Below are 72,089 nucleotides of genomic sequence, written 5' to 3'. Positions count from 1 at the left end.
TGAGCCCTTGGACACAGGGTACAGGGGGGGCCTGGGGAAGGAAGTGCTCCAAAGGAAATCTTTCTCAACACTTACCTCCATCTGGTACTGGCCTCTGCCTTAACCTAGAGGCCAGGCTCAGCTGGCTTTAAGTCTTATTGAGATTACCTGGTGGAAGGATGGGCAGAAGATTCTGGGTGGTCTGATTTTTTTGCAGAAAGAATACGTCCTAAATATCTCCCCATGGCCTAAAATCCCATCTGACAGAGACCATTTAGGTTAATGTGGAGCACTTACCCTGCAAGGATTAAAGGATGGGCTGGGGGGTTCCTCTTCAGTCCCTCCTTCAGCGTAACCCTTGAGCTGGTGGTGCCTACAGCAGGAGGTGGGCTCTGCTGAGAGAGGAACAGAGAGAATAACTCTCAGTGGTCAAGTAACCAAGGAGGGGTCTCCAGTAAAACAGAAGTACTTAGTGGGGTAAATTGTTGCTGTGAATGTGCGATGCAACCTATCTAGCTCTCTCCGACTCTTCTGTAACATCTTCAGTAAAGATGATATTGCTCCTTATGGTTTTGTGTGAGTGGATTTCTTTGGGAACTCAAAAAAGGTACCCATTTCTGAATCCAAGTTGATTCAACCTGAAAATAAAAATTGTTCATATGCACTCAGGAACCAGAGGACAGAGGGACAGTGGGCAGTTGGCCTCTGGGTGGTGTGGCCTCAGTGAGAATTTCAATTCTGCCATGGTCTTCCTGATGAGGTTGTGAGAATGAGTGTCTGTGGCCCCAGACCATGGCGGGGATGGTGGGCACTCTCGTGAGCAGAGTGAAGCCTGTGTAAGTTGTGAACCTGTCAGCTTTGGGATTTGTCAGCCTTGCTTGGGCTCTTTATAAAACGTTTGCCCTTGTTAGGTGGGTGTTTTGCTTAACTCATATAGTAGACTTCAGACATCATGGGAAATAATAGTACTTTTGTCATTAGCTCTGTTGCTTTTAAAATTCTGTTTCAAGTTTCTTAATCTTTTTCTCCTTTGCTCTCTCTCTCTCTCTTCCTCTTTTCTTTTTATTCCTCCACATTCTTCATAAGTACACTTAAAGCTTTACCAGTGCTAGGAGGTTAACTTAAGACAGAGGGTGTATTGCCAGCCACAGGCCAGAACACTGGGCAGCCATGTGGGAAAGAAATATTTTGGCAGCAATAGAGCTTAGGAAGCCAATATTTTTTACCATAAGTTACAATAAATATTTACAAATTCAGTCTCATGTGGGTGTTCAGACTTTGAGTGAAAAGCGGTCTCATGCACTGATATTTACTTTGAATATATTCCCCTCTTTTCAGTAACCATGACTAATTCCCCTTTTCACAGAGAGTAGAGAGCAAGTTGGCTCTCAGTCTAAACACACACAAACATATACACACACACACACCAGTTTACTAGGCACATTCTGGCAGTAGGCATACAGTTAGAATGAAGGAATAAGAAACCAAAGGCAACTCCTAAAATCATAGTACCAATTAATAAATGAACTAAGCATTGTTGCTAAAGAGGCTTAATCACAAGTCCACCGATTCTTACTCTGGCTTTCCCTAGGAAGGCAAAGAATCTGCAAACTCTGAGTGTGATGCAGCAAATGAACTGAATCTAGTAGAGACATTTATTGAGTATTGTTGTTGATGCTGTGAGAGATGTGAGGATAATATGACAAGATCCTTGCCTTCAAGGAACTTACATTTATAAAGAAGATACAAAAACAATGCAAAGTTAAGTGATCATAAAAGATGTGAATGACACTTGAAGATATCAGTAGAAGAGAGGCAGAGGTGATGAATATATAAATGGAATGTGTGGAGTTGTCTCAGAGAGGTAAGAGATTATTTAGGGCTGGCAGGAAAGGAAAATCTCTCTAGAGGAGGTAGATTTGAGTTGAGTATTGAAAAGGGGCATTCCAGGCAGCAGAAGCCACGAGCAGAATCACAGTGGTGGTGAAAGTTTTGTGTGCACAAGAGTGACATGAGTAAGCCAATTTAGCCGTAAAGAGGTTTTGGGATGATAAATAATTGGAGATAGCCAGTGTGTTGGACTACAGAGGGCCTGAGTGTTGGGGATAGGAGAGTCACCACGCACCAAGAAAGACTTGCTGTGATGTGGTAACCATCTCTGAATCCACTTTCCTCTCCAAGCCATCTTGGCCTTCTTTCCCTTTCTGGTTTAACCTTGATGCCAAGGGTCCATTCTTATTGGATAGGCCTGCCCTTTCTGCCTCCAGGGGTCCAAGTCTGGCACAAGTATGGACATGGCAGGTGAGTTTCAAGGCCATGTAGGAACTCAAATCTCATTACTATTCCAACTTGTTCAGGGCCAGTTTAGAAAATGGAGTGGTGAAGTCTTCTTGCCTCTGAATGTGTGGAAATTCCTTCTATGTGCACTGTAAAAACAGAGAGGGCTTCTCCTATTTTTAATTCTCCTATTATTATCTCCAATACTACCCCCAGGACCCACTCACTTGGCCCCCAACACAAGGACTCAAGAAATGGATGTATTGAGAATTTCTTCAAACGACAAGTATTGCATCAAAATTCTTTTTTTTTTTTTTTTTGGCCGTGCTGCGCAGCTTGTGGGATCTTAGTTCCCTGTCCAGTGATTGAATCTGGGCCACCAGAGTGAAAGCGCTGAGCCCTAACCACTGGACTGCTGGGAATTCCCTCAAGATTCATTTCAATCCCTGAGCAAGGCTTTATGAATACAGACCTGATAATGCATTATTATAAGAACATGAAAAGCACAGACTTTGTGGTGGTGCCTTCAGAGCTAAGTAATTCTGGAGAGTAATTATGAAGCAGGAGAATGATTATACAAACTGCAGACTAAACATTTAAGTCCTGTGTAAGGGCCAGCTGACAAGTGAAGGTAATTAATAGGCAGTTACAAATGTGGAAGATTCCAGAAAATAGAGTTTTGTCATCTGCAATTCAGCTTCTGACAGAAGAATAGTAGTAGGATGAATGTAGTTGGATCAAGTAATCTTGAGAGGAAGGGCATTTTCAAATCATTTTTGGAAAGAATCACTGGTGGTGTTTGGTTCCCTCTGTCCCTTTATGAAAGAGTGTTCTCCTTGTGTATTACAGTTGGCAAGCATGTGGGTAAAAGAAATGTCACAAGCAGCTGCTACAGCTGTACAAGCAAGCCTCTGGGAGGATCAGACTCTTGTTAGCTTTTACGAAGTTAGGTGTCTGGTCTCTGTTTCTTTGCCTTCCAAAGGCACTTCCTGGCAGAGAGTTACAAACAGTGCCTCATCGAAAACCCCAGGTTGGCAGCATCTGCTCTAGCGGTTGGCAGACTGCAGCTGGCCCTGAGCATGGCTTGCTAATTTTCTGGGTCAGGTGTGGCTGTGGTGGTGATGGGCCTCAGCCAAATAGGACCCTCTAATCACTGCTCCCTTCTCCTGCCCCAGATGCAAGGACTTCAGAAGGCTGACAGGAATTATTCTTGCCTTCCTTTGGGTCACAGGGGAAAGGAAGGGGAGCATAATGGGCTTTCTGGAAAGCCAGGAGCCCAGTTTCCAGAGCTAACTTTCAGATAACCATGAGACTGACCTTTGATGACCCCCATCTTCTATGTTTTTTTGGTACACTTTCCTCCACACCACTCTTATCCTCACTGCTGACAGATCCCTTTGTCCTACTCTCTAAATGTCCAATTTAATCTTCCTTTGGAATACCACCAAACTCTTCTTTCCTTTTACTGTATACCCCACCTTCCAAAATGATCCCTTTCCCCACTTTTTCAGAATGTCCATTCCCTCAGGACTAACCCTAGAAGAAGCAAACTGATTAATTCACACAAGTATGTGACTGTTTTGTGCCCTTGGAGGGTTATAAAACTAAGGTGGTTATTCATTATAGAAGGCCTTTAAAAGTCGAGTGATCAAGAATATTTTATATCCTGTTCATCCCCATGCAGCAGATAATCATACTATCTCAGTTTTACAGATTGGGGCTCAATAAACGTAAGCAACCTACTACAATAAATAGTCGAGGCAGGGCTTGAACCCAGATCTCTGGCTCCAAGAGGGCTTGTTCATCCCTCACACTCTGCTGCCTGAACAACAGGTGAAAATATTTTTAGATAGTTGATTCTTCTCAACTTTTAGGATAACGAATAGGTTAATCTCTAAAAGTTAGCAATCTGGTAAGGGGGTGCAATGAACTGAGCTGTGTCTCTACCAGATAAATTCATATGTTGAAGCTCTAACCCCAGTGGGAAAGTATTTGGAGATGAGGCCTTTGGGGGAGATAATTACATATAAATGAAGCCATGAAGGTGGGGTCCTTATGATGGGATTAGTGCCTTTACAGGAAGAGACATCAGACAGCTTTCTTTCTCTCTTGGCCATGTGAGGACACAGCAAGAAGGCAAGCCAGCAAGTGTTCTCACCAAAACCTTACTGTGCTGGCACCCTGATCTCAGACTTCCAACCTCCAGAACTGTGAGAAAATAAATTCCTGTTGTTTAAGCCACCCAGTCTGTGGTATTTTGTTATGGCAGCCCAAGCTGACTAATACAGGAGAATGCAAAGAGGACTAGGATCATTGTGCCAATGTGTAACCATATCTTTTTACTTACCAAATGCTCACCTGATGAATCCCAAGAAACCAGGAAGGAACTATGGAAAAAGCAAAACAAACCAAAAAACCCCCAAAAACCCCAGGAAATTCTGCTGGTGCATATTCTTACTAGGTTTTCTTAAAATTATGTTTTGCTATGAAACCCTGAGTACAAGCCACTTGCTACAAAATAATCCATAATTTCTCTTAACCTAGTGATATCAGCTTGGAGTTTTCCTTTTTTCCCCCCTTCCTAATTGGGTACAATGTTCCCAATTGTATTAGTTATTTAAAAAAAAAAAAAAGAAAAGGAAAAAACCCCACAAAAGCCATGCACAGTCATTTAAAATAATTCTCTTCTTGACCTAGTTGGTTCCATCTGGTGTTCTGGATGAAAGAAGTGCCCTCAAATGAGCTTTATTCTCTGCAGGTTACTTACTCTGATGCCAAAGCCACACATCTGGTGCGTGGCAGACAGGAAAGTTTGCCCCAGGATAAGTCAAGTGGGGATGATTCATATAACCCAAGGGTGATGTCATAGTCCAAGGTCAACTGAAACTTGCTTAGGCAAAGGAGGAATTCATTGTATCTCAGAGTTGAACCATGAGAGGACAGGGATGTGGCTGGACTTTAGGGGTGAAGGGGATGAGGACTCAACCATCATAAACCTCCATCCCTCCATCCCTGGCCTCTTCTGTTCTCTCCTTTTTGCTTCCATTCTGCCTGACAATGTCCTCCTGACAGCTGGAAATAAGACCAGCAGAAGCAACCAACCCACGCAGCTCATAGCTTAGGTCCAGTGTTCACACCCAAAACTGGTTGACATTGATGGTAGCTATTTTAAACCACATGAATAGAATGGAGGAAGGGATTATCTCCCAAAGATAAGAAATGCTGTTCATAAAAGAAGTGCAGAAAGGAGCTGTGTAGATTCTAAATAAATGATACTATAAATGGTTATGGGAATCACACATAAATGATGGTAAAGCAGGTTATTTATGCATTACATGTATTCTTGAAATTTCCAAAAAAATTTGATTTGTAGCATCTAAAATTCCCACTATTTTATATTACTGAAATAGAAATATGAATGAACAGAAAATTTTTATTTTAAATACATAATAAAGCTACACTTAAAGAATTTTGACTCACACATTTTAAAGACTGACAGTTTTCAGATGGCAAATAACTCTAAAAAAGAACTTTTGGGCTTCCCTGGTGGCGCAGCGGTTGAGAATCTGCCTGCCAATGCAGGGGACACGGGTTCGAGCCCTGGTCTGGGAAGATCCCACATGCTGCGGAGCAACTGGGCCCGTGAGCCACAACCACTGAGCCTGCGCGTCTGGAGCTTGTGCTCCGCAACAAAGAGAGGCCGCGACAGTGAGAGGCCCGCGCACCGTGATGAAGAGTGGCCCCCGCTTGCCGCAACTAGAGAAAGCCCTCGCACAGAAACGAAGACCCAACACAGCCAAAAATATGTATATAAATAAAAATAAAAATTAAGAGCTTTGAAATATAATTAAAAAATAAAATAAAATAAATAAAATAAAAAAAATAAAAAAGAACTTTTGAAAAATAATAGTAATGGGGAAGAACTCAAGTGATGAAATATTTATTCACCTATCATTTTTCCTTAAGTATATACAATGTAACTGTAAAAGAAGGAAACAAACAAACAAACAAAAAGTGACAGGCACGCTGGAACCTTAAGCCAATAAGTTTAAAATGTAGTCATTTTGTTGGTATAATAACAACTAATATTTACTGAATGTTTATTAAGTGTTGGTAACTATTAAAAACTTTTATTGGCATTATCTGAATTAATGCTCGAAACAAGTAGTTGCTAAACTAATGCCTGTGGCCAAATCCAACCTACCATCTGTTTTCGTAGAGAGTTTTATTGGAACACAGCAGCACCCATTCATTTATGCATTGTCTATGGCTACTTTCACACTACAGAACTGAGTAGTTGCAGCAGACTGTGTGGGCTGCCTGAAGAATCCATCAACTGATCCTTTATAGAAAAAGTTGGTGGATTCTTGAAAAACAATCCTAAAAAGTATTCACTACTATTATCCCCACTTGATGCCAAGGTCACATACTGGTATTGTCAGGGTGGTGATTCAGACTCAGTTCTGTCTGAATATAAAGTCTATAATCTTTTCACAGCAGATATTTTCACAGCAGAGAACACAGGTCCTAGAGTCAAGACTGTTTGGGTTCAAATCCTACTCCACCACTTAGTAGCTGCATGTTGGACATTTTGCTTAATGTCCCTGTGTCTCAGATTTCTCCACAGCTTCCAGCTGGTAACAGATGTTGCTGGTCATCCTTGACATCAGCAGAGCCCTTGGACCCCAGTGTCTGTTTGCTTTGAAATAACCTCCTCAACATTTTCAAAGTTCCCCTCAGATACCCGGGAACAACTTGTGTAGCAGTGTTATCTGGGCAGGGTGCTGGGACCCATATCCCTCTGGACCCTGGTCCCTATTTTTCCCCTTTGGGGTGTTTTTTGATCTCTACTTCCCATCCACCATGTTGGGCCGACCAGGTGCCCCAAAGAACTCCAGGCCTCATATCTATGGGATCATTTTTGGGCCCCTGTCCTGGCCCTGGTTTTAGGAGGGTGACCTGAAAAGCAGTTGCTCCTCAGGATAGCTCTGTCTTCTCTAGTGAGATTTTGTGGGACTGAGACACCCTACAAGTGCAGACACACTGATTTTTTTTTTTAAGATTTATTTATTATTTATTTTATTTATTTTTGGCTGCATCGGTTCTTAGTTGGGTCAACCAGGATCTTCGTTGAGGCACGCAGGATCTTTCGTTGTAGTGCGCGGGCTCTTTGTTGTGGTGTGGGGGCTTCTCTCTAGTTGTGGCGTGCGGGTTTTTTCTCTTCTCTAGTTGTGGTGCATGGGCTCTTTAGTTGTGGCGCACGGTTCCAGAGTGCATGGGCTCTGTAGTTTGCGGCACACAGCCTCTATAGTTGAGGCACATGGGATCTTAGTTCCCTGATCGAACTGATGTACCCTGCATTGTAAAGCAGATTCTTTACCACTGGACCACCAGGGAAGTCCCGACACATTGATTTTGATGACTCCCACGTAGGAGACACAAGTTCATGGCTCTGGGGTACCCATGGCCCACTGCCAACCCTTGGGCTGCCACGTGTTGGGTTCATTTGTCAGCTCTCACCCCTCCATGTTCCGATATATGGCAATCTCTGGTCTATGTCCCCCCCCCTGCCCCCCACTGTCCCCCCAGGGCAGCATTGGTGGAATCGTACTTCCTTTACTTTCTGCACCTCCGATCACTGGCACCAGGATGGCCAAACCCCCTCCCTGCCCAGTCCTCCAGAGGTCTTTGACATTCTCTGCAGAGAGCTTTCGAGCTGTTGGCCTGCAATTCCTGTAGACCCTTCTGACTGATGCCCTCACTAGACTTCAAGTATTTGTCAACATTTGAACTCCATGGTTAAGCCATGTTGGTGAAAGATGGACATTCCTTGCACAAATAGGACCACTCATCTTTGTCTACTCCCAGCGTCTTCCCCTCTCTTCCCACTGATCGTGGTCTGTGGAAGGCAGAGGTGCTGTCAACATTGGAAGAAATCACATTCTGGGAATTCAGTGATTCCCCAAAGGAGTTCAAGAGAAGATATGGTCCAAAAATATGCTCTTCTACGTTTATTCTAGAAAATTTCAAACAGTGAATTTAACATGATCAGAAAGCAAATTAACATTCACATTTTCCTTTATATTCTGGGTAAGGCTTGCCTTTGTGGTCACCATCCACAAAGCAAGTAACAACCCTTGAGAGAGTCATTGGAAGCTGGGATACATGGGTGGCAGGATAGGTGACATAATCAGCATTAAATACGTAAATAGTATCAGGGAAATGCAGAGGCAAGCAGATCTATGTTGTTTGAGTCCAAACATGTTCTGAAGAGCCATGCTGTTGTGGGTAATAACAGCATTGTTAGCCTCTTCTCCCGGGGGAAAGGTGAAATTAGCACCTCTAACAATAAAGAACACAAAGAGAGAGTTCTGGCACTTGCACAGGAAGCAATGGTGCCTAGACACCATGAATAATCTTCACTCACACTACTTGCACAGTAAGCAAATGTGAAAATACCTCTTCTCTACCCAATGTTCTGTATTTCCATAAATAAATCATTATGCCCATGCAGGATCATGAATTTTGTAAAACATTAAAAAAATCAAATTGCAGGGACCCTGCAAAAAATACTTGCTAGGGGACACACACCCTAGGGATAGTCTGCCTTGGGGTCACCTTATTTTCATTCCTATTAAGGCACTCTTGCTTTTATTTGTAATTTCTCCTATCTCTTTTTTTTTTAAACATCTTTATTGGAGTATAATTGCTTTACAATGGTGTGTTAGTTTCTGCTGCATAACAAAGTGAATCAGCTATACATATACATACATCCCCATATCTCCACCCTCTTGCGTCTCCCTCCCACCCTCCCTATCCCACCCCTCTAGGTGAACACAAAGCACCGAGCTGATCTCCCTGTGCTATACGGCTGCTTCCCACTACTTATCTATTTTACATTTGGTAGTGTATATATGTCCATGCCACTCTCTCACTTCATCCCAGCTTACCCTTCCCCCTCCCCATGTCCTCGAACCATTCTCTATGTCCCATGTCCTCAAGTCCATTCTCTATGTCTGCATCTTTATTCCTGTTCTACCCCTAGGTTCTTCAGAACGTTTTTTTTTTTTAGGTTCCATATATATGTTAGCATACGGTATTTGTTTTTCTCTTTCTGACTTACCTCACTCTGTATGATAGTCTCTAGGTCCATCCACCTCGCTACAAATAACTCAATTTCATTTCTTTTTATGGCTGAGTAATATTCCATTGTATATATGTGCCACATCTTCTTTATCCATTCATCTGTTAATGGACACCTAAGTTGCTTCCATGTCCTGGCTATTGTAAGTAGAGCTGCAATGAATATTGTGGTACATGACTCTTTTATTTATTTATTTATGGCTGTGTTGGGTCTTCGTTTCTGTGCAAGGGCTTTCTCTAGTTGTGGCAAGCGGGGGCCACTCTTCATCGCGGTGCGCGGGCCTCTCACTATCGCGGCCTCTCTTGTTGCGGAGCACAGGCTCCAAACGCGCAGGCTCAGTAATTGTGGCTCACGGGCCCAGATGCTCTGCGGCATGTGGGATCTTCCCAGACCAGGGCTCGAACCTGTGTCCCCTGCATTGGCAGGCAGATTCTCAACCACTGCACCACCAGGGAAGCCCACATGACTCTTTTTGAATTATGGTTTTCTCAGGGTATATGCCCAGTAGTGGGATTGCTGGGTCATATGGTGGTTCTATTTTTAGTTTTTTAAGGAACCTCCATACTGTTCTCCATAGTGGCTGTATCAATTTACATTCCCACCAACAGTGCAAGAGGGTTCCCTTTTCTCCACACCCTCTCCAGCATTTATTGTTTGTAGATTTTTTTTTTTGAGTTGTAATTTTTTTTTAACATCTTTATTGGAGTATAATTGCTTTACAATGGTGTGTTAGTTTCTGCTTTATTATTGTTTGTAGATTTTTTGATGATGGCCATTCTGACCGGTGTGAGGTGATACCTCATTGTAGTTTGATTTGCATTTCTCAATGATTAGTGATGTTGAGCATCCTTTCATGTGTTTGTTGGCAATCTGTACATCATCTTTGGAGAAATGTCTATTTAGGTCTTCTGACCATTTTTGGATTGGGTTGTTTGTTTTTTTGATATTGAGCTGCATGAGCTGCTTGTATATTTTGGAGATTAATCCTTTGTCAGTTGCTTCATTTGCACAAATTTTCTCCCATTCTGAGGGTTGTCTTTTCGTCTTGTTTATGGTTTCCTCTGCTGTGCAAAAACTTTTAAGTTTCATTAGGTCCCATTTGTTTATTTTTGTTTTTATTTCCATTTCTCTAAGAGGTGGGTCATAAGGATCTTGCTGTGATTTATGTCATAAAGTGTTCTGCCTATGTTTTCCTCTAAGAGTTTTATAGTGTCCGGTCTTACATTAAGGTCTCGAATCCATTTTGAGTTTATTTTTGTGTATGGTGTTAGGGAGTATTCTAATTTCATTCTTTTACATATAGCTGTCCAGTTTTCCCAGCACCACTTACTGAAGAGGCTGTCTTTTCTTCATTGTATATTCTTGCCTCCTTTATCAAAGATAAGGTGACCATATGTGTGTGGGTTTATCTCTGGGCTTTCTATCCTGTTCCATTGATCTATATTTCTGTTTTTGTGCCAGTACCATACTGTCTTGATTACTGTAGCTTTGTAGTATAATCTGAAGTCTGGGAGCCTGATTCCTCTAGCTCCGTTTTTCTTTCTCAAGATTGCTTTGGCAATTCGGGGTCTTTTGTGTTTCCATACAAATTGTGAAATTTTTTGTTCTAGTTCTGTAAAAAATGCCATTGCTAGTTTGAAAGGGATTGCATTGAATTTGTAGATTGCTTTGGGTAGTAGAGTCATTTTCACAATGCTGATTCTTCCAATCCAAGAACATGGTATATCTCTCCATCTGTTTGTATCCTCTTTAATTTCTTTCATCAGTGTCTTATAGTTTTCTGCATACAGGTCTTTTGTCTCCTTAGTTAGGTTTATTCCTAGGTATTTTATTCTTTTTGTTGCAGTGGTAAATGGGAGTGTTTCCTTAATTTCTCTTTCAGATTTTTCATCATTAGTGTATAAGAATGCAAGAGATTTCTGTGCATTAATTTTGTATCCTGCTACTTTACCAAATTCATTGATTAGCTCTAGTAGTTTTCTGGTAGTGTCTTTAGGATTATCTATATATAGTATCATGTCATCTGCACACAGTGACAGCTTTACTTCTTCTTTTCCAATTTGGATTCCTTTTATTTCTTTTTCTTCTCTGATTGCTGTGGCTAAAACTTCCACAACTATGTTGAATAATAGTGGTGAGAGTGGGCAACCATGTCTTGTTCCTGATCTTAGTGGAAGTGGTTTCAGTTTTTCACCATTGAGGACGATGTTGGCTGTGAGTTTGTCATATATGGTCTTTATTATGTTGAGATAAGTTCCCTCTATGACTACTTTCTGGAGGGTTTTTATCATAAATGGGTGTTGAATTTTGTCAAAAGCTTTTTCTACATCATATTGAGATGATCATATGGTTTTTCTCCTTCTCTTTGTTAATACGGTTTATCACATTGATTGATTTGTGTATACTGAAGAATCCTTGCATTCCTGGGATAAACCCCACTTGGTCATGGTGTATGATCCTTTTGATGTGCTATTGAATTCTGTTTGCTAGTATTTTGTTGAGGAGTTTTGCATTTATGTTCATCGGTGATACTGGCCTGTAGTTTTCTTTTTTTGTGGCATCTTTGTCTGGTTTTGGTATCAGGGTGATGGTGGCCTTGTAGAATGAGTTTGGGAGTTTTCCTCCCTCTGCTGTATTTTGGAAAAATTTGAGAAGGATATGTGTTCGCTCTTCTCTAAATGTTTGATAGAATTCCCCTGTGAAGCCATCTGGTTGGTCCTGGGCTTTTGTTTGTTGGAAGATTTTTTTTTTTTTTAATTTATTTTTGGCTATGTTGGGTCTTTGTTTCTGTGCGAGGGCTTTCTCTAGTCGCAGCGAGTGGGGGCCACTTTTCATCATGGTGCGCAGACCTCTCACTGTCGAGGCCTCTCTTGTTGTGGAGCACAGTCTCCAGATGCACAGGCTCTGTAGTTGTGGCTCACGGGCCTAGTTGCTCCGCGGCATGTGGGATCTTCCCAGACCAGGGCTCGAACCCGTGTCCCATGCATTGGCAGGCAGATTCTCAACCACTGCACCACCAGGGAAGCCCTGTTGGAAGATTTTTAATCACAGTTTCAATTTCAGTGCTTGTGATTGGTCTGTTTATATTTTCTATTTCTTCCTGGTTCAGTCTCAGAAGGTTGTGCTTTTCTAACAATTTGTCCATTTCTTCCAGGTTGTCCATTTTATTGGCATATAGTTGCTTGTAGTAATCTCTCATGAGCCTTTGTATTTCTGCAGTGGCAGTTGTTACTTCTCCTTTTTCATTTCTAATCCTTTTGATTTGAGTCTTCTCCCTTTTTTTCTTGTTGAGTCTGGCTAATGGTTTATCAATTTTGTTTACCTTCTCAAAGAACCAGCTTTTAGTTTTATTGATCTTTGCTATTGTTTCCTTCATTTCTTTTTCATTTATTTCTGATCTGATCTTTATGATTTCTTTCCTTCTGCTAACTTTGGGGTTTTTTGTTCTTCTTTCTCTAATTACTTTGGGTGTAAGGTTAGGTTGTTTATTTGAGATGTTTCTTGTTTCTTGAGGTAGGATTGTATTGCTATATACTTCCCTCTTAGAACTGCTTTTGCTGCATCCCATAGGTTTTGGGTCATCGTGTCTTCATTGTCATTTGTTTCTAGGTATTTTTTGATTTCCTCCTTGATTTCTTTAGTGATCTCTTGGTTATTTAGTATTGTATTGTTTAGCCTCCATGTGTTTGTGTTTTTTACGTTTTTTTCCCTGTAACTGATTTCTAATCTCATAGCATTGTGGTCGGAAACGATGCTTGATATGATTTCAATTTTCTTAAATTTACCAAGGCTTGATTTGTGACCCAAGATATGATCTATCCTGGAGAATATTCCATGAGCCCTTGAGAAGAAGCCTCTGTTGTTTTTGGATGGAACGTCCTATAAATATCAGTTAAGTCCATCTTGTTTAATGTATCATTTAAAGCTTGTGTTTCCTTATTTATTTTCATTTTGTATGGTCTGTCCATTGGTGAAAGTGGGGTGCTAAAGTCCCTTACTATGATTGTGTTACTGTCGATTTCCCCTTTTATGGCTGTTAACATTTGCCTTATGTATTGAGGTGCTCCTATGTTGGGTGCATAAATATTTACAATTGTTATATCTTCTTCTTGGATTGATCTCTTGATCATTATGTAGTGTGCTTCTTTGTCTCTTGTAATGGTCTTTATTTTAAAGTCTATTTTGTCTGATATGAGAATTGCTACTCCAGCTTTCTTTTGATTTCCCTTTGCATGGAATATCTTTTTCCATCCCCTCACTTTCAGTCTGTATGTGTCCCTAGGTCGGAAGTGGGTCTCTTGTAGACAGCATAAGTATGGCTCTTGTTTCTGTATCCATTCAGCCAGTCTTTGTCTTTTGTTTGGAGCATTTAATCCATTTATGTTTAAGGTAGTTATCGATATGCATGTTCCTATTACCATTTTCTTAATTGTTTTGGGTTTGTTATTGTAAGTCTTTTCCTTCTCTTGTGTTTCCTGCCTAGAGAGGTTCCTTTAGCATTTGTTGTAGAGCTGGTTTGGTGGGGCTGAATTCTCTTAGCTTTTGCTTATCTGTAAAGGTTTTGATTTCTCTGTCTAATCTGAATGAGGTTCTTGCTGGGTAGAGTAATCTTGGTTGTAGGTTTTTCCCTTTCATCATCTTAAATATGTCCTGCCACCCCCTTGTGGCTTGCAGAGTTTCTGCTGAAAGATCAGCTGTTAACCTTATGGGGATTCCCTTGTATGTTATTTGTTGCTTTTCTGTTGCTGCTTTTAATATTTTTTCTTTGTATTTAATTTTTGATAGTTTGATTAATATGTGTCTTGGCGTGTTTCTCCTTGGATTTATCCTGTCTGGGACTCTCTGTGCTTCCTGGACTTGATTAACTATTTCCTTTCCCATGTTAGGGAAGTTTTCAACTATAATCTCTTCAAATATTTTCTCAGTCCCTTTCTTTTTCTCTTCTTCTTCTGGGACCCCTATAATTTGAATGTTGGTGCATTTAATGTTGTCCCCGAAGTCTCTGAGACTGTTCTCAATTCTTTTCATTCTTTTTTCTTTATTCTGCTCTGTGGTAGTTATTTCCACTATTTTATCTTCCAGGTCACTTATCTGTTCTTCTGCCTCAGTTATTCTGCTACTGATTCCTTCTAGAGAATTTTTAATTTCATTGATTGTGTTGTTCATCATTGCTTTTTGTTCTTTAATTCTTCTAGTTCCTCTTTAAGCGTTCCTTGTATTTCCTCCATTCTATTTCCAAGATTTTGGATCATCTTTATTATCATTACTCTGAATTCTTTTTCAGGTAGACTGCCTATTTCCTCTTCATTTGTTTGGTCTGGTGGGTTTTCACCTTGCTTCTTCATCTGCCGTGTATTTCTCTGTCTTCTCATTTTGGTTGACTTACTGTGTTTGGGGTCTCTGTTTCACAGGCTGCAAGTTCATAGTTCCCGTTCTTTTTGGTCTCTGCCCCCAGTGGCTATGGTTGTTTCAGTGGGTTGTGTAGGCTTCTTGGTGGAGGGGACTGGTGCCTGTGTTCTGGTGGTTGAGGCTGGATCTTGTCTTTCTGGTGGGCAGGACCACATCTGGTGGTGTGTTTTTGGGTGTCTGTGAACTTATTATGATTTTAGGCAGCCTCTCTGCTAATGGGTGGGTTTCTGTTCCTCTCTTGCTAGTTGTTTGGCGTCGGGTGTCCAGCACTGTAGCTTGCTGGTGGTTGAGTGGTGGAGCTGTGTCTTAGTGTTGAGGTGGAGATCTTTGGGAGAGCTTTCACTGTTTGATATTACATGGGGCTGGGAGGTCTCTGGTGGACCAATGTCCTGAACTCTGGTTTCCCATCTCAGAGGCTCAGGCCTGACACCTGTCCAGAGCACCAAGATCCTGTCAGCCACACGGCTCTGAAGAAAAGGGAGAGAAAGAAAGAAAGAGAGAGAGAGAGAGAGCGAAGGAGGGAGGGGGAGAGAGAGAGAGAGGAAGGAAGGAAGAAAGAATAAAATTAAGTTATTAAAATAGAAAAATATTATTAAAAATAAAAAAAATAAAAAAGTAATAAAAAAAAGAGAGAATGAAAGAAGAGAGCAACCAAACCAAGAAACAAATTCTCCAGTGATAACAAGTGCTAAAAACTGTACTAAAAAAAACCCAAAAAACAAAAAACGGACAGTCAGAACCCTAGGACAAATGGCAAAAGCAAAGCTATACAGACAAACTCACACAAAGAAGCGTACACATACACACTCACAAAAAGAGAAAAAGGGAAAAAAAAAAAAATATATATATATAAAAGTTAAAAAAGGAAGAGAGCAACCAAATCAATAAACAAATCTACCGATGATAATAAGCTCTAAATACTAAGCTAAGATAAACATAAAACCAAAAACAAATTAGATGCAGAAAGCAAACCCCAAGTCTACAGTTGCTACCAAAGTCCACTGCCTCAATTTTGGGATGATTCGTTGTCTGTTCAGGTCTTCCACCGATGCAGGGTGCATCAAGTTGATTGTGGCAATTTAATCCGCTGCTCCTGAGGCTGCACAGAGTTATTTCCCTTTCTCTTCTTTGTTCGCACAGCTCCTGGGGTTCAGCTTTGGATTTGGCCCCACCTCTGCCTGTAGGTCACCTGAGGGCGTCTGTTCCCCACCCAGACAAGGCAGGGTGAAAGGAATGGCTTGTTAGGGAGCTCTGGCTCACTCAGGCCAGGGGGAGGGATGGGTATGGAATGTGGGGCGAGCCTGTGGCGGCAGAGTCCAGCGTGACGTTGCAACAGCCTGAGGTGCTCCGTGTGTTCTCCCGGGGAAGTTGTCCCTGGATCACGGGACCCTGGCAGTGGCGGGCTGCACAGGCTCCCAGGAGGGGAGGTGTGGATAGTGACCTGTGCTTGCACACAGGCTTCTTGGTGGCTGTAGCAGCAGCCTTAGTGTTTCATGCCCATGTCTGGGGTCCGTGTTGATAGCCACGGCTCACGCCTGTCTGTGGAGCTCGTTTAGGGGGTGCTCTGCATCCCCTCTCCTCGCACACCCTGAAACAATGGTCTTTTGCCTCTTAGGCAGGTCCAGAGTTTTTCCCGGACTCCCTCCCAGCTAGCTGTGGCACATTAGCCCCCGTCAGGCTGTGTTCACGCAGCCAACCCCAGTCCTCTCCCTGGGATCTGACCTCCGAAGCCGGAGCCTCAGCTCCCAGCCCCCACCTGCCCCGGCAGGTGAGCAGACAAACCTCTCGGGCTGGTGAGTGCTGGTCGGCACCGATCCTCTGTGCGGGAATCTCTCCGCTTTGCAATCTATGCCCCTATTGCTGTGCTCTCCTCTGTGGCTCCAAAGCTTCCCCCCTCTGCCACGCCCAGTCTCCGCCAGTGAAGGGGCTTCCTAGTGTGTGGAGACCTTTCCTCCTTCACAGCTCCCTCCCAGTGGTGCAGGTCCCATCCCTATTCTTTTGTCTCTGTTTTTCCTTTTTTCTTTTGCCCTACCCAGGTACGTGGGGAGTTTCTTGCCTTTTGGGAAGTCTGAGGTCTTCTGCCAGCATTCAGTAGGTGTTCTGTAGGAGTTGTTCCACATGTAGATGAAGTTTTGATGTATTTGTGGGGAGGAAGGTGATCTCCACGTCTTACTCCTCCACCATCTTGAAGGCACCCCTCTCCTATCTCTTTTAAGGGTTGTGCTTTCCTGTATGTTTTCTGCTTATTTAGGTTGCTCTTTCTTTCTTGTCTCCTTTTCAAAAATCAACTTATGCTTCATAGTATTGTGTACTCCTTAACTTCTTTTCAAGCAGATAAATATTGCCACCCTTTCTCTTTGTCTCTTTGATCATCTGCCTGTCTTAGTCTGTCATTCTCTTTCTTTCTGTGTCACACACACACTCTCTCTTTCTCTCTTTTTCTCCACATATATACCACACGACAAATAACGCACACACAACTGATGAACATATTGTTTTAATGTATAGGCAGTATGTTTACATAGAATTTGTCCCTTGCTTTAGGAACTTTGAAACTCATGAAACAAAGAGCACCATATTTGATACAGGAAAGAGAGTCCAGGATTACTTACCCTCATTCTGAGATCTGGCATCCGGACAATCAGGTCATCATATGCTGAGAATGCCAAGATGCCCAGGACGGCACAAGTGGGAATTCTTTTAGATGCCCTGTTGTGTATTCCTGTCTGTGGTTAGAACTTAGCTCTTTCAATCATAACTTGCCTGTGGATCAAGTGTCCTGTGACTTGTGACAGCTGTGGTGTTGGATGAGATAATGGGGTGTTATGTGTAATAATTCAATGGCTGTGGGTCTACATTTTCAATATAGAAAGCTACTAAACTAAAATCACCTTTTCTATCATTTAAAAATATTTGGATAGCCTAAGATTCAGTTTTTGCTTTCTACCAGGAGACAGTACAGTCAATTTTTACATGTTGTTCTTCTTGGTTATTATGAATAATTTATGTCTTTATTCCTGACATTATTTGGCTGTTCTAGAAATAGCCAGTGCCACCAATTAGGACACAAAATCAGTTACTGCTGACTCCCTGTTCTTCCTGTGTTCCTGTCCTGCATGTGTTCATGCAGCAGCAGGGTAGGGCATTTGAAATGCATTTGCTTGAGCACATTTAGATAATGTATGGTAAAGGTGACAGGATTTTTTTTGTGTGTGTGTGCCAACTTATACATTAGCGTCTCTTAAGTGTCAGCTTAAAAATTTCATAAAGCAGTAACACTGATTAAAAATGTTTGTTTAGGCTTGTTCGGGACTCTGATTGCTTACAGCCCCAAATCACATTCTTGTCCTTCTTTAAACCGACAACATTTAAAAGTTTGCTGTAATGGCTCTATTTTATTGTAGCAAACAATAATAAATTTCTTTAGGGCTATATTCTTCTATAAGGTAAATAATGAAAATGTGTAAATATGTAAAAGAAACCAGATCCATGGAAACATTTGCAAGTATACATATTTTTTAAATGTTTCAATCCTATTAGTTTCTACAGCCTTTGAATACGTTGGAGACATGCATTGTACCTTGTTTTCTTTTCCTCCAAAATGCTTTTTCAGAATTTATGGCATTTTTCTCATCCAGCTGAGGCTCCTGAGAAGTCTTAATTTCTTGTGGAACTTATATCTTACGGACTAATAAAAAGAATTCTTCTGGTGAGCTTTAATTTTACTGTCTACTTTTAATGCATTTATTCATTCTTTCATCTAATAGGATTGAAGCCTTTTAAAAAATCCACCACCAACAAAATGAAACAAAATACATTGGCAGTGGTCATACTGAAGACAGGGAAATCGTTAGGAATCTGTTTCTGTAATAGAAGTGAGGAATGACGAGGATCTGAAAGTTAGTGGCAGTAGGAATGGAGAAAAGAGGTTGGATATGAGGAATATTAAGGGGGTAGAAGCAAAGGGTTGTGGGGTCGGGGAGCAGAGTCAATTCCCAGGTTTTCATCTCAGGCAGCTGGCTGTGGTGTCATTCACTAGGAGAGGAGAAGGAGGATGGAAGCGTATTTATTGGTGATGGTGAGCTCTGTTTGGAATATGGCGAATTGGAGGTTCCTGCAGGACAAACAGGTAGAGAGGTGCAGTCCTTGGTTACACATTCAGGTATGAAGCCCAGGAGTTGAGTTTGGGCAGGAAACACAGATCTGGGAGTCATCAGTAAGTAGCTGGTAGTTAAAGCTATGCAACCAAACTGAGGGACAAAGAGAAGGACAGGGATGACCCCGGGTGCTCAGTAGTGACGGGGCACATAGAAGAAGAGAAACCAGGAAGGATCCAGAGTGGGGTGGTCAGAGGGGGAGGAGGGTGTGAGAGAACAAGCAGTGTCCAGTGGAGTCAAAGCCTGCAGAGAAGGAAGGGAGGTGGGATAGGAGATGTCTGTGACTTTAGGAACAGAGTTCATTGGTGACTCTGTTGAGGGCAGCTTCGGTGGCATGGTGGTGGTGGAAGCCAGCGGCTCAGTGAAGGTGAGGTGGGGGTCTGGGGACCCGGCTGCCAACTAACCTCTGAAGGTCGTGAGATGGGTCAACAGGTTTGAGATGGGCTGTTTGGTTTCCCATGGGAGAGACTTGAGTACATTCTCTGCCCCATGTTCTCCAGGAGTCTATGATGCTGGTAGACCGTTTTGGCCACGGTTGTTCAGAAGCAGTCTCAGTTCTGCTCCTCTTGTCGCTTGGAAGGCTTTGCTGTTTAGGTCCCTTTCCCAGCTCACCAGATGGCTCCCGGCCCTCCCAGCCTCCCTGTCCACCGTCACAGGCGAGGGGCTCACTGTGCCCCTGCTGCTGTTGCCCCTGCCACCTGGCAGTCAGGCCTCACCTGTGCCATGTTCAGTATCCCCTCTAGAACCATATGTTTCCCTCACCCACTTGTGCCCACGTGGGTCTCAGGACTCTGAGTCCCAGGAAGAGCCCAGCATGGTCCCATAAGTAGCCAGGTGGCCAGTATGACGACAGGTACTCTGGGGTGGGACTTCCCACAACCCAACTGCTGGGCATCAGGTGCATTACAAGGGCGCTGAGGCATTGACTGTGTAGCAGCTGGGGCAGGTGTGGGAAGGCGCCGCCTCAGCCTAGCAGCCCTCTCATTTCCCCAGGGTGTCCTTCTAACCTCTCCATTTCCTTTGTGAGCTGGGTTGTGGGAAGCACTGCCCTGCAGGGCTCCACCTCCAGCACACTGCTGTCTTTTTGCCAGTCGGCTCCCTGAAGGGTGTCTACAACACCTGTCACGCCACTCCTGGGTCTCAGTGATGCCTCTGGCTTCTTTGATTTGCCCTCGCGTACTGGGAAGGCCTATTTAACCTTGCCTGGCTTTTGTGTGGGAAGGAACCCTTCTGAGGCAAAGAGCTACTCAAGAATATCTTCCTAGCAATAACTCAGAGCCCCTCTGCTGTCTTCTCTGCTTCCCTTTCGTTGTTATCTGGATGACAGGGATAATCTGGCCCCTGCCCACATCAAATGCTATCTGGGGCTGGGAACAAGCCTCAAAACATGTTTTAAATCCTTTCTTTCCCTCCATCTCCCCCAAGTCTGCCCACCGTGCACACACTTGACTTGTGTTACACCAGCAGCAATCAATTGTGAGTGACAGTGACCCTCCTGAAGGCAGCTGACTCCGCCCCCATGGGCCAAGACATCACACCTGTGTCTGATTAGACTTCGCATTACCCCGTGTAAACATGTGGTGCGTGAAAGCAGCTTTCCCTCGTGCACTTGTAGGGGAAGCTTTCCAGAACTCTTAATGCGGGCCTCGACTTTGCTCCTGCTGGTCTCCTGCCTGGAATGTTTCCCCCTTCCTTGCCACCACTGACTCAGTATAAATCTTGTCTTACAGGGGAGACTGACATCCAGGGAGGTGGGGTCATCCTGGCTTTATTTCCTTGAAGAACCTAACTCTTAAAGGGAGTCTTCTTTGTTAACTGCTTGAGCTGCCATAACAAAGGACCACACACTGTATGGCTTAAACCACAGAGATTTGTTTTCTCACAGTTCTGAGGGTGCCAGTGAGGCTGGTTTTTCCTGAGGCCTCTCTCCTTGGCTTGCAGATGCCACCTTCTTGCTGTGTCCCCACATGGCCTTTTCTGTGCATGGAGTGAGAGAGGTAGGTGGAGGGAGGGAGAGAGTTTTCTTTCCCCTCTTCTTATTAGTCCACAAATCCTACTGGATTAGGGTCTACTTTACGACCTCATTTAACCTTAATTACCTCTTTAAATGTTGCCATCTCCAAATACAGTCACATTGGGGATTAGGGCTTCAGCATATGAATCTTAGGGGAACACAATTCAGTTCATAACATTCTATCTTTAACACACTCTATTTTTCTGCATTCTCTCCAGTGCTTGGGTATTGCATTAATTTCCTGTGACTGCTTTAACAAATTACTACAAACTTGGTGGCTTAAAACAACAGTAATTTATTCTCTCACAGATCAAGAGGCCAGAAGTCCAAAATCAGTATCACTGGGTTGAAATCAAGCTGTCAGCGGGACCTCACACCCTCTGAAAGCTCTCAACTCTAAGGCAGAATCTGTTCCTTGTCTCTTCCAGCTTTTGGTGTCTAATAGCATTCCTTGACTTGTGCCCACATCACACCAGTCTCTGCCCTGTAGTTGCTTTGTTTCCTCCTCTTCTGTGTATCAAATTTTCCTTTACCTCTCTCTTATGAGGACAATTGAGATGGCATTTAGGGACAACCTGGATAATCAAGGATAACACCCCATCTCAAGATCATTAATTTACTCATATCTGTAAAGATCCTTATTCCAAATAAGGTAACATTTTCAGGTTCCAGGGACTAGGACCTGATATCTTTGGGGGCCGTTATTCAGCCTACCACAGGTATATTGTTCATATACTATCATTTCATATTTTGGTAGTGGAGTCAACCTATGTAGGGAAGCCTTGTTGGAAGGGCAGGAGACTTAAGGATGTCTTTCTTGGGCATGTCCAAGCAGTCTCACACCCGCAAACCATCCTCCAGGCAGCTGGCTCTGTGCTTTCCCATGGCCTTCTCCTAGGACCTGAAGGGTGGTCTGGAGGCTGGGAAGCTGAGGAGTCTCCCTGGAGAGAAAATGCTTGGATGATCAGGGGTGGGAAGAAAGAAGAGCATCTTCTATGCATTCCTATTTCACGGCTGGTTAGGGGGGTGGGCATCTCACTCCTGGAAGCCATTTCACTTGCAATACTTTTACTTCTAGTTAGAGCAGTCTCCAGGCTGGGGTCTTGGGTAGTAAGACCCTGCTTCCCCTCCTCTTACACAACAGGGTCTGCCCCTCTTCTGTGTTCTCCTGTCATGACACATTTTTTCCCTCTGGATTACTTAAAGCACCTGATCAATTTTCAATGTGCTTATGAAGTCCAGAGAGGCAACTGTATTGAAAATTAGCAATTTTAATCAACGGTGAAAGCACAACTTTGCTTTTTTTTTTTTTTTTTTTTTAAAAGAGGAGGGTTACTGCAGAGTGAATCTTCACAAACAGTGCTTTATTTGGTCACAGGACCCATGGTCCACTACGAGGATGGGAGAACTTTATTGGATGCTAATCTAACATCTAAGATTGTATTCATCTGCTCTTCTTTCTTGCCATTTATGGTGAAAAATCTGAAGCCAGAGCACCGCAAGTGTTTTGTTTCTTGTTTCTAGTCCCATCCCAATTTCATTTTCTTGCAATGGGAGGAGGGATTAGAAGATAATTAGCAATGTTCTTCCCTGATATGTCCGAACGTTACCGCTTACTCTGAAAAATTCAATATGTAATTTGAATGTTGTTTCAGGCTTTTCAAAGTTTCATGTGTTTCTGGGGGCATTGTTAATGATTTACCTTAGAATGCAGGAAAACTGTTATAAAGGAGACTTCAGAATAAAAGCATAATCCCCTCTAGGAAACCACGTCACTAAAATGCCATTGCTAAGGGGTGGCGAGGGAGAGGCAGAGGGAAGGTTAGACAGTGATTTAGAAATACCAACATTTGGCGTTAAGGCATTAATGCCTCTATGCCTGGTGGCCTGTAGGGTGAATGGAACCATGTCAATCACTGAGAGCTTCATGTTAATGTTCTCTTGCACTATCTAATTTGCATTGATTCAAAATTAGATTTAATTACAATGTTTGCATTTACTCCTCCGGCACCAGGGACATCAGCCTACGATAACCTTTATTATCACCTCCGGTGGAGGCCGCATTGGTGACAGGTAAATCTTTTAGAAAAACCTGTTTCCCCACCCCCTCTTTTTTGGGGTCCTGGGCAAAATAATGCATTACATGAACTCACTCTTCATGCTTTTCCTGGTCTTGCTTAACTCTCCTTGTCTCCCTTGCCCCAGTCCAGTTGCTAGAGGCTTGTGCTCCTAGAATAGACATCTGATAAGTGAGTTCACATCCTGTTGTTGATGGCTTTAAGATGCCAATAGTCCTGGGAGTGTTTTAAGGGGACTCCATGCCTAGCATAATGCTTTATCCAAAGGAACCAATCTCCAATGGTAGATATTCTGGCTCTGGGGCAGCTACGTAGAGGAGAAATTTTTCTGAGCAGTTTTGTCTTTGCGGGGTCACTCAGGTTCTGCCCATTTCGCTTACAAACAAAGCTGCGCATGGGTATGGGGACAACATCCTTTGGGGATTTTAATACACATTTCTGGTGACTCCTATTAAAGATGGAATTTTCCATGGAAGCAGTACCTCAAGGGTCTCTTTGTTCAAGGCCCAAATGTAATGGAAGGATCTTTCCACCTCTCACTGTGGGTATTTGTGGTGTAAATGCTGGGGACTTCCCGCTGTGCTGAGATGACCATTTTCCTGATGCGTCTCGTAGGGTAAGGGCTCGTGCTAGGAGAGAATTTGGTCTTTCCTGAGGGGTACACGGCCCAGAAGTCACCCTTGGGAAGATGCACGTTCTGAGACAGGAAACCAGGGTTTGGAAGTCCGGACTTCCGTCTCTCTGGGCTTCAGTTTCGTGAGTTTGGACTTCAAGGAGCTGGAGAGCGCTTCAGGGGCTGTTTGCTTCTACTCCATTTAGTTGGTTTTTCTACTCAGCCCAGACTCTTCAGTGACATTTGGACTTCCCTTGCTGTTTTCCAAGGCACTTTCTCCCTTAATCTTGGGGCTGCTCAATCAGAAATTACAACCCAGCCTGCAAAAAGATGAGTTGAGAGGGAGTGTGAGGAAACTCCCCCGAGGAACTGCTGGTGGGATAGCTGCCCAAGTGTGTTCAGTCCAGGGGCCGGAATATGAACTTGTTTCACCTGGTGCTGTTTCAGAAGAAACTGAGCCCCTCTCATTTTTTTTTTTTTTCGGCCACGGCATGCGGGATCCTAGTTCCCCGACCAGGGATCAAACCTGTGCCGCCTGCAGTGAAAGCGTGAAGTCTTAACCACTGGACCGCCAGGGAACTCCTACCCCTCTCACTTCTTTCATCATAAATGACTCTCCCTGACATCCGACAGCCTCTGTCTGCCTTCAGGTTACAGTGCAGGCACTGACGGGCATGAGCTTTCACAAGGTGGTGGCTTACTGGATACACATTTCTAACCCTGGGAACCACCTGTTCAGCAGTCTTAGATTCCAGTCTTTTCTTAGTCCATGGGGAGAGACTTCTCAGGCATGGACCCAATCCTTTCAAGCCCGGAACTGAGCATTTTCTGTTTCAATCCCTGTTTCTGAACCATTTTGAGTAGAAACTCTGCTAGGATGTAGTGTATTCTTTTGTTTGCTCAGAACCTTCTTCATCTTGAGTGTGCCCCGCCCCCTAAAAAAAAAAAAAAAATCTCACCAGTCCCTCGAGACCCCATTTGGGTCCTGCTCTTCCATGGTCCTTCCTCCCCAGAACTCAAAGTTCTGTTTTCCCAGTGATTTGGCAACAAATCACACACATGCCTGATGACTTACTCCAATAATCATTTAATGGTGAGCATGATACCCACTTCACGTATTCAGCCTCATCAATTTTGATGCCTGGCAGACATCTCTGTCTTCACGATGAGTCTCTGAAAATATTAACTCTATTCTGCCTAGTGGCTTTGATTTGGGCAGATTTTTAAAATCTATCACCTGTGGCAGTCTGTTTCCCATGAAGGAAATCTGGCTGACCTTCAGAGGATGAAGATTATTGACCTCCCTTAGAAGCCGATGGAAGTGAATTCACTGTCAGAGTTTTTAAAGTAAAAATGGAAGATAATTAAATGCAGCACAGCAGTTGTAAAACAGATCTCATTGTGTTGTATATCACTTCATAAAATAAGCATATTTCCCATTCTTCAACATGACTTTCTTTGCACCATTTACCACAGAATAATGACTCCCTGACAACTCAAGTAAGAAATTTTTAGGCCTACTTTTTAATAAGCACTTGCTCTAAGAATAGGGTGAAAATTAAACATTCTCAGACAGAAGCCTGGCTGGATGAAATGGTGTGCCATCAGAATAAAGCATGCGATGTTCCAGGTATCGTCAGGTGAAACAAACGTGTCTTAAAAATCTACAAGGGAGACCATCTTCTTTAGAAAATAAGTGTATTGCTTAGCCAGAACCAACACGTTGAATATGTGTGAGTATAGTTTTGAGTATTTGTGACATTCTTGAGTCCCATACAGTCAAACCAACCAGAAGGCTACCCGTCTGGGTCAATGGTAGCTTATCACTTGGCATCTGGAAACTTCTTTTATTTTGCTGGATCTGACCCAAAAGTATGGGTGGAGACACAGGGCAGCACCCAGTAACCCTATTTATATGACTTACTGACTTGTGTAAGAAAAAAATGAGTTCATTCATTCATATTGTCTGGTGGACTCACTCTAAAGTCCGAGAATTTATTAGACCTGCTAAATTTGGGAGTAGGTTGGGAACATAATTTCCAAAGGAGAAACTCTTATTGGAGAGAAACCTTCATGTTGACTTGTTCAATTGTGTTGACATATTTCACAGTAAAATTGAGTCTCATCAGGCTCCACATTAAGAGGATCAGAGCCATCGCCTAATGTATAATTTTCTTTCCTCTGTTTTACAATATTTATCAAGTTAATTCATGGACTCATGAACTTCCTCCATGCCGTGACTTCAAGTGTTTTTGTGGGGACACTTGAGAAAAAACGGTAACTTTCAGTGACATAAAAAAGGAGTAGACCATGACTCTGGAAACCTGAGTTCTCTTTTATGTTCAACCAGTTTAGTCATTTGTTTGTGACTCTGAGTCCCTGAAATGTGATAACTAATGACATTACACTTACGAAGAGCTGAGTGCCTTGATATTTCCTTTTTCAGCAGGTAATTTTAGGTAGAAATTATCTATCTTATCCTTTGTTAGGCCTCACTGCAAAGGGAAAAGACTACCCACAAGAACCTTGACTGCTACAACACCAAGGGTCTCTACTTATATAAATTGCATGGTCTCTTTTCTGGTTGTTGGGTCACAGGTGGCTCGCATTCTGAATTTGCAAGTAAAGTGCATCTTGGTAAATTAGGTTAAAAGTGGCAGAACGGTCACAGGCTGAGAACATCAATTCAGCTCTCAGCAGGTGCAAGCCGGAAGAGCCTTTTTGCAGGAGAAAGCTTCCACCAGCTCTGCACCTGCTCCCTAGAGAAGGAACCGAGTATTAGAAGGGCTGCCACAGGAGAAATGACTCGACAATATCGTTCATAAGCCGGATGTGGCTGTTTCCTTTCTAACAGGGGCATGTTTGTTGCCATCTCAATGATACCTAACCTAATGGGGGGAGGGACTGTATGTGAAAGGGCTCAGAGGAAGTCTAATGGGTAATACCTACAAGGATGCATTATTGCTTAGATTCTATCAACCAAGCCTGATACTGGCAGAGCTGTTCTCCCTACTCGTCACAGAGGGAGCAGAGGAAATGCACAGATGTTCCTCATCATTTCACCTAACAGTTTAATCTTTTCCTTGAGGTCATGCTGCAGATGAAGAGTAAAATGATAATATGATCAACAAAAGTTAAGATGGGGAATGTGTTGAAAGAGTCTGATTAAAAATGATGAGATACATCAGACTCTTCTTCATTCTCAAGATTTAGAAGAGGCTATTTGGAACTGTTAACTGTAAGTGGGTGTCTCGCAGAAGAACAACACTGGAAAATTGTGGGACAGAAATACAACTGGGGAATTAAGGCAGGAACTCAGTGCTCTAAGGGAGCTTGTTGCCTCTTTCTACTTCAAGTCATCCTAACTGCGTTTCACCTGCAGCTCAGATTATTTCAGCTAACCAGATGATGGAATTGCAGCAGCTCCAGACGTGGTGAGAATATCATTGAAACGTTTGGAGGAGGCAGTCATTTCAGGGATACATTCTTTTTTTTAATGTAAATTAATACATTTATTTTTGGCTGCGTTGGGTCTTTGCTGTGCACGGGCTTTCTCTAGTTGCGGCGAGCGGGGGCTACTCTTCGTTGTGGTGCATGGGCTTCTCATTGCGGTGGCTTCTCTTGTTGCGGAGCACGGGCTCTAAGCACATGGGCTTCAGTAGTTGTGGCTCACGGGCTCTAGAGCGCAGGCTCAGTAGTTGTGGCGCACGGGCTTCATTGCTCCACAGCATGTGGGATGTTCCTGGACCAGGACTCGAACCCGTGTCCCCTGCATTGGCAGGTGGATTCTTAACCACTGCGCCACCAGGGAAGTCCCAGGGATATATTTCAAGGAGAAATGAAAGTTTTTGCGTGCAAGTGTTTGTCTTTGGGGGGGAAGGGGTGTTGACAACAGGACAGGAATCGGTGTGTACATTTCCTGTTCCCGTTTCCTTAACCAACATCCTCAAGGCATCTCTGTCTTCTTGGGGGCAAGGTGCTCTGCTGCCCTCTTTTTTGGCCTCCTTAATCTTGTCTATATGGCACCTGCCACATGGAAGCATCTGTCCTGTAGGGACGGGGCTGGGGTTGCATGAGTTTGCCGTGTTAAAGTAAGGGAGGAGATTCACAGAAATGAGTTTTTGAGAAGTTGGCATCAGTGCTGACTTAAAAAAAAAATTCTCATCTCACATGTTCATTTTTCCTAAAATTGAGGGGCCTTATTTTTAGAATCTCAAACCTTTGGGCAATAATCAAAATTACTGAGTGGGTGGAAGTCACCTCTTACCTTATTTTAAAGGCTCATGTACACTTTACAGAAGCAATTTTTCTAGCCCTGGACTTAAAGAAAATATAATTACTGTCTTATGTTTTTGTTTATTACTATAACCAAGCAAGTTGATTTTAACATTTACTCTTTATTGTGTTGTATGAAGTACCTATGTAATGCAAGTATGTACTGTACTAAAATACCCATATTTCCAAATAACATTATGTGGTGTAGCCCACAGTCTCTGCAGAAGCATTGTGAGTAACCTGTGCCTTTACACTTTACAATCCATTGTTGGCTGCTGTGAAAAGTATGATAACAGATGAAGAAAAAGAAAGTAAAGCTAAGTATGAATACATTTTTCCAAACATACACATACACAGCTTAGAATGGAATCCCAATGGAAAGTCAAATGACCATATTTGATGTAGTACCTATAAAATGTAGACTCTGCAATAAAGAGCCAAAGGCACATAAAAATATATTTTAACTTTAAAAATAACTTAGTTACAGTAATACTTTGCTTGTGTCTTACCAACATGTAGCTGACAGTCAAAATTTCGCAATATAGATATAATATATAGGGATATATAAGAGCTACAAGCAAATCCCCGAAACCCATAAAGTTGTTCAAATGTGAAAACAGAGAAAAGTTTTAACACTGAAGAATTTGCTATGGTGAGCCCAAACGATATAATATAGAAAAGAGTCTAGAAAAAAGGTGTGGGTGTTAAATAAATTTTGACTTCCTCTTGCTCAGAAAATGCCAGAGTACTGTAAAGGTCCTTAATGTGACTGGCACAGCCCTTCATAAGTAGTGCCAGTCCTGGCCAAGCCAGATTTCTTATGTGTCTGAAAACAAAAAATGTGAGCTGTACATCAACAATGCCCGCCGAAAATGGGTTCTGACTCACTTCCTCTCTTTGCCAGGATAGGTTTTTTTGTTTTTCACTGTTTTTGCAAACAGGGCATACCAGGTAAAAAAATATTTTGTAGGAAAGTTATTTTAGAAAACCCATCACATGACAGCAAGTATAGCCAGCGAAGCTCTTCTCTTTGTGGTTAGTTTTGTTTTGTTCTGTTTTTTGATACCTTTTACCCCAAAGGAAAAGAGCCGGCGGTGTCCTGTTACTTATTTTTATCCATGACATTCAGCACCTCATCCAGAAATGAGGGCCCAAGATCGAGCTGCAGGGAGAGGAGGGAACCCGTGAGATCCGAGAGGGACTCCTCTGATTTAGTCTTTTCCTTGACGAGCTCGCACGGGGCGGAATGGTCAAACATGTCCTCGCCCGCCCAGTCGGGATACTGTTCGGAGAGGCTGGAGGAGTGGCTGCCCCTGCCCTGGCTGGACTGGGATGCGGACCCGCTGGACCCCCACGAGACGTCCCCCTGGTGGACCGTCCCGTTCTCCAACAGGCCGCTTTCCTCCGGAGCCTTCTCCTCCATGACCGGCTCACAGCTAAGCCGGGGCAGCTTTCCCGGCCCTAAGGACTCCTGTTTGGAACTGAATGTCACTGGTGACAACAAGGGCAACATGAGTGCTTGGGACCCTCCGATGGTTGGGAGGGAGATGGCGTTTTTGAGCACCGGGGAGGGCGTTTCTGTGAACATGGAGTCGGAGGTACTGTTGGCCCGGAAGAACTCGTTATGCCCAGGGAACTGGCCCATGCGTGCTTTCTCCTGGTTTCCAGGTAGAAGCTCATAGTTGCCTTGAAGAAAGGAAATGTCTCCAAAGACGTCGTGCTGGCCCTCTTTGCCGATGTGAATGGTGTGGCGGAAGTCTCCAAGGGGAGGGCTGATCATATCCGGAGACAAGATATCCCTCAGTTTAAATTTCTTTCCTTTCTTGTTATTGGCAGCTTTCAGGTAAATTGGGGTCTTGGCTGGCATTTTGGAGTTTGAGGATGTCGATTTTGCAAAAGGGAAAAAGGGCGACTTTCTTCACAGATGTTATAGGTTTCCCAGTATCCTTTTTGGTAGGAACTGTCACATCATTTTTCTCAAGTAGCTTCACAAGTGGCTCTGAAACGAGATGGAGGTCTAAGAGGCCTTCCTGGACTTACAGCCAAGCAGGGCTTTCTGGAGAGCCGGTTACATCCGCCAGTCCCTTCCACAGCATGGAGAAACCTGGAAGAGAAACCAAAGCAGGTTATAATTAGCTGACCCTTCAGGGATCACTTGGGCCTGACTTTTACACTTTCTCACTTTTTCAAGAGCCTGTAAATAATGGCAGGACCAGTTCCCATCTGAAGCCAAACTTTGTTTTGTTTCTCTCCATTAAGCAGGATAAAAACTTTGATCTTAACAAGGGTCCACTAATCTTACTTCAGGGGAAAAAAGAAAAAAGGGAGAGAAAGAGAGATTAAAAAACCCAAATGTATGACATCAGCACTTTTTAAACATGGTCATGGACACAATTTTCTGGATACGTCTGAGATTTTAGTCCTTTTCCTCTGTTATAAGAACTGCTCTCAGCACATGAGCAGAGTGATTTCAGCTCCTTAGACACAACTGAATTTGTTTTAAAATATATTTTCTCTCTTGCTTTGGCGTTCACACTAGCAAGACGAAGAATATTTTGTTGTTGATTGACTTCTTTATATAAATAAAATTAATGCAAAACAATGAAGTCCTATACGGAAAGGAGCTGGAAATATCATTTACTAAGTGACAGTGAAGCTAGTGTCCAACAAAATCTCAGTGAAAATGCGTTCTTACAGTTGAGAAAACTGAGATTCGGAAGTCAAAAAAAAGGAACACCCTTTCTCAGTAACATAAAGCCATTATGGAAGTTGGAGCTGGAATCAAGTTGTGGCAGAGAGAATGGGGCTGTCAAAAATTTCAGGATTTTAACCTAAATGGGAAAAGAATTTGAAAAAGAATAGATACATATATATGTATAACTGAATCACTTTGCTGTACACCTGAACCTAACACAACACTGTTAATCAATTATACTCCAATATAAAAAAAAAAAAAAAAAAGATTGTGAAAAGCAAAAAAAAAAATTCAGGATTTGGCAACATTCTGAAATGGAAGGAAAAGAACAAAACTGCTTCTTTTTCCAAGAAAAAAGTGTGATCATACATAATAGGTTGGGTCTTCACTTGAGAATACTTTTGAAACATTTGCTGATAAGCTTGTATCCTTTCCCTGTGGTAGGCAGGGTTCTGAGTAAGTGGCCGCCTGGTGTTAATGCCTTTGTGGGCGGAACCTGCGAGTTGCTTCTCAGCAAGGTGATGGGATGTCACAGCCCTGATTAGGTTACATTATAAAAGATGCCGTCTTAGCAGACTGGAGGGAGGCTCCCTTTACTGGTTTTGAAAAAGTAAGCCACTGAGAGAGGGCATATGGAAATGAATTCTGCCAGCAACCTGGGGGAACCTGGAAGTGGATCTTTTCCCAGTTGAGCCTCCGATGAGACCATAACTCTGACCCCTGGTTTACAGCCTGATGCGACTGTGCATCTAAGCCCTGCCTGGACCTCTGACCTGCAGACACTGTGAGACAGAACACAGGTAGGGCTGTAAGCCACTACGTGTGTAATTTGTTACCCGCGTAGAAAGCTAACACACTCTCCCTGCACATGCTATAGGACACAGTTAGAAGTGATGGGCTACAAGAAGGTTTGGGGCTCTCATCTTACAGATGAGAACCTCTTCATCTCTTGAAAATAATCCTCCAACTCTTCAGTCACATCAGCTGACATGGAGAAGCTAAAACCTTCGCCACTGTGGGAATTCCTAAAATGGCTCTGCTGTGACCTCTCCCATTTTGGGCTCTCCTCCCCCTGGCCGCAGAGCAAATAAATAAGTAAATATTCCGAGGGCTGGGTTAGATGGTGGCTTGAGAGCCACATTTGCTTTGTAGCAGCTGGAGGCCGTCTACATCTGCCCCATATTTCTTTCCTTTCAGCAAGAGTTTTAAATTCATTTGCCTGTGGCAGATGGCGAGGACTGTGCTCCAGCCGGGTAACAAGTGGCTCTGCTTGGGAAGTGTGCGGGCGCCCAGGCCTGAGAAGGCAGAGAAGGATGAGCTGGAGAGACCACCCTACCCTGGCTCTGGGAGTGGGGAGGAGGCCGAGGTGGCCTGAGGGTTTGCACCCAGAGCAGGCTACCCTGGAAGCTGCCAGATAAGACCACACACTCCCCGAAGGTGCCTGGTGGGTCGGCCTCCCCACTTCAGATTAGGAAGGCACAGAGATACCATGTTACTAAAAGAGACGCTTGATACCAAGTGAGTAGATGGGGAACCCTAGCCTGGGAAGACATGCTTATGAGTCTGACATTCTCATCGTTTTAACTCTAATTTGGGTCTTGTAATAGTAACAGAAGTGGAAGCCCTGGGTCTTCCTGCTGAAACATCAATGTCCTTCCCCTCTAAGTGCACAACAGCCCAGGGCCCCTGCCACCCAGGGTGCCTTGTGTCGCCTCCCTGCCCCTCTAGGCACAGTATGATGACCGCCTGCAGAAGCAGCTAGGGCGCTGGGCCTGCAGAAGGTGGGGGGCAGCCCCGAAGAACAGCTGCCCACTGGAGCCGTGTCCTCAGCACACAAGGCCAGGAGGGCAGCTGCCATGGAAAGATACAGTGTGTCCACTGCAACTCCAAGGCATGTGAGGGCTGCATGTGGTCAGCTGGTGGAGCCAGGGTTATGCAAGGCCAGAACCAAGGCGTGGCATTCATTTCAGATTCTTTAGAAAAACAAAAATAGCACGAAGATGCAGCCAGAGTGCTTCTCTGCTCCTCTGACTGGGTCACTCACATTCACCCTTTACCTGTACAGCGACTGGGGATATTGGGGAGCCAAAGTGAGGAGAAAAGGTAGAGGGTATGCCTGCTTCACTTGGAAGGCCCAGTCCTCAGTCCCCGCCTGGCCACAGCCATGGCCACGGGCCCTGCAGGCCCCTCGGCAGAGGCTTGCTCGACCTGGTAGAAGCTGGGTTTTATGTCAGTGGAGTGGATGCAAAGGTGGGAGACAAGCAACAAAAAAACAAAGAAAAAAGTAAGAAAAGGGTTGGTGAGCAGAGGCTAGATAAGCTGTAGGCAGTAGATTCTCAAGAGTGGGAAAAGAAGGGAGATACCTTAAAAGGCATTTTTCTTTCTTTCTACAAATATTTACATAGTATTTACTGCATGACAGGGATGGAGGCTTCTAGGACTTTGGAAACAGTAATTTGTATTGAATTTCTATTGTGTGCCAGGGCTAAGAGCCCTCCAATTCATTGGAAGTTTAAGGAAAAAAAAACACAAAACAGGAATTTGGTGCAAAAATGTCAGTTTTACAACTTTAGACAAGTTGATGTTTGTGACATGGTGCTGGTGAAATATCTGAGAGTTCTGACCCATCCATCTATCTTATCTGTTATCCTTCCTCCTCCAGCTCAGGGGCAACCATGCTTGATCCTGGGAGAGACAATCCAATACCCTGACTTTACCCTGACTGCTTCCTCCCCTCCTTTCTGCTTTCTGAATGTTCTGGGCTCCTTGGCTTATCAGTCAGTGGACAGCCATGCCCCAGGCTGACTGCTCAACAACTTTTCTGCTGTTGCTAAAGCAGGAAACTGCAGGGCAGTTTCTTCACTGGGAACAAAGTGCCTGGTCCTGGAGAGGGTATGTGTGCATCTCCTGGGAACCACCAACACGTCATATGACAAGAAATGTTTATTGAGAACGTCTCTATGTGCTAGGCACTGTTCCAGCCTTCGGTGTGTTCTAGCTCACTCACAAGAACCCACGTTAACACCCCCATTTTACTGACGAAGCATCGAGGCACAGGCTTTGCCAAGGCCGCACGGCTACTAGGCACGAAGCCAAGTGGCTGGGCGTGGGCTTCAGACATTGGGGTCTTGCCATTTAAGGAGCACACTCCTTGGGAAGTCAGTCAGTTCCCAAATGATGAAGGGGGTTCCTTCCAAAGCCTCTTTAAGATACAAATATGTGACAACACGATGGGCTGATAAGGGTGGGGAAGCATGCACAGGTCCAACCTCCGTGGAAGGCAGTATCTATGAAAACTACAAATCACATCCCTTAGGCCCCGGAATTCCACTTAACAGAGATTTATCCAATTTACGTATACGGGAAATAAGGAAATAATACATATACAGTGTTGTCAGTCCAGCATAGTTTATAACAGCCAAGAGTTGGAAACAACTGAGAATTCCCTGGTGGTCCAGTGGTTAGGACATGGAGCTTTCACTGCTGGGGGCCTGGGTTCAATCCCTGGTCGGGGAACTAAGATTCCACAAGCTACGCGGTACGGCCAAAAAAAAAAATTTGGAAACAACCTAACTGTCCACCTTTAGAGGATTGGTTATACAAATTAAGGTGCATCTGTACAAATGAATATTACACAGGCCTAGAAAAGGATGAAGCAGCTCTTTATATGCTGATATAGAAAGAGCTTCAAAGACGTATATCTTCATAGGAAAAAAAAGAGAGGTGCAAAAGTGTGTAGATAACATCTGTACTGGCTTGTATGTAGATTAGCTTTCTCTGGAAGCATACACAGGAAATAATGGTGACGTGCCCACGGGGAGAGGAAGTAGATGGAAAGGGATAAGGGTGGAAGAGAAACTTTTCACTGTACATCCTTTCATGATTTTGGATTTCTGAACCACATGAATGAATTAGCTATTTACAAAAAATAAGTACGAGGGTTGTTTCGGGCTCAGATTGCACTTTCCTGCAGAGACAATTTTATACGTAGGTCCTAAAAAGTATACCAAACCCATGAGTCACTGATCATAATGCAAACATTACTACGGGAAAGTGGGTTCAAAAGCCAAAATCTAAGGCGGAAGGCCTCACGAGATGGCTGAGCCTCATCTCACCTGAGCTTGTCAAAGGGACAGATCATTCCTTTCTGTGGTGATCAGGCCTTCACCGGAAGAGGCTCCACCAGTCTGTATTTGTAGGATGGAAAAGGTCTCAGAAGAGAAGGTTTTTCGTCAGAAGGAAATGAGAAGAGGGAAGAGACCCAGGATGCTGGGGAAAGTGTGGGTGGCAGGGTACCCATGTGGAGGGAAGCACAGGCAGGTGGAGGTGCTGGGGCTCAGGGGTATAGCTCCTTCTCTGAGAGGTGGTGGTGACGCAGATGAGCATTTTATGGTGGAATGGTCCTAAAGGCCACAACACGAAATCCCGTTCCTCCTCACCATTTTCTGAAAAGGAGACTTGGGCTCCTGGAGGCTGCTGGTGGCTGACCCACGTGGTAGCAGACAGAGCAAGGGATGAATCAGAGGGAGAGCCTGAGTCAGGTGGACACCCAGGAGGAGGAAGCGGGAGAAGAAGACAGGAAGAGCTAAACCAGAAGGGCTTACAGGCCTGACTAGAACTGGAGAGCCAGCCCTCCTGGGTGTTCCATGATCCAAATGCAGAGCATTTCCAGCCTTTGCGTATCGGTCAGGACTCTACCACCAATCAATAACTCTCCACACTTGGGACTCTCCTGCTCTCCAGCTTTCCTACATTGCCATCATTCCTCCACTCCCACCGTCTTTGAAAGAGAGGAAGGAAGAAAGGGAGGAAGGGATGAAGGACTGGAGGGAGAAAGGAAGGAAAGAAAGAAAGAGAGAAAAAGAAACCATCCTATGTGTAGACCTTTCTCAAAACCCTGCCCTTGACCCTGAAATCTGAACTCTCCAAGATTGCTAATCCCTTTCTCCGGAAGTTCTTAGATCACTGTTTGCTCCTCTTCCCCCACTTAGATGACATTTGAGGTAATATTCATCTTGGAAATTATAGATTCCTCTGAAAACAAAGGTTCCAGCTCCTGGGCACCGGAGAGGAGAGATTGGCCAACAGAAGGGTTCAACTCCCCAGTAAGTTGCCTGTCACCGTCTATCAAGGTTAGAGAGGATGTCCGGCAGATGTGTGGGCGAGAAGTCCAGCTGCAAAGGCACAGACCCCCACTCACAGGAACTTGTGAGAAGCTCAAGGGTTCCAAGACACAAAAGGACTCAGGAGGAAGTTGAAGGCATGGTTTTGATAAGAAAGGCAGCGTCAGGTGGTCATTCCTGTACCAGGCTAGACAATTCCAGTTTCTTACATGTGACTGATTTAAGCATACATGACAGTGTTAACAAGAGAAATCAACACAGCAATAATAATTCAATGAAGAAAAAAACTGAAGTGGCCACCCTTCCCTTCATTTCCTTATCATCCTTTTGGTAAAGAGAATGATGCTGAAAAGACCAAAACAGGGCAGCAGCCAGGAGGTGGGGGAGAAAAGCAAAGGGTTATGAAAAAGTCACACACTGAAAAATCAGTCCCTGGATGACCAGAGTTGACAGTACTGGCAACTCACAGGGCTCTGAAAAGAACAAAGGGGTTGAGATTTTTTAAATTTCCATTTATTTTAAGAAAGGAATGTTTGGTTTGTCTACTAATTGTTTTTAGATTAATTCTTAGGGGACAGAGAGGATAAAAAATTTCTTGCATCCTGCACAATAGGTTGCAATGTTAATCTAAAACACGCATGCATAAAAACAGGGCAGGTGGGGGGAGGCATGTGTGCGTGTGGCTGTCGTGGGGGACCTGTGGGCCTTTTCCTTTCTTCAACTTGCAGGAAGTGAGTCTGCACTGGACTTCCCCTTTCTTGCTTAGTTGTCACATCCTTCCAAGACCCCCTAACTTCCGATCACTTTTCGCTTTGTCTCAGTGTTGAATCAGCAGGCCCTTCTTCCTAGCACCCAGATACAGCACCGCTGCACCATCTGGGCCCCAAGCAAAAATACTTGGTTATTCCTCCTGTGTGCCTGAGGCAACAGTCCCAGGGAAGGACGGTAGCGTGGCCAAGAACCCGCCACCCCTTACACCCACAACCATCTTTGGGGTATTGCTCTCCGTTGCCAGCATAGGGGAGACAATTCCACTGCGATGAGCCCTGGAAAAGTGTATTTCACCCTGGGCTTCACACTTTAAAGGGATAAAGGTGACCTGGAACATGTTCCTACAGGTTCCCAGGAGTCCAACAGGGAGATGAAGGGACTCCGTCAGGACATGTGAGAAGGTGAGGTGGAGCAGCTTAAAGAAAACTCAAATACTGAGGGAAAATGAATCTTTAGGGATCTGAAGAATTCACTGAACTGCGATGGAAAAGGGATTAACTCGTTCAGTACGAGAGGCCCTAGGGCTACAAAAGCAGAAGCTACAGGGAAACAGCTTTTGGATCCTCTAAGGGAGAACCCAGGGTTCTGGCAAGATGGAATGGGTTGCTGTGGGAAGGGGGCAGTGTACCGGGCATGCACGGAGGATGTCACCGGGCAGCGGCCTTGCCTCTGAGCGTCTGACATGTGCACAGTGGGTGGGGTCTCGTCCCTATTCATTTTGAGTCTCCCACGGGGGAAAACTATCACTGCTCATTTCCTTATGGCTCCACATCACACTCACCCATAAAAAACACTCACAGACTTTTCCTAGCAGACTTTCCATTTGAAGACAGCAGTTATTACTAATATAGGGATGACCAGACAACCTTCTGTATCAGAAATACTAAAATATTATGACGATGAGGGCACTCATGCCAATCCTTTTGCAAACCTCTGTAGGAGTGCGTCTCTGGATCAAAGAATTTTAAAATTCAAGGAGAAAAAAAAAATCATACTACTAGAGATTCAACATTGAACTTACATGAAAATCCAAGACAGAAATAAATGTAACCAGAGAATACCCTGGTAAATGGCATCCTGAAGGGATGCTTTTCATATTTTTAGTCTGTTTTACTCCACCCACGAGAAGATAAAAAGATGCCTTTTCTATTTTTAGATTCTTATCCTCTCACCATATTATCTGAACTGAGGACATAGCTCTATGCTGCAAGGCTATAAAACGCCATTAGTTTAGTTCCCAGCCGCCTGGCTGTCATTGCAAATGAACTCATAGCCAGACTGAGCAGACTATTTTATAGACCCACTCAGAAAGTCTATGCTACATCTCAACCCTCAATTATTTATAAATGGACTTCTCGTTTATGATTCAGCTACAGCTTGTATTTATTTTTCTTTTACAACCCTGATTATATAGAGACCCACAAATGCCATATGGGAGACTCACTGCTAATGTGCATACACTCCTCACATTTATAGGATCTAATTGTACTGTTTGAAAGGGTTTTTAGAAGCAAAATTGGAAGACAGAACATCCACCTCAAAGTACCAACCCTGCACTTTTGAAGAGAGGCCATTTCGACCTTTCTCCCTATTAAAATGAGTTATTGAGGAGGATTCCAGACGGATGTGGAGCCCTGGCAGTTATAACGAGGCAGGAGAAGGGCCTGGCTCATTTACCATGACAAGTTTTACAAGGGACTCAGCCTCAGGGCTGGGCAGAAGGACCAAGGCAGATGCTCTAGCTGGTGGATATGAATCAAATAAGACCATTCCTGTGAACTGCTCCCATGCTTCTAGAACTAATGGATCTGACTTGGTTTGTGAAGCTGCAAGGACAATATCAATACAGGATGAGAATCTCACCCTGAAGCTGTCAGCAACATTCAGCCGGGAATTGGCTCAAATCTGAAAACTCAGCTCAAATCAAATAACTTGTAAAGTTGCTTAGTTGCTCACCAAAAAAATAAAAAGAAAAAAACCCCTAATATTTAAGTCAGTAACTATTCTATGAAAACTCCAACTATGGCAATAGGAATATCAAGTGATCCAAACAGGTTTGACAGGTGTCCAGAAATTCAGACTATGGTCACTTGACTCATACTACATATGGTATGGTGTTCTTCATCCTTTGTCTTCAGAGCACATCTAATTTAGGTCTCTTGACTACTCTTACTTTTCTAACAGGATGAAGGGACAGATAGGGATTTCCATGCCATCCTCCCATCCTGCTAGGGCCCTTGACAATCATCCACACTCGTTGCATGCGCTGAAACTTGGCTCCTCTGCATCACACCAACACTGGGTATGTTTGGAACCTGGCAGTGGCCAGTGCATTCTCTACCTACTTCCACGGCAAACCCCCCTGTTATTTGTACATAAATATCTGTACACAAATATTTGTTGAATGCATGAATGAATATCCCTTCTGACTAGGCTGAGAGCTTTTCTGTGAGTATGAGCTGGGTCTTATTTATCTTTTTTGTCAACCACAACACGTGGCACACAGTGAACAAATTAAGAAGTGTTATTTAAATCCCTAACCCCTGCTAGACCTTCCATCATGAGAGAGGAGTTGCTTTGCTCTCAGCAACCATCCCCCAGTCCAAGTCTACAAGGGATGCCTCTAGAAAGTAGCAAATTTGAAATGCCGAGTTCTCTAAAGAATTTACATATGTGAATAGCGGTGGCTAGAGTGCATGCTGTGGGCCAGACAGGTGAGTATTAGAACACACCTCTTGGGAACGAGTCTTAGATTAAGCCCATGTCTTAGACCCATCAGCCAAAACATGGAGGAGCCAGGATTTCAGCTATGGCTGGACTCCAGAGTCTGTGCTTTTAACCACTGATTTGATAACTAACGTGACGACTGCCGTGGAAGTGGGTTGAGAATGGGAATGTCTATTCCAGGCTATCTGTCCTGAAATCTGACAGCACCAAGAGGAAATGATACACTATGTTCTCAACATCAATGAGAGGCAGAGATGATAACTTGACCTTGTCATTAACTAAGAATGAATAAAATGGTCCCAGATACCAGCCTCTCCAACTCACTAGGAATTTTCAGTATTTTTGCCCTTGTCAAAGAATCTCAAAAGGGATTTGACTTCATGTGAAATAAAAGCTAAGAGATTAAAAATTTGAGGAAATAAAAGCCCCTGAGTCTCAAGGAGAAAAAAAAAAAAAATCCTGTTCTTAGAAAAAAGCGTTAAGTGCTGTTAATTATTTTCCCAGAGGAAACACATGCATCGTGGCCATGCATCGGGGCGCCTTGTACACCCACAAGGCTTTCGCTGGGACAATGGCTCCCTTCCCTTGCTATTGACACGTGACTTCCCTCCTGACTTTCTGAAACTAAGAAACCTGTGTTCCTTACGTGAATTGTCCTCCCACCTCTTTACCATCAACCACTATTCATAACATCCTCCAAGACCTGCTTCAGTCACTTCCTTCCTGGAGAAATTCTCAAACTCACCTCACGCAATCCAGGCTCATTACTGCCTTGCTTGGAGGTTTTCTTAGGGCTCCTAAAGAGCTTATATTTGTTTTCTTTCCTGTTCTCTGATTTTGTGATTTTGTGTCTGATATCTTCTGGTAGGTAATAAGCTCAGTAAGAATAAGGTAGGCAAAGTTGCTATAAAAAAGGAGCCGCTGTTGTTAACAGTCTCTTCTTGACGCTGGATCACTTACAGAGCGTCCTCTTGGGCTGCAAACACAAGAGGCCCTTAAATTTTATTGAATAAGCCCTTTTAGTTTTCCCTATGCCCATCCCTTAGATCAAGGGTCTGCAAATTATGGTAGGTGGGTCAAATCCAATCCCGTGTCTGTTTTTGTAAATAAAGTTTTATTGGAACACACCAGTGCTCATTTTTTTATGTACTACCTTCAGCTCAGTAGTTCTCAACTGAGGGTGATTCTGTCCCATCCCCCCCCCACCCCCGCCGGTGACATTTGGCAATGTCTAGACATAATTTTGATTCTCATGACTGGGGGTGGTGGCATCTACTGGCATCTAGTAGACAAAAGTCAGAGGCACGGCTAAATGAACATTCTACGACGCACAGGACACTGCCCCCACAGCAAAGAATTTTCCGGCCCCCGTTCCCTGTAGTGCTGAGGGCTGGAAACCCTGGTAGAGCTGCTTTCAAATGACAAGGTCAGAGTTGAATCGCTGTGACAGGCTGTATGTGGCCATCGAAACCTAAAACACTAAACTGACGCTTTACGGGAAAAGTTTGAACCCCTGCCTTAGACGTTGGCATTTTCACGGGGGGTTGGATGGTGGTTGTCCATGGCCCAGCCCTCAACAATCTCCCAGCAATCACACCCCTGTCCTTGGCCTCAACTACCTCTAATGCTAACTTCCAAATCCGTGTCTTCAGCCCGTATATACCTTAGTCTAGACCAGTGCTGCTCAAAGTGGATCTGTGGACTAGGCCAGTCCATGATGAGATAAGGAAAGAAATTGAAAGTAAGCTTCTAGAAACTTTATGACATAACCAAGCATGCGGATCTGTGGATTTTTCTCATTGGTCAGACTCTTGGCAAGTTTGGGAGCTGTGTATGTTCAGGTCTGCATGGAAACTGGGTGTGGTCCAAGCAGCTACTCATTGTGCAAGGTACCCTATACAATCCATTGGAAATTGAAACAAAGAAACAAAACACGAAAAAACACTGGTCCTTCACAGAAAGAAGCGCTGGACTTTTCTTCCCTAGTCTTTCAGACCTTTCTCTGTTGCTTCCTTCAGGTACTTCCCGTTCAGCTTATCCCTGATGGAATCTGCCATCTTTCCTCCTCTTGCCAGCTCCTCAGCATAGGCCTCCTGTACTTTTCCCTCTCGGTAAATGGCAGGAAGTCACCCAAATCCAAAACCCAGTTGTCGCCCCCGACTCCTCGCCCTGCCTCATTCTCCACATCAAGTCCTGTTATTTGTCTCCTCTTGTCCATCCTACTGCCTCATGCCCCAGCCTCACTTGTAGCTTTCACGATCCCTTGCACAAGGGCATTTGCCTTCCCACCTGTCTCCTTGCCTTCAGCCTCATCTCCTTCCACTTTATGTTCCAATCTCTATCAGAATGCACCATCTAGAATGCTCCCTTAACCCTGAGTGGCAGGCCCACCCTTACAGCCTGGAGATACGATAGCCTGTGAGGCCCACTTTAGCGATCAGGGTCTCGCCCAACCCTGCAGCTACACGTCCAGCCGGTCCTCAAGGCCTGTACTACCGTTTTATACCTCAAACCCACCAGCTCTCACACTATACTGCAATTACTAATGTCTCCTCCACTAGGCTGCCTTCTCTTGGGGACAGACTATATTTAATTCACGGCTGGTACTGAACAAACGTTTGTTAAATGAACAAATGAGAAAGTTTGAGATTGCCTTGCCATCTTTCCTCTTCAACCCTGCCCGCCCTGCTGAAAATGCAATCTGAGTCTTTCTGTGACTCCTACAGGAAAATAAAATAAATCTAAAAAAATCATGTAGCAAGGAGCTGTCATCTATTTTCTTGTGGCAAAGGGTTTCTTTCTTTTCCTTTCTCTATCTGTGCAGGGTAAGAATTTAACAGCTTATCAATGTGAGCCACAGTAATTCTACAGGCTCATACAGATTGTTGAGATTAAGGCAAAAAATATTTGTTGACATGCTATTTCAAAGGGAAAAGACTTCCATCCATGACTGCCATGTGCAAATAGAGTCTTAGAGAGACAGGCAAGACTCTAGAAAGATCTGACAATACACTTCCCGGAATGCAGACTTACTAGTTACATTTAAGCCAATCTTAAAGAATGAGGCCCAGGAGAAACAATGAGCTTGCTCGCCTGACCTCTCCTTTGAAAAGGAAATGGATTAAGGGGAAACTTGGATTATTTAGCCCAAGATATACAAGGGAACTTGCAAGAAACTGTATAATGGACATTCTACAGAAAAAGATTGTTTTAATATCAGTGTATAACTAGCACAGATCAAGTACTTAAAAAAAAAAAAAAAACACCTATTAAATGAATGAACCCATGGGCAAGCAAAACAGTAGATAGAGCTCTCACTGCTATTCTAGGCCTTAGGGGAGGAAAGAACTGGGTGAAACTTTGAGCCAGCCCTATAGGATTCTTTTACAACTCCACACCATATGGGGGCCAGTTACCTCCTGTGTAAATGGGATAATCACCCCAAACCCGTCTATCTCTCAGGTGATTACAAGAGCTGAGTGTGAAAATCTTCATAGAGTGCTATGCAAGCACAAAGCATCTTTATCCCAAATGAAAAAGCAGAACATCTACTGAAATACAGTGCTAAGGAGGGGAACCATTCTAATTGCCAAAATAACCATATCCATTTTCTTCTTAAAATGTCTCTGGCAGTCACCAATATATGATTGCAGATGGGGCTAAAATGGTTTGTGTCTGCCCTGTGAACAACTGGGATTCTTACCTCCAGCTTAATTAGAGAATAATTCTGTCAACAGGACATGGAGCTAACTTCTTTACATGTACATGTATCCTTTATCTCCAAGGGCAATTCCTCCAGCCTTGAGAACTCCTTTGAGTTAGGAAAATTACAGCCAATGATTGGGCAGATGAAGAAAAATTTAAGGGCATACAGTTATTTTCTTTAAATATTTGGTGAGCTGTCAGGTGAGAGGGAATCAGTACCATCCCAAGAAAAGAATTAGGTGTGTGATTAAGGTTCAAGGAGAGGCCAGGTGGGGCTGGACGGGAAGAAGAAGTCTGACCAACTTGAGTTAATCAGCTTAAAGAATGGGAAAGGCCCATCAAAGGAAGTTTTCCAGCTGAGCCTGAGACTGTGGTAGGAATTCCAGAGGGGAGGGAGAGCATTCCTGCACTGGGAGAGGAGTTTGGGGAGATACCCGCTAGTCTGTGTTCCTCATTTCAAGTAAGCAGCCCCCAGTATGTGCATGTAAGCTTCATGTACACACAGACAGGTAACAGAATCATAGATTTGTGTTTGAGATTTATTTATACTTAATAAAGAAAAACGGATGTTAGGGTTCTAGCTTCTAGGGAATTTTAAGAAAAAAACATAATGCTTTGTAATGAAGTTAAGACTATCCTTAGAATCCAAATACTTTTTACTAGCTTATAAAATTTTCATTATCTTTTCTCGTCTTTCCTGATATTAAATTAAGGGTACAAAGCAATGCCAATGACTTTCTCTGCAAGCCTCAGCTTGCTCATCTGTAGAGTGGAGATAGTAACGGTGTCTTCTTAGCAGGAGACAACACATACAAAGTAGAAATAGTTGCTAGTGTACAGCAAATTCAGGTTTGCTTTTGGAACTTTTATTTCCCCCCAATGTTTCTGATCTGCTGTTGGCTGAGTCTGCAGATGCAGAACCCACGGATACAGACAGCCAACTGTATAATTCCTCATTCTGCGAAAAAACTGGAATTGGGAAGAAGTCACTGTTTTACTCCCCATGCTGCCCCTGAGATATGTCGGCAGTGGCACTACCTGCCCTGTCAGGTGAGCCCACAGCTTAAGGACTTAAGAGGAATACAGAACAAAATCCACCCACGAGCATAAACTTCTAAAACTTATGTAAGGCCAAAAATCAACATTAGTTTGGAAAACATTTCACTCTGAAGTCATCTGAGAGCAGGAAAAGAGTTTCCAGTTTGGTGCTATGCCGTGCACAGTGGGACATGTGGCTTGAGCTGATTCATTCAGCGAGCAGCAGGCTTTGGAGAGAGCCTTCCATGTGACTTCATCCAGTCCCTGGCTAGTCATTCACCTTCCACAATGTCCATTCACCAACAAACATCTAATAAGGACCTACTGAGTGCCAGGCACTATTCTGGGAACCGAGGCTACAGCAATGATGTGCTCACAGAGCCTACGTCCCAGCATGGAGACAAATGATCAGTAAGCACACCAATGATGAATGGCTCGTGCAGGCGTGGCTGAGAGGTCTAGGTGAGCATTAGGAAACAACAACCCTCATCCTTCCAGCACCGGGACTGCCCAGTCTGTGCTGTAAGTGGACACATGGTACTGAGCCACCACAGTCACACCTGGGCAGGAGAAAGCCTCAGTGGAGGTTGCAACAGCCCGGCCGAGAAGACTTTGAGGAAGTTCTGGTGGTGGCCTGATTTTCAGAGTACCTTGGATGACCATTATCACCAAAACCAAAGGACTGGAGGTACCTCCTTTTGAATTTGAACATTTGGTAGCCTGGGAAGGAATAATTTTACTATGGTCAGACTTAAGCTTGGGTAACTGAAAAGGATTTCTGGCTTAGCAATGCTAAGAGAAGATAACACAGGTAGGACTAGATTGCCCAGTTTTTCATTAAGTCCTATTGTAAAAAAGATGAATGCCAAGCTAAACTAGGTTCAGTCCCTACTCTCAAAAGAGCCAGTAGTCTAGGCAGCCACAAGGGTCAACAAATGATCATTTAAACACAATCAGTGTTAAAATAGGAGAAGGTACAAGACACTATGGAAAATGCCTCAGATGCAAGAAAAAAACAAACACAGAAAAACAGAATCACAGCTGTTTAGAGCCAGGAGAGAGCTTGGAGAACTTCCGCCGGCTTCCTCTGCACCCCCATCCTTCCCCATCGACATCTTCACAGACAGAACCTACCCAGAGATGGGCAAGGATTCGCCTTGTGACATAGCTGGCCAGTCAAGGGCTTAGAACCCTATCTCCTGCTGTGTTAAAAATCAATGTTATGTGTCTGAACTGCTCCTTGGCCAAAAAAAAAAAAAAGTTTAAAAAATAAAAGGGAAAGAATTCACATATATTCTGAAATGGCAAAGCCACATTTCACCTAAAAACGCCTTTGCTTGTTTAAGAAGTTGTGTGTAGCCTAAATGATTATAATGGATTTGAACAGAACGGGTCTTTTTCAACTAAACACACAGTCATCTATCATTGGCATGATGCGTCTACAAATATGAACTTCAAGTTGTCACCAGAACATGACGGATTCCCAAATGTGTAAGCTGTCTAAATAGAGGCCTGACTTTGAAGTTCTCTGCCCTCCACGCTGGCTTGGGCTGCCCTGCCCGGATTTGCACTAGGTCTGTTTTTCAACACAGGGTTTTACATATTAGTATAGTAGTAAGACTGCTATGCTAATAGGTGTCACTGATCCTGGCTCACTGGATTCTAGAGCTAGAGATGATCTGAAATCATCTAGAACCAAAAGCCTTATCTTAGAGATGAGAATAAGACCCTGAGAGGTCACAGTTCCACAACCTGGGTCAGAGCTAAGACCAGAACCTATGTTTTCTGATCTCCAATCCCTCTGTGATTGTCTCCACTTAATTCTGCATGAGTTTTATCAAACAGTAGAATGGCGGGGTGTTTGCTAGCATCTTCTAGTGTGTTCCTGTGTCTCTGGCCCTGTACACCCTGTGGTTCTCTGAAAGGTTCTTGAGTTCCTTCAGCTCTGTAGGGCAGGCTACAGCGGGTGGTGTCTGCCTCTGGCTCGATGGGTCCCAAAGCGTTTCTTGCTAGACTAGTCCTGGCAGCTGCTCTGTGGGCAAAGTGATTTGATAGACACTATCTCCGTGTGGAGATTCACTGTACCAGTGACATTCAATGCTCTGAAAAGTCCTGCAGGGAGGGACCTTCATCAGACTGGTTTCCCAAAGAATCCTCTTCTGATGCTATTCCTGTCTCAGAGTTCACATGAGGTGGTGCTGTATTAGCTAACTGCAGGTGTGTGATCTCTGTAACACTCTAACAAAGAATCAAAGGCTAGAAGGTTAATGATGACTTTCTCAAATATGCAAATAAAACCCAAACCACTGAAAATCCAGGTTTTAAAAAATTTTAAATTTGAGATTCAAGGATTCTACTATTAATTCATGACTTGATCAAGAAAATACTAATTTGAACCCATCAGCCCTTAAACTCATCAGTTTTCTTGGCTATTCAGAAATAGCAAACTTTCTAATATCAATATGATTTGTATTATAAAAGTGTATGCTTTAATTTAAAAAACTGCTCTTCCACCAGAGGTACTGTCGAACTCAGTCATCACTATGAGACTGGGTGAATCCGGGCACTCAAGAAGTACATTAAGGCTAAGGAAGGCATCTTTTTCTAAAGGAAAGAACATACCTGACTGTTGCTGTAGAACTATCTGGCTACTGATATTATTTATTCTGGTTTGTGGGATGCTGTTTTGGTTTGTAACCTTGAAAGGATGGGGGCAGGAAAAGGGGAGATTCCAAATGGAGGTGAACAGCCCTAACGCTATTGCCCTCGGTTTTGAGACAACTTGGGTTATTTCAAGCCAAGACATCCTTTCCAGAACCCCTACTTCAGTCTGAGCAGCCTCCCACAGCTCATCACAAAACCACAGTATCAAAGGCGTGGAGGCCAGGCAGGCCCCTTGGGTTATCCGGGGCACCCCTCTAGGTTTCAAAGTCCTCCTTGCTCTATCTGTCACACCAGAAGGTTATCTGGCAGGGTCTGGGGCACGTGCAGAACTTAGAACTGTAATGAGGCCCGACTTCTGCCAAGGACAGAACCTTCCAGCACGCCTTGCTCGTGGTTCCTGCATCTTGCTTTAGCTCCTCTTGGGGCAACATCATGAGTGCCAGGGACTGCAGGGCCAGGCACCATGGATGTGGTCACCAGTCTCAAGGAGGTGACCATCCAGATCGGTTACTGGACCCTGCAACACCCTGACCTCTAGAACTTCAAAGTAAGGATGTGTTCCACACGCTACACTCCACTTCATGTGTGGGTCCTGATATTCCTAGTAAATCTCTTTGTTTATGGTATAAATTAAACTGCTCAGGTTACCGCTAGCAGTTTGATGCTGGATCCACTGCAGATGACTACTGGCCATACTTGTGAGTTGAACTATCTTCAGTAAATAAAATAATTCACATGGTATTCCCAAAGGCCGGCAATTACTGTCACCTTCCTTTGGGCAGTGGTACTGTGAGATACAGTGTACTGCGAAATGAGTTCTCTGTCAGAGGCCAAAAACCCTTAAAAGAGTCAGATTTAATAGCTTCCCTGGCCTTCCTCTCTGTTGGTGAGGGTGGGGTATTTATTTAGCATAAGGTCAGACAGACCTGAGTTCAAACCTGATTCTGCTACTTACTTAGCTGTGTGACCATGGCCAAGTTACTAAACCTTTCTGAGCCTGTGTTCTCATCTGGAAAATAAGAACAATACTATCGACCTCAAAGAGCAGTTGTGAATATTAAATGAGACAACTAGTATTAAGCACCTAGGGAAACAACAAAAGCAATAATGAAAGCATCAACTTTTTATTGGGTCTACTCTGGACCTGGCCTGTTCTGAGTGTGTTCTTTTTTAACTCATTTAATCCTCAGAGTAATATTATCCTCATTTTGTAACTGATAAACTGAGGTACACAGGCTAAGTAATTTGCCCCAAGTCACACAAGTATTAAGTGCCAGGGCCAAGATATGAACCCAGACAGCCTGCCTCAGAGGCTCTTAACCTCAGGGTTTTTTCCCCATCTCCTTAAGCAGAAGATGCTGATCTTTGTGGAAAATTAGCCATTCATTCATGCACATACTGGGTTGCCAAACTGCATATGCATGTTTAGGTATGTTCCTTACTGTGTAATTTGGGACAAATTATGTAAGAGGTCTTTCCACACCTGTAAAATGGGGATATTAACAGTGCCTTCTTCATAGAGTGATTATTAGAAATAAATGAGTCACTCAAGGTAAAGGGCTAAGAACAGGGCTTGGCACTTAGGGCAGGCTCCATGTAGGAAGTACCTTTGACATACAAATTCACGGAACAGTGGGATATATTAGGAGAATTATTTGGCTTCGGTGCTTGGTAAAGATTTTGTGGCTGGCTTAATCTAGTAGTTTCAAATGACTATACTGTCCTTGCTCTCTAGCAAACATACTGCATTTAAAAAATAGATTTAAGTTTTTATTCCATCAGTGAATAAACAGGTACACAGGATTCTGGTTAGAAAGAAATTAGGCCCGGCCTAAATAAAATCAGACTGAAAGCAAGACTTTTCATAATTTAAAAAAAAAAAAATCAGAGCAGTCTTCCTAGAGGTTTTTCAGGTTATGAATTGGAAGTCCACTCTCTGGATAAATGTTATGGCTACTGGGCAAAGAGCTTGTGAAAAATTTATGGCCTGGTAAAAGTCTTTCGGTGATGTAGGTTAAAACAACTTTATCCCCAATGCTGTTGAACACCACGAATTTTAGCAGAGAAAAAGGGCAGCTTTTGTGAACATGTTGGACATAAAACACCACTTTAAAGGAAAAGCTGGATAGCAGGTAGGACAAACCAGCTCATGTAAACAGTTCTGCAATGATTTTTATGGCATTGTATTTATTCATATTGCACCACGTTTAAATTTACAATAAAAAGCAAAAAAATGTGCAACACTCATTACTCTGGCTGTCTTTACATGTTCCACTGAGATACAAAACAATTTCACTGCTCAGATCTTAAGGGAAGGGGGAGCTCATCTTATTTCATGTCTGTAGCTGCTGCCATAGTCATAGCACCATGTTCCAATCATGGAATTCATAATGTAAATCTCTTGCAGATGATAACCACTGGAAAACAGGAACTGCCATGGATCCAGAAAGGCTTCCAAATTTCTCCTCTAATGTTCTTATCTGTGAGCCCAGAGGCTGGTACTGAGTGTTTTATTCAATGAGTGATGCCTTTTGGGAAACCTACATTCTTTAGGAGACTTAATGAAGAACTCTCAACCATTCCTTGGTTCTTTGACTATTAGTCTTTATCATTAATTTCACGTGTGACAATGCCAAACATTTCACAACTGCCCTAACTTATCTCTGAGTGTTTCAATCTAATCTGAAAACATACCTGTGTAGCTCATTCTTAACTGTCACAGGAGCTCATAACAGATCTTAGCTGGTATCAAAAAGAGAATCTCTGGAACTGTCCAGAAAAGAAGCTGCATTTCCTGGTCGTTAGATGAAAGACCTTTTCGAAGTTAGAAGGTTATAGGAGTCTTTTAAATTGCCTTAGGGATACCCCTGGGGCATCATCAGGGCTTCTAGGTGAGCCTTTTGTCTCCGCGTGCTTCCCTGGGAAGTCCCCAAGAAAGGCTTTCCTATTCAAAGCTGCTGCTCTCCTGATTTGTGTTCTTTTTTAAAGGCAGCACCCCCAAGAAACTCCAGGATACTACTGTGAAGCCTAAGAGCTGGGGGGTGGGGAGGAAACCTTTGTCTCCCTAACACACTCATAAATTCCCTCCCTTTACCCAGCACCTCCCACCCCACCACCTAGCACGCATCAGCGGCGACTCCCCCAAATACACCAGGTCTGGAAAGATTCATGTTGCAATACCCTTCTGACATTCCTATTCCCGCCCTCATTTTAATTCACTCACTTCTTTTTTTTTTTTAAACAAAATGTAATTACTTGACTGTCAGCTTGGGCTGCACTCTGGGGCTTTTACTCCTTTCAGCACAGCTGCGCTCCCGGCTTTGATGCTGCTGTCCACGCAGCTTGTCCCAGCCACAGCCTGGCTCTCGGTAATGTAACATTCAAGTGCATATTTATTTTTAAACTGACCTCTCAGACTGTACAGTATAAAGGAGGTCCTGCCAAAAAATATGCTACTTTCTATTTATAAGATGAAACACATGCCTCCCGAAGTCGAGAGGGGGATGGAGTATAATAATCCATAACGAAAAAACGGCCAGATCCATTCGTCCTCACATGTCCAATACTTGTCAAGACACTTAGTTTCAAGGAGAAAGGGGAAAAAAATATTGAAAACACTTCGGTTGTTCAGAAACCACCGTCCAAAAAAAAAAAAAAAAAAATCGACTGCCAGATCTGCAGGTTGGAGCCCCAGGCACAATGCCCCTCGTCAAGTGTGGAGAGGGCACCCAGCTGGTATTGCCACCTCAGATCTGCACCGTGCACCCTGTGCAGCCCTGATGCCAATCCACGGTGGGAGGGGAGCGGTAGCCATGTGCGGCTTGTTCTCAGATGGAAAAATGCAGTACGCGCCCAGAATGGCTGTCAATAGCTCGGAGGGTGCAGTGTAGCCGCGCAGCCTCACCGTGAAAAGTGGTGGGCACAAACGGTGGAGCTCTGCGATCTGGTCGTGCCGCTCGCACCCCTCCCAGTTTGCTTTATGTCCCCTTTGGTCCGTTGGACACCAGCCGGAAGGGGATGCCCTAGGTATCCCCGCTCCCTGTGCATTTCCAAGCCTAGCCCCCCGCGCACGCCGGAAGCGGCCACGGCCGCCGGTTTGGACATACTCACACACGCGCAGAGAAGGAGCCGTGGGCAGGCAGCAACTCACCAGCGGCGCCAAGGATCCCAGCCGCTGACCCCGGGGCCGGGCGCCGCAGTTCCCGAAGGCGCACGCAGTCCCTGCCCGCCACGCGCAGATCCAGCCGGGTCGGCCGGCGCGGCGCCTGCTCACAGCATTATGCGCTCCGAGACGGCGTGAAGGCGCCCAGGGCCGGGGTCTCCGGACTCGCCCCCAGCTCGGGCCCCACCGCTGCGCTCCCCGCCCTCTCGGGCTGCAGCCGGTAGAGAAGGTGCAAGCTAGACTGAGCGCTCCGTAGCCGCCCTCCGGGACTGAACCTGCGAAGGGCGGGGCGGGGCGGCGCGGGGCGGGGCCGGCGGCGCGCGGGGCGGGTCAGGGCGGGGCGGAGGGCGGGGGCCGTAGGCAGACCCTTCTAGCCGGTGTACCTGAGCCCCGGCCCGGAGCGGGCGGACCGGGTTCACCCGCGGCCCGGCCTGCGGGCCCCCAAAGGACAATGGATTTTCATCGTTACCGCCCCAGCGCCACCCCCAGGGATGCGGCTTCCCTGCGAGAAGCTGCGTTCGGCTCCCTCGGCACAAAGAAAGGTCTCGGGACGCTCGGTTCGAAGAGGGAGCCGGGGTGCTAGCTCCAGGGTGCCCGAGGACAAAGGGACTCCGCCCGCACCCCGGACACCTGTACTAAACCTTGTGTGCCCACCTCTCTTCGTCCCAACGATCCAATCTAGCCCGCAAAGCTCCGGCGCGGCGGGCGGGGGGCCCTCGGGGAAGAGAAGCCACCTGACCGCGCCGCCCGGGCCTGGCCTCGGGCCCCCGGGCCACTCGAAGCCCCGGTTGGGAGGGGGGAGGGTCGTGTTCTGACAGTTTCCAGCCTGATCCCCTTGGAGCTGCCGCCAAAACCCGGAGAGTGGATTTGGCGCACCGGAGACGCCAGGGGCTGCTGGCTGAGCAGGGGCAAGCGAACAGCCGACGCTGCAGGTTTTTCCAGTCCAGGGGGAGGCGTTTCCTCTCCCGCGGGGTCCCTAAAAGAGATCTGCCTAAAGCTGGGGCAAGCGGGTGGCGGCCGCCCCCGGACGAGCGACGGGGCGCAAGTGGCGCAGCGGCTGGCCCGGGAGCGTAAAATTCAGCCCTGGGCGGCACCTGCGCCCGCTGCGCGCCCAGCCCCTTCGCCCGGAGGCCAAACGTGGACCCGGTTAATTAATTTTCTTAATCCGTCTCCGTCTCTTCCTCCTCGAGTCTTCGGCCTGGGGAATGAGTAGGCGACAGGAAAGGGCGGTGTTTTCCGGTCGTAAGGTCCCAGCCCGCACGTTCGGCCTGGGGAGGGGACTGGAACCCTGGAGAGTGGGGCTCTCTGGGTCCGACCCCAGCCCCGGGACTCTCAGGTTGAATGGAAATCCTGGCACAAAGAGCGATCCTCCAGGGGGCCTTGACTTTCCAGAGCGGTATCAGCTTCAGGTCATCACTGCGACGCCCCTGGGTCTGTCTGAAACCTTAAAGGATGCACATTAAGCCTATGTTGTAAACCTCGTCTGATGTTAAGGTGAAGTGAAAAGGAAACGGACACAACTGTTCTGGAAAGCAAAATACTTGGGTGGAGTGTTAAAAGCCTCAAAGAAAATAATAGTTGGCAGGTCAAATGGCCATGAAGTTGGAAGTCAAATACAAAATTCAGCTGAAGTGATGTTAGAAATCTGACAAGCAAAACAGTCCATGAAGATAAGAGACCCAGCATCGTTTCTTTTCTTCAAATGACAACTACTCCGAAGTTTCCTTTGGCAGATACCTGAATTTTACTCCAGATTCCTAAGTTTTACTAGGGGTTCATATTTCAAAATATATGTTCCATTTGGCACTAATGTATATATTTTATGTATGAATTTATTGAAAAATATTAAATGTTACTGGCCTACTTAGATAAAATTATTTTATAAATATTTATGCATAGCTTTCATTGCACATAGTATTTTTATAAGTACAAATAATATGTATATATATTTATTAAATACCACATGAAAAATTCCTTTCGCACACACATTCTTTACACGTGTGTCTTGCGTGTAAAAATTTTTTCATTTGCTGTGTCATTAGATGCTGTTAAAAACACTTTATTTCCACATGACTAAGTAACTTGTTTTACAGCTTATGCAAATATAGAGTGGCAAGTTTTTTGAGGTAGCAATTTTATTCCCAAACACCATTTTCACTTTTCTACACCATTCCTTAACTTCTAGAGATTTTCCCTCTCTGCCCTTTCTTTATGAGACTTCACTTCTGGGCTCTAAACAGTTCATCCAGAACCTACCCCTTCAAGGGCCTAGTGGTGCTGATTTGATTTATCATGGCTTCTTTGATGTTCCACATTATTTGTTTGCACTGAACATCTTGGTACTGAACATCTCCAGTGAGGGAGAATGCCCTTATATAGTGGATTATCCTTCCAAACGAGGCATTTCCTGTACCATGATGTCTTTTAGGTTTGGTGGATTTTTATTTCAATATGGAAGAGAGAGAAAAACTTTGCTTTAGGAAGATTTTAGGAGTTCTGAGATTCTGCTCTGGGTTACAGAAAAGTTCAGCACCTTGAAAAACAGGTGGTTACCTTAGAAAACTAAGTGAGACTAAGAAAGTGAACATAGAGAAGATATTTTAATTAGTTTCAATTAATGTACTTATATCTGTAGAGCAAGCATCTGTCAGGTCCAACGATGGGCTATTTTTCTAGTCCCTGTTGTGGGAGAAGAGCCAAGAAGTATTAGCAGAAACCTGCAAATCTACTTAGGAGGCAGAGAGCAACAAGCCAGTGTATGCAGACAAATGCAGAATAAAATATTCTAGCTCCTTGCCATTAAGTATGGTCCCGGGGCCAGCAGCACCAAGCCTCACTCCAAAGCTACTGAACTGGAATCTTCATTTTAATGAAATGTAGATGGTTCATGTGCACATTTGATGTGTGAGAAGCACTGGTCAAAAGGAGTGGATCTCAATCTTTTAAGTCACAGACTCATTTTAAAGTCTCATGGGACTTATGAACACTCTTGTGAAAACACGCACGGAGAATTACACAAACTCTTTCGCATTCAATTTCAGGGTTCCCCTGAACACCAATCTATTGATGACGAGGAAATCCTAAGTAAAACCTCCGGTCACAGTGTCAGAAGAGCTGCTGAGTGTCATCCAGAAGAGTTAGGGACGGATTCTTACAGGAGGCAGAGCTTAAATTAAGTTTTGAAATATGGGAGAGACTGAACAGGGAGAGGAGTCAAGAAGGGTGTTTCAGGTGGGAGAAATGCATGGGTAAATGGGTCCAGAAGAGACAACAACAGATACCAATTTTTATACGGAGTAAGGTGAAGCTTAATGAGGAGACTGTAGATTGATAGCAGCATCTCCTTGCAATTCATTATTACTGTTTGGACCTCCAAAAAATGAAACTGGACTGTGGGTTCAGTGGTTCTTCCACTTTGGGGGGAACCAGGAACCCTCTGACATATGGTTCTATGAAAGACCTCATTTCCAATGACCAGCTCTCTCTCTCTCTCTCTCTCTCTCTCTCTCTCTCTCTCACTCTGCCCTGGCCACATGGCCTCCAGGCTTTTCCAGGAACTCCAGGAGTGCCTGGGGCACTCCGTACGCCTGGGTACTTCTTCCCGCCCCCGCAACCAAAAGGATCCTTTAAGGTCTTTATTCAAATGAGACTTCAGAGGAGAGGCTATTCCTCTGGAATAGCAGCACCACCCACATTCCCTTTCCCTACTTAAAGCAGGAAGAATTTCTTCATTAACTGACATTATGTTATATTTACTTATAGATTCATTTATGGCCTGTTTCCTCTAATTTGTGGACTTCCTTTGCTGTTGTATCTTGCATACCCAAAGTGGGGGCTGGCACATAGTAGGTACTCAATAAATACATATTGAATAAGTGACCCCTTGACTACAACCAGTGATGAATGTAAAAGCCATGTTCACAAACTCCATAGCTCCAGAAATAGTAACATATTAAACATTCCTGAAATATACTATACATATGCTGAGACTGAATTTTCAACCACTTTTCTTTAGTCTAGCTGAACAAGAAATACTAAACACATGGAACATTTTAAGTCCTGAAATTCAAACATTTAAAAGTAAGGTTTACAAAAAATGTCTTTATAGTCCATGTACAATGCATAACTATTTCTCTTGTAGCAAAGCTGAAACACACTGGTGTGTACTCAGCTGGGGTTTTCCTCCAAAATGCCACATTCAGACTGAATTCTTGTGTGTATGTTCTCGATTATCACCCCCGCCCCCCGCCCCAAGTTAGATTTAAGGAAAAATGTAAGAGAAACTGGAAGTTGAGAACATTTTGAACAAGAATGTCCTTATAGCTGGAGGATTCCCCTCCTTGCAACCCAAATAGAATTGCACCAGTCCTGGAAATAAAGTTAACCTGCTCTAATGAATTTGGCTGAACAGTTGCCAAAAGCTGAGGAATTTTCTAACCAGTGATTTCCCTGTAAATAAAGAACGTCAGGTCACATCTCTGTTAGGAGATTTCACTTTCGCCTAATCAAATGCAGCAGGAAATAGTATATATGAGATGGTGTGAGCATGCAGACTACAGGCCTAGCATACAGTTCTGAGCAGGTTAGACAGTGAACCACCAAATCCTAGGAGGACTCTTGGCATTTGAATTGGCTTTTGAACTCAGGCAGCACCAATTTTACTTGTGGATAAGGCCTTCAAATATAGTTGCATACTTGGTCTTGAATTTTGACTGGAAACCAGTGACTAATAAATAACATTACCTAATATCAATATTTAAATAGTCTTCCAGCTTAAAAAACCCTTTGACATTCGTCTCATTCTTCCTCATCTTAGGTTGTTTGTCCATGTTGGGTAGGTGAGGCCCTTAGGATTGATTTACAGTTTGTCTCTTTCCAGAAGGGATTTAAGGCAACTTAAAAGGCTTTTGTGTATAGTGAGGAGTCATTCCTATTATATTCTTTGTGATGTTCTCTTTCTCCAGAGAGCTGTATGTCTCCCTCCGTAGATTCTTTCAAGTCTTTGCTTAAATGTTAGCTCACCAGAGACCTTGAACACGTCCTATACGTCGGCCTTGCACCTCCACACATTCTGCATCCGCAGATTCAACTAACTATGGATTGAAAATATTCCCCCCCAAAAAATTCCAGAAAGTTCCAAAAAGCAAAACTTGAATTTGCCACACACTGGCAACTATTTACATAGCATTTATATTGTATTAGGTATAACAAGTAATCCAGAGATGATTTAAAGTATACAGGAGGATGTATGTAGGTTATATGCAAATAGTATGCTATTTTATATAAGGAACTTGAGCGTCCTGGGATTTTGTTATCTATAGGTCATCCTGGAACCAATACCTAGGACTGACTGTATAAAATTTCACTCATCGTCCTTTTTATCTCTTTACCCCCCTTTATTCATAGCACTTACCATTCCACATATTGTATATTTATTTGTTTATTTTCTCCTCTACCCCACATCACTAGAATGTAAGCTCCATAAGGGCAAAAACTTTGCTTGTTTTATTCACAGCTGCATCCCAACAACTTGATCAGTGCTTGGCACATAGTAGGGACTTAATGAATATTTGTCGAGTGAGTAAATGAACATGTTCTCAGAGCTTAGTACAGATACCTGGCACATGATAAATATTTTTGAATCAAAGAATGCTTTATTGAATGAACTAGAGCAAGGTGTGTGATTCATTCAAGGTCATGCAGACAGTGAAAACTTGGTTTGTATAGATTTCAATCCCTGCTAATTCTTTCTCTGATGCGTCTTCATTTGTATACCTGGTAGCAAATCCAGACTGTTGCATTGTCAAAGTTTCTTTACTCATCCAATTTGGTACCTGCCAAAGAGAATATTATAGAACTACGACAGTGATTATAAGATGAGCAGGAAGTAAAATTTTGTCTGTTAATGTTCTGGGCTAGTGAGAAACAAAATGAAAAAAGAGAGGGGAAGAGAGAGGTCTGCAATGATACCCCCATTTCTCCTGCTCTCCTACATTCATTTATGCACTTACATGGAAGGACAGGTACCCATATACCTCCCCCCAACACAGGCACCAAACATACTCCTACCCTGCAGGTACATAATGTCTTCACCATCTCTGCCTTTCTTGTGTCACCTTTCTTGTTTTACCCAGTGTCAGAAGTTCCTGTGCACAAAGGACAGACCATCTTCTGAGGGGCTTATTTCAGGTCACTTAATTTGGACTCGCACACAGAAAACCAGGAAATGGGCAGTGGGGGACATCCAGGGCAGTCCTTACATTTACTTCACAGAGAACATTTTATAGGGATGTTTGAAAACCACATCTGACAATAATCTCCTGTTAGGGTCCCAAGGCCGCTTAGGCTCAGGCTCAGGCCCCTTTGCTGCAGCTCACTCTGCTGATGGACCAGACTCATCAGCACGCCTCCCCCACCTGGCATTGTGGATGCTCTGAAGCCCACTTGTTAGCCTTTGTCCTCAACGCTGTGGAAACAATGGTTGTGGTATTTTCCTCAAGGAGGATAATAGATAGGTAGACGTGTGCCCTTGAGAGTGCTTTGAGCCGCCTGACTGCTGACTGAACTGGAGCAGGAGGGGAGGGGAGCCATTTCACACATTCAACATGAATTTATTGGGGGCCCACACTGTGCCAAGGAATTGGGCCAGTGATGTTGGCACTGCTCTCGGGCTGACCTATGTTTCTCTCATCTTTCCAAACCTACTTGACTCAATATGAAAACTGTGTTCCAGAGGCCTTCATCTTAACCTTCCAGGGACATCTAGATGCTCCTGACTGTGGTCCAGTCACTTGTCTGAGCAGAAGGACATGTTATGCAAATTAGGCGCCCACACAAGAATCAGTACATGGTAACCCTATGCTTTGTACCTAAGCCCAGAAATGCTGTGAGATTTATCAAGTGAACACTGAATGCTGAGCTTTTTCAAAGGTAGCTGTCTCCTTTGTGGCCCTATATTAAAATCTCTGTTCCTAGAGTGGTCTAAGACTCCTTTTTGGTTTGTAAAGTCCTATCTTTAAATTGTTTCTAATTGTGGATCTGTCTAGAAAGCAAAGATAAGAATTGTGCGCATTCATTCCATTATGCTGTAACTCTCAGGACCTGCTGCATAAATCTGCTTGATAGTGAATGCGACCTAACATTCTTATTGTTATGCAACATATACATGTTGAACACCAGAGTATAAGGCACTGTGACAGGTACTCTAAAGGATGCGAAGAAGAATATACTGCCTACACTTGGGCAGTTTATAATTTGTTGAGGTGATAAAGCAAGCATACAAGTAACTATAATCCATGACACTATGTGATAAATGTCATCAGCTCCATGATAGTTTACAAATGCCAAATAGGGACACATGTTCTGATATGCTATCTGACAATGGGACAACATGTATCTCAATTGAGACCATCTGGATTATCTAGGATGGATGGTCCAGTAATACTGCTATTTCACTGTACATTAGTGGTTTTAAAGTTTTTTCCTTTTTAAATGGAATTGTAAGAAGGACCTTGGTATATGTTATAGGCAAAAGTGCAGCTGTTCTGGTTGAGCTGTAGCGGGGAGCCCTTCCCCTCTTAGCCCTCTACCCTTTCACTAAGGAGCTTCTTGAAACTTCCTTCTGACTCTCATGGGCTCCAAGAAACACAGTTGAAACTATGGCAAGATGATGAGCAAGTGGAGAGATTGCTTCTAGTTGGAGTGATCAGGGTGGCCTGATGGAGGAGGTGGCATTTGAAGTTAGTCTTAGTATAGGGTGATCATTGGACTTTGCATTGTATAGGGCTGAAGCATGTGGTCTAAGTGTACCTACACTAGGCACAGATCTTCACAACCTGGTAAATGGCCTGCATAGAGGGTGTCAGGGAGGATCCAGCACTTGGTCCCCTCCCAGTCACGTGGACTTCTCCCCTGACATTGCTGAATTTCATGGTGGTGAAGGATCTGAGGTTCATCTCTGGCCTCCTCTGACCTTCTCTCCCTTGCTCCTCTTCCTCCTCCTCCTCCTCCTCCTCTCTATCCCACTATAAGGAACTTTCTGCTGTCCCTGTGTCTGCTCAAAGGCCCAGCTTCTCTGGATATTTGTCCTTTGCCAGCAGCTACACTTACAGTGGATTCTAACATTTATTTCTTTAGCATTAGACCCCAGAAGCAGACACCCAAGTCACGGCAACAATGAGTGAACATTACTATCCTCAGAGAATGCTGTGCTTTCTTCCAAGGAGGCCAGGCTTGGGTGGGAGGACCCACTCAGGAGCCATAGAACCAGTGAACTAGAACCCTGGTCCTTCAGCATAGCTAATTCTGGCTAATCAAGGTTTTACAGCACCTTGGAGTATAGTTAACATTGATTGGGAAGTGGGCTTCCTACTCTGAGGTTCATGCTGTCTTGCAATACCCAAATATTAGGATTTTAGATGGAGGAATGAGCAAATCTCAGACACTTATTCTCTTCCTTAATTGCTTTATTATCCCTTGTCAGGCTAAAGACCTAGTTAGCTATAAAAGAAAACAGGGTTTCCACAGAAAGATGAAAGTCATACCCAGACTTACAGACGTGTGAGGGTTGTGCAGAAAATTCAATTTGATTAAAAAATATATCTGTTGAGGTTTTTTCTTTACTTTTTAAAGCAGTCTTAGGTTCACAGCAAAATCACGCAGAAAGTGCATAGAGTTTCCATATACCTTCTGCCCCTACACTCATACAGCCTCCCCCAGTATCAACATCCTGCAGCAGAGTGGTACATTTATTACAATCAATGAACCTGAGTTGACACATCTTTATCAGCAGTCCACAGTTTGTGTTAGAGTTCACTCTTGGTGTTGTACATTCTGTGGGTATGGACAAATACATAATGACCTGAATCCACCATTATAGTATCATACAGAATAGTTTTACTGCCTTAAAAATCAGCTGTACTTCACCTATTCATCCATCCCTTCCCCCTTATTCCTGGCAACAACTGATCTTTTTACTCTCTCCATAGTTTTGCCTTTTCCAGAATGTTATATAGTTGGAATTGTATAGTAGGTAGCATTTTCAGATTGGCTTCTTTCACTTAGTAATACACATTTAAGTTTTCTCCATGTCTTTTCATGGCTTGATAGCTCATGTCCTTTTAGCACTAAATAATATTCCATTGTCTGGATGTACCACAGTTTATCAATTCTCCTACTGAATTTTTGTTGAGTTTTTACTCTGAATAAAGCATTAAACTATATGCAATTAGGGGATATAATAACATAAGACATAGTTTATAAAGCAAGACATTGTTCTGTTGTTCAAGGAGCTTACACTCCACTAGGGCCTTTTGTTAAGGGGCGGACTGGAGCAAAGTTGTTACAAGGAAGGAGAGGTTCCAACTGGTTAAATTCCAGGCCTCTTGAAGAGAAAACACATGAGGAGGGATGAGAAGAATGGGTAGGATTCCAGCGTAGTTATGGGCTGAATTGTGTCACCTCAAAATCCATATCTTGAAGTCCTAGCCCCCAATACCTCAGAATGTGTCAATACTTGGAGCTGGGGCCTTTAAAGAGGTAATTAAGACTAAATGAGGTCTTATGGGTGGACCCTAAGCCAATATGACTGGTGTACTTATCAGAAAAGGAAAAGACATCAGGGATCATGCACAGAGAAAAGGCCCTCTGATGACACAGCAGGAAAGCAGCCATCTGCAAAACAAGGAGAGAGGCCTTAGGAGAAAGCAACCCTGCCTGCATCTTGATCTTGGACTTCCAGCCTCTAAAATGTGAGAAGACAGTTGCATGTTGTTTAAGCCACCCAGATTTTTGTATAGCAGCCCTAACAAACTAATACAAACGTGAAGATGGGAAGGTGGGTAATTCGACAGTGAGAATGGCATGAGGAATGTGCAGAGGCTGGGAAACATGGCTGAGCTCAAGAACACGACAGAGCCGAGGTTGGCTGGTTGTTGGGGCCATGTTACCAGGCTGTGGTTGGCCTCGGGGTAGCCAGCAGAGGGGAGTTCATGAAGGTGCCGCGGTGGGATGGGTCCCGGGATTTCCCTTGTGAGTTCAGCCACCATGGCAGCGGTGCCTTGGTCTTCGTAGGTGTTTGTATTCTACATATGTCTTTAAAATGCATTGGCTTGCTTCTATTTTACCCTTGGTGCCGGCACACAATGGTTTTAATAGGCTGAATCTGCAACACTAAAAAACATGTTTTGACAGAGAAACACTAGCCAAGAAGATTCTGTGGTGTTTCTTGTCACCGGGCAAGCACCAGGCCTTTCCTGGCTTTCCTTCTCAATCTCAAAGCAAACAGTTCTCCAAAATGGTGCTGCAGACATGTCTGACTGATTAAAAGAACATCAGAGCTTAATGGGACCTTAGAAGTCACTAATTCTGCCCCCCCCCCCATTTTATAGCAGAGGAAATGGAAGCCTAGAAAAAGTTAGTGACTTTCTCAAGATCATCCAGTTAGTTAGTGGCAAAGGCTTCTAAGTCTAGAAAGTTGTTGTTATTATTATTATTACTTTTTGCTAAATAATTTTGATTTTATTTGGAAAAAGAGGCTCATCCCTGCAAGGATTAGGATGGGAAAGTGCTATGAATAATGTCTCTGGAGGGACCCATGGCATCAAGGTGAAAATTGTGTACTCTGGAGTCAGACACCAGGGTTCAAACCCCAGCTCTCCACTGGCTAGTTGTGTGACCTTGGGGTTCCTGCTTAAGCTCTCTAAGACTTAGTGCTTTATCTGTAAGAATGGTGTTGTTGAGGGGAGGTTATCATGGAACTCATCTTGAGAGAGTGTATCAAGATTAAGTGAAATAGGGACTTCCCTGGCAGTCCGGTGGTTAAGACTCTGAGCTCCCAATGCAGGGGGCATGGGTTTGATCCCTGGTCAGGGAACTAAGATCCCACATGCCACATGGCGTGGCCCCCCATAAAGAAAAACAAGCAAAAAAAACACAATAGGAAGATTAAGTGAAACAGTTCTTATGAATGTGACTGGCACATTATCAAACCTCAAAAAAAGTATAAACCTCAAAAAGAAAAAAACCTCAAAGTGTTTTTCCTACCCCACAAGGATAGTCTTGTTTGTCTCTGTGTCCCTAGGACCTGGAACAAGCCCTGTCACAGAGTCCATGTGCAACAAATGTGTGTTGAATGAATAAAGCATCAGAAGTGGCCCAGGAGGAACAATAGCACATACGGCTGGGAAAAGAAAAAGGAAAACAGATGATAAAAAATGGATAAGGGAGATCTGCAAATACTGAGATTCTTAGGCAAGTGGAAAGATTTGAGAAATGTTCAATGGGAGTAAATGGGAAAGAAGAATCTCTCACCTCCAGGGGGTTGCATGGGACCATACAACAGGTGCGCTTGACATGCCTTGCAAAGCATGAAGTACAAAACAGGTGTGCAGGAGCCATCAATACCAGAAGCAGCCTCATCTTACTAGGATTTGAAGGAGAGGTTACCCCAAGCATCCTGAGAGGCATACACTGTTTAGACCTCAGGAAGCAGGGAGGTCAAGGGGGAAGAGACTGAGGACAGTCTCAGGCAGCACCAGTAAAAATAGACCCAACAATAAAGACTTTGCAAGGTGGAGTGTATTAAGCATATCTTTTTATTCTGATGCTTTGACATCTTGGGGCCATGCGGATACTGGAAGGGACTGCCCCTCTCAGGGTTAGCTAATTCCCAGAGACAGCAAACAGCTTGCATGGGAACATATCTTATTTTCTTTCTTTTTTTTTTTTTTGGATCTTAGTTCCCCAGGGATCGAACTTGTGCCCCGTGCTGTGGAAGCGCAGAGTCCTAACCACTGGACCGCCAGGGAAGTCCTGGGAACATGTGTTTTATATGCACACCAACCAATCCAAAGGCCATACCCCAGCCACCCCATTTAGATCAGGCTCACAAAGGGCTCTCAGTGGGAACCCACCATCCCCCTGCCCCAATAAGCTGAAGACCTGATACCAGACAACAAGAGACCTCCCACCCCCAACCCAGAGCCCACTGAAATTACTCAAACTAGCCGATCCTAAACCTGCTTACCCTCTCTTGCCTTGCCTTTCCCATGGAAGTCATGATACAGTTTTTCACTCATGTTTTTCCCCTTTGTTCCTCTTCCTTCTGTTAGGCCCTGGTGCTTCCCCATGTGGTCTGCATGGTGTGCCATGGCTCCTGTGTCTAGGGATCTATGACTATAAAAACCTTCAGGACAGTTTTTTCCATGTCTGCGTGTCTTACCACACCTGACTAAAACACACCCCAGGTACCCTTAGTACCCTTACAAAAAGGAGCCATCCGTGTTTCTAGGATTGTCCTCTCTACCCAGATGACAGCCCTCTCTTCCCTTATTGAGCATGTTTTTCACTTTGGTTTGGAGTTGATATTCTCCTGTGTTCTGAGAAGTTACTTTCTGCATCTCTCTCTCTCTCACTGTCTCTGTCAGTCTTTCTGTCTCTCTCATTTATCTTATTAGCCCACACATCTTTTTTGCTCTCTTGTTTGAGGTTGGAGGACAGAGGAGCTAAAGCTGAATGGAGGAAACAAGTTGATGGTTTCTACACCCATTTCTTTTTTTTTTTAAATTATTTCTACTGGATTTATTTTTTTTCTTTTAAATATTTATGTATTTATTTGGTTGCACCGGGTCTTAGTTTCAGCTCGTGGGCTCCTTAGTTGTGGCATGCGAACTCTTAGTTGCAGCCTGCAGGTGGGCTCTAGTTCCCTGAACAGGGATCGAACCCGGGCACCCTGCATTGGGAGCACAGAGTCTTATCCACTGCGCCACCAAGGAAGTCCCCTCTACAGCCATTTCTAACATGACCCCAAAGAAGTACACCTCTTCTCCTGTAGCCTGAGCTATTTCAAAACTGCTCTCAATGCCAGTGACTCAGATTTCTTGTTTAGTTTTTAACCTTTATTCCCCACTCCTGACAAGCTTTTAATATTTTTAAAAAGTAGCCAAACAGCAATGTGATATTATCATTCACCTATTAGAATGGCTAAAGTTTAGAAAACTGACAATACCATTTGCTGGCAAGGATGTGGAGCAACAGGAACTCTCATTCATTGCTGGTGTGAATTCAAAATGGTAACAGCCACTTTGGAAAACAGTTTGGCAGTTTCTCACAAAGTTAAACACAGTCTTTCCATAGGACCTAGCAATCACACTCCTACATATTTACCCAACTGAGTTGAAAACTTATGTCCACATGAAAACCGGCATGGGAATATTTATAGCAGCTTTATTCATAAATGCCTAAAACTAGGAGCAACCTTCAGTAGATGAATGGCTAAATGAATGATGGTATAGTCATACAACTGAAAGAGCAATCAAACCACACAAAGATACAGATGAATCTTAAATGCATGTTTCTAAGTGAAAGAGGCTAGTCTTCAAAGGCTACATACTATATAATTCCACTTATATGACATCTTGGAAAAGGTAAAACTCTTATAGAGATGGTGGATAGATTAGTGGTTGCCAGGGACTTGGAGTGAGAGAAGAGTTGAATAGGTAAACCACTGGGGATTTTTTTAGCATGGTGAAACTATTTTTATGATGCTGTAAAAATGGTAGGTACATGAAACTATGCATTTGTCAAAACCCATAGAACTTTACAGCACAAAGGGTGAACCTTAATTGTGCAAATTAAAAAAAACCATTTAGGAGGCTGTAGGATCCCAGAATGGAATACAAAATATGAGAAAAGAATCTAACTGTATTATAAATGCATGAACAATTTCACTGAAGGGGGTGGGGGAAAAGTGCTGACCTAAGTACATTTTGAAATAAGTGGAGTCTGTAAAGTTAAAGGCAAAAGGAATTATACAGAAGCACTCTAGTTTATAAAGTCATTTTCTACAAGGTTACGGGCTAGCAATTATGTAAGTACTCTACAGTGCACTGGAATTGAGCAATTAAGTAATGGATGGCTGAGGGTGGGAGCCAGGTTTCTCACTACAGGGAAGAGGATCTAGACAAGCAAGGGGAGAAGGCTAGGATGATCCATGTGGTACTGGGTTACAGTTGGAGACATCAGTATGAACCTATATTTAGCTTAATATAGAGATAGATAGTTAGATAAAAAATTTATAGATATATGTGTATATATACATGTTAACATGCATACATATACATTCTTTCTCTGTTAGCTGAGAGGGCCTACAAGTGACAACACCCCAGTAGCTCCCAGCACACCCAGATTATGGTCTCTAATACCATTCTCCCCTAAAAGAACTAGGGCTCCATGGAGAAATCTCTGACTCTAGAACTAGGGCAGGAAATATACAAGATGAGCCTGGAGCATCTTGTAGTCCCAGAAAGTAAGGAAGTGCTCAAGAGAACCCCACAATGACTGGAGTATTTTAAGGGACACAGGAGCCAACTGAAAGAGCTCTGGATGGCCAAAGCGGGAACGATTTGAGCAACAAAATAAAGTAATGTTGGGTTATAACTCAAAGCATAAATATCCATGAATCCATGATGATATAAATAAATGACTGAATAAATAAATAAATAGGAGACAATAGATACATCTCCCCTGCAGATGAATTCCAAATAATTTATGTAAATATTTCTCTGTGAAAGAGTAGAGTATAACTCCCCACTCAATTGTGGGCTGCATATGGTGACTTCCTTCCAAAGAATACAGTATGAAAAGATAGGGGAAAAGTAACTTGACAGTGGAGAAACCTGACACACACAACCTCAGCCAGGTGATCAAGGTCAACGTCAACTGTCATACATCATACTGATAATATCAATATGTAGCCTTCACATGATTTGATGAGAATGGCACTTTATCTCTGTGGTCTTCCTCTCAAAAACTCATAGCCACAGTCTAATCATGAGAAAACATCAGACAATTCCTAACTGAGGGACATTCTACAAAATACTTGACCAATTCTCCTCTAAACTGTCAAAGTTATCAAAAACAAGGAAAGCCTTTGAAACTGTCACAGCAAAGAAGAGCCTAAGGAGACATGACAATTACATGTAATGTGTTGTGCTGAATGGGATCCTGGAACAGAAAAAGAATATTAGGTAAAAACTACAGAAATCTGAATAAAGTATTTTATTCAGACTTTAGTTAAAAATAATGTATCAATATTAGTTCACAAACTGTTACAAATGTACCATATTAATGTAAGATATTAATAACAGGGAAACGGTATATGGTAACTCTATTATCGTTGCAATTTTTCTGTAAGTCTAGAACTATTTTAAAATAAAAAAAGTTTATTTTTAAAAAAGTGCTGGGAAGAGGATCTGGGCTTAATTATTTTGTTTACAGCTGGCTTCTGTCTTTAACTCTTTCCTCTATAATTTAGAGCTTAGAAATTTAACTTTTTAAATAATAAAATGAATAATTTTTTTTTTTTTTTTTTGGCTGCATTGAGTCTTCATTGCGGTGCACAGGTTTCACATTGCGGTGGCTTCTCTTGTTGCAGAGCACAGGCTCTGGGTACGCAGGCTTCAGTAGTTGCAGCACACAGGCTCAGTAGTTGCAGCACGTAGGCCCTAGAGCGCACAGGCTTCAGTAGTTGAGGTGCATGGGCTCAGTAGTTGTGCCTCACAGGCTCTAGAGCACAGGCTCAGTAGTTGTGGTGCACGGGCTTTGTTGCTCTGCGGCATGTGGGATCTTCCCAGACCAGGGATCGAACCTGTGTCCCCTGCACTGGCAGGTGGATTCTTAACCACTGCACCACCAGGGAAGTCCATAAAATGAATAAAGTTTAACTCATCATAAATAAAGAGCTTTCTCTCAGAAAATTGGAAGTAAACAATTAAACCAGCCAAAAACGGGGTTGATATGTGTACAAAATATAGGACTCTATGTTTTTTTGCATACTAATAATAAGGGTTGATGATTGCACTATTGATGTGCATTACTGAAAGGCAACTATGAAAGTTCCATGACAAACATAAATTTTAAATTTAGTTATAGTCTATATTGATGCATACCTTCAGTATACAAAATACTGCCGGCACTGGATGTGGTTTGAAAATGGATGACTTGAGAGAATCCTGGTGAACTTGAACCCTTAAGTATCAATAAATAGGTAAGTGGATATTTTGAAATTTTGACAAGAAACTCCTGCTCACATTTGCCCTGCACTGGCAAGTATATGTCTGGCAGTCTTTGGAATCCTCTAGAAATTGTGTAGACTCTAGTGGCCATCATCCCTAAGAAGATGGGCAGCTCTGAAATCTTCTCTGAAGGTCTCTGGTGGCCACAATTCTCTTGAGAAAGTGCAGGAAGACAGAGAAAGTAACCTCTCTGCAAAGCAAGTAGTTAAAGGACTTTCTCTTGGTTTAAATACTGACCCTGGCACCACCTCTACTCTCCCCCCAGATCCAATTTGTCACCGAGTCAGATAGATTGGACTACCTCATGTGGCTTCTCATAGCCATCAGGGTAAAATACAAAGTACATAGCTGGCTAAAAATAACTTCTGTTGTGCCCTGGCTCTTGCCTACTTCTCCAAACTCATCTTCCAAACCCTCCTCAGTTTCTAAGCACACTGAGTTACTTGCGGGATTCAAAACTGCCACGTTCTTTCACTGCTCTGTGTGTGTAGTGCTGCCTCTTCTTCCTAGAATACCCCTCCCCCGCCCTCCATCTGACTACCACTTCCCTGTCCTTCAAGGCTCCCTGCCTCTGTCAAGTGCTCTGGGGTCCTGTCGGCTGGGCTACTGTCCCTCCTCTGTGTTACTATAGCTCCTTGCCTATGGCTCTGTCCCATTTCTTATCTCCTGGAATGTACCTCACCCCTCCTTCATATTCTCTTACTCATCCTTCAAGACTCCCCTTTGGTAGCCCTCCTCCCATTAGTCAGAGTTAATCTTCCCCTGCTCCGGTGAGTCATTAAGATTTTTTCCCTCTCTCATAGTCCTGAGCTGCATCTGACTTGTGTTAGTTGTTGGCATACATATTTTTCTGGATTTTTCACCTCATTGCTAACCGTTTCAGAACAGGCAGCTTATCTGCACCTTTTATTTTAGCACAATGTCTGGCCCAACACCTGCTGATTAAGGTAATTGCCCTCTCTGTGGTTACAGTGGCCTCTAGGCAACTAAACATCTCAAGGCAGATGCTTGAGGCTGCCCCAGTTGGCCCCATTTCTGGACAGGCTATGCCAGTCTCTATATGACTCAATGAGCTTCAAACAACAAGGAAATGGAACTTACAGCATGTTTATTTCTCCTCTCTAGATACCTGTTCTGCAATCATGACCAGACAGAAGGATTAAACCCAGACCAGAATCTGAAACATAAAAGGCCTTGTCAATTACACCATTGTTTCCTGCTAGAGCAAGCAGAGAGGCCTCTGCTGCACATTCCTGGGACATGAATAATATCAGTTGTGATTACACTTCAGTATCTCATCCATCACCAGCCTGTGAACATTGACTATAACCTAATTAGGAAATGTGAAGGTCCCTTTGCTGGGGATGAGTGCCCGGGAAACACAGGTCCACTTGCCTCTCCCCATGGTAGGAACCCTTGAGGCTCACACACAGGTTTGCAGGGTTCTAGGACAGACCTCACCCGTCTAGTCTGCATTCCTCACATAACCACCAGTAAGCTGAGATCACAACACCTTGGATTCCATCCTATATTACACTCCTCAAATGCATTGCAAAGGAGATATATCAGGACTGACACAACAGTCACTTTCAAATGGATGTTAAAGTATTAACTAAGTGATTAACTCGCTTTGCCTAATGCATTTTTTGTTTACTACTTTTGACTGGCTTCAATCAGGAATGCTGAATTTGTCGACAATTGGCTTCTCATCTTTTACTGAATTCTTCTAAACCTGTTTGTCTTTTCCTACACAGCTCTTAAAACGCATTCAGAGGGCTGCATTCTATCTTCCAAAGTGCAGAGACCAGAGGACTAAGGATGTCTGCAGGCTTAATTACAGGTGATGAGACACCTTCCTTAAAATTCCTTTGCAGGAGTAAAAATGTACAGGCTCTTCTCTGTACAAAACGCTCACTGAATCCTCACTTCTCATTCATGGACTTTAACTTGTGGCATTCATTATTCAGTCCTCTGTCCATGCACTTTTCCGACACTCGTTGAGCATCAGCTGTGGTGCCAATCCGCTTCACCCCCACCGTGCCCCGGCATTTACAGAGTAATTGGCAGGGGCAAAGAAGAGGCCTGTGGCCACAGGCAGTGAGAGGAACTCACCTGTTCCAGAGTCCAGCCAAGCACGCAAACCCCCAAGCTACTGAGCAAACTGATAAGTCAACTTTAATTCTACTGGAAGATGTTTTTTGTCAAACCACCCTCTGCCTACTTAGTGTACATTCCTATAAACTATACCTTGCCCTGATAATGTGTGAGCTTCAGTGTCATGATCCAAGGTTCTTTTGCTGTTGGGCATGGCATCTCAGGGATGATCCCTAGAATCCTTTGTCTTGAATCCTGGTTAAGCCACTCTACAGTGTCATGATAGTTTGCCACCTGTTTCCAAGAGTCATCTGTCCCTCTTGTTTTATAGAATGGGGCTTTCCTTGGATTCACATTCTGGGTATCTAGTCTATCTCCCTATAATTTTAAATGCTGGGTTCTCTTCCCAAGGGATGGAACCAAGCTTTGGTAAAGACCTCCATGAAATACTGGGATGGTGAATACCACCCACTCAATCTTGGTCACCAGATTTTGACTTCAAGTGAGGACATCCTGCAACTTCTGCCTTCTAACTTGGTGTTTGCCTGTGTTATGTCTGGACACTGCTTCATTCCCTTCATTGCTATGCCCTATCTGTTTGTTTGAATTTCTGTGGTCACCCTAGCCCCTACCTGTCCCCGCAGCTCCACCCCTGTTCACAACTTGTCCTGATGCCATGCCTTACTGAAAAGTCATGATATTTGTTTAAAAATTTTATCTATTTATTTTTTGGCTGCGTTGGGTCTTTGTTGCTGTGCGTGGGCTTTCTCTAGTTGAGGTGAGAGGGGGCTACTCTTCATTGCAGTGCATGGGCTTCTCATTGTGGTGGCTTCTCTTGTTGCGGAGCATGGGCTCTAGGTGCGGGGGCTTCACTAGTTGTGGCTCACGGGCTCAGTAGTTGTGGCACACGGGCTCAGAAGTTGTGGCTTGAGGGCTCTAGAGCTCAGGCTCAGTAGTTGTGGCACACAGGCTTAGTTGTTCCATAGCATGTGGGATCTTCCCGGACCAGGGCTTGAACCCGTGTCCCCTGCATTGTCAGGCGGATTCTTAACCACTGCACCACCAGGGAAGTCCCAGAATCAGGGTATTTGATAGGGAGAATATTGTTGTTACTACTGTTGCTTTACTGTTAAGGGAACTGAGGCTCAGAAGGATTAAGTGACTTGGCCAACTAGATGTCTAGTACACAGTAGAGTCAGGCCTTAACCTAGGTCCCCATCTCCAAACAGTTTGCTCTTTGCTCAAATCTGTGCTTTTTGCTCTAAAAATCTTAAGGATGGTTTTAAAAATTAGATGTGATTAAAAGGTAAAAATATACAGAAATAAATGTTTTACTGTTATCGTCATCAGCAAGTGGGATTCCTCCAATCTGCAGCAATGCATTTCTTCTGGGTCTATCCAGGTCTTTGAAACAGAAAATCTGCTGCTTCCTGCATCAGATGAAGCTTGCACATGGATGGCAAATTACAACAATGTCCACAGATGCCAGGTGTGAACCAGTCATGTTTCAAAAATTCATTTGTGGTTATTTAAAATGGAGGCCTCGGGACTTCCCTGGTGGCACAGTGGTTAAGAATCCGTCTGCCAATGCAGGGAACACGGGTTCAACCCCTGGTCCGGGAAGATCCCACATGCCGCAGAGCAACTAAGCCCGTGCGCCACAACTACTGAGCCTGTGCTCTAGAACCCGTGCTCACAACAAGAGAAGCCACTGCAATGAGAAGCCCGCATACTGCAACGAAGAATAGCCCCCGCTCGCCGCAACTAGAGAAAGCCCGTGTGCAGCAACGAAGATCCAACACAGCCAAAAATAAATTAAGTAAATAATTTTAAAAAAATAAAAAATAAAATAAAATGGAGGCCTCATTTTCCCAAACAGATAACGTTATAAATGGTGGTTAGATTCTTGGGTTATCCCACAAGGCTGTTTAATTAATAATGTTGCTGGAGTACATTTCTAGTTCTTAAGGTGGCTAAAGTAATGCATATATTATGCCATTGCAACATAATCATCAAGGCCCTGATCAATTAAGGAATGCTTATTTTGAGCCCTGTAGAAATGTCTTCTGACAGCAGTAGTGAGTCTGTCACTATAGGTTCTAGAGTACATAGGGGCTGTTGGGAAATTTCCCATATTTTAATAGCTGAGAGAACTGGTTTGTCAGATGAGAAGTGAGAAGGTATTCTCGTGAGGGGTCAGGTGGCTTGAAAAATATGTGCAGATATGGAGTAGAAAAAGGGCAAGAAAAGAGAAATCCCAGGAACAAAAAAAAGATGTGAGTAGAGGGGTTGGAAGAAATCAGATTTCTCTGAAGATGAGAAGTAAAATCTGACAAGGAAATGGAAACTAATAAAGAGATTTAGAGAATGTGGATTTAGAAGGTTAGGGATTTATAATGTGAGACACAGAAGATGACTTTGGCAGAAGATGATTTTGAATGGCTTTTGATAGAGCAACTTCAGTTTTAGAGAAATGTGCTAAAGAAAAAGCTATACTAATAAAGCTTATGTAACTTAACTCTAACGAGGAGTAACCAGTGGGCTGACAGATTAGCCACGGATTCTCATGGATGAGGGACAGGGTACAACCCAGGAAGGACACGAGGTCTGAGGACTAATGGGAAAGAGCCTTGCAGAGCTAAATGTTATCCCATCCCAGTAAAATAAGGAAAAAGCAGCCCTGCAGAGTAAAAGTAGATGGCTTGGGTGGAAAATGCATCTCCATGTTAGTCTTTGCCCTATTTTAATACAACTGACCCTCCATATCTGTGAGTTCTGCCTCCATGGATTCAACCAATCACAGATCAAAAATATTAGAAAAAAAATTTCACAAAGTTCCAAAAAGCAAAATTTGAATTTGCTGCCCTGGCAACTATTTACATAACCTTTTTTTTAGCGGGGGGGGGTTGCTGTGTGGCAAGTGGGATCTTAGTTCCCCGACCAGGGATCGAACCTGCACCCCCTGCATTGGAAGCTTGGAGTCTTAACCACTGGACCACCAGGAAAGTCCCTATGTAACATTTACATTGTATTAGGTATTACAAGTAATCTAGTGATGACTTAAAGTATATGGGAGGATGTGTGTAGCTTA

At 43.8% G+C, this 72,089-nt stretch overlaps 1 protein-coding gene across 3 annotated transcripts; it reads right to left on the bottom strand.

Moving 5' to 3' along the window:
- Positions 1–28,048: 28,048 nt before the first annotated feature.
- CDC42EP3 (CDC42 effector protein 3) lies at positions 28,049–51,620 on the bottom strand. Of its 3 annotated transcripts, none has more exons than XM_059943582.1 (2): positions 51,486–51,620; positions 28,049–30,050 (listed from the first exon to the last, which is right to left on the bottom strand). In XM_059943582.1, the coding sequence occupies exon 2, from the start codon at positions 29,811–29,813 to the stop codon at positions 29,049–29,051; it is 765 nt and encodes a 254-aa protein (XP_059799565.1). In that variant the 5' UTR covers positions 29,814–30,050; positions 51,486–51,620; the 3' UTR covers positions 28,049–29,048. The 3 variants fall into 3 exon arrangements, with proteins under 3 accessions (XP_059799565.1, XP_059799564.1, XP_059799562.1); XM_059943581.1 differs by lacking the exon at positions 51,486–51,620 and adding an exon at positions 50,780–51,122; XM_059943579.1 differs by lacking the exon at positions 51,486–51,620 and adding an exon at positions 50,820–51,122.
- Positions 51,621–72,089: the final 20,469 nt, after the last annotated feature.

The sequence above is a fragment of the Balaenoptera ricei genome, chromosome 13 (genome assembly GCF_028023285.1).
Source record: "Balaenoptera ricei isolate mBalRic1 chromosome 13, mBalRic1.hap2, whole genome shotgun sequence".
Classification (NCBI taxonomy): domain Eukaryota; kingdom Metazoa; phylum Chordata; class Mammalia; order Artiodactyla; family Balaenopteridae; genus Balaenoptera; species Balaenoptera ricei.
This window is presented reverse-complemented; position numbering and strand designations above follow the sequence as displayed.

Excerpts from the sequence above, each read along its gene's own strand:
- CDC42EP3 (XM_059943582.1), bottom strand. The coding sequence starts at position 29,813 with ATGCCAGCCAAGACCCCAATTTACCTGAAAGCTGCCAATAACAAGAAA.